The 72,089-nt window shown below is 39.1% G+C and overlaps 3 protein-coding genes across 25 annotated transcripts in view; 2 read left to right on the forward strand and 1 right to left on the reverse strand.

Annotated features, from left to right (window-relative positions):
• The first annotated feature begins 24,826 nt into the window (after window positions 1-24,826).
• LOC138349843 (lymphokine-activated killer T-cell-originated protein kinase homolog) lies at window positions 24,827-42,999 on the forward strand. The gene is given in 8 exon segments (XM_069322689.1): window positions 24,827-24,928; window positions 24,930-24,954; window positions 26,556-26,637; window positions 28,957-29,182; window positions 32,638-32,790; window positions 33,800-33,918; window positions 39,596-39,714; window positions 42,619-42,999. Coding segments are annotated over 8 exon segments (966 nt in total). The 5' UTR covers window positions 24,827-24,829; the 3' UTR covers window positions 42,762-42,999.
• Window positions 43,000-47,496: 4,497 nt separating this feature from the next.
• LOC138363463 (2-iminobutanoate/2-iminopropanoate deaminase-like) lies at window positions 47,497-55,518 on the forward strand. Its single transcript, XM_069322690.1, has 5 exons — window positions 47,497-47,629; window positions 49,761-49,921; window positions 50,455-50,523; window positions 52,805-52,860; window positions 55,244-55,518. The coding sequence occupies exons 1-5, from the start codon at window positions 47,562-47,564 to the stop codon at window positions 55,298-55,300; spliced, it is 411 nt and encodes a 136-aa protein (XP_069178791.1). The 5' UTR covers window positions 47,497-47,561; the 3' UTR covers window positions 55,301-55,518.
• A 7,264-nt stretch (window positions 55,519-62,782) lies between these two features.
• LOC123758463 (retinoic acid receptor RXR-alpha-B) overlaps window positions 62,783-72,089 on the reverse strand; it is a 298,618-nt gene continuing 289,311 nt past the window's right edge. For all 23 annotated transcript variants that reach the window (XM_045742907.2, XM_069322697.1, XM_069322701.1 and 20 more), the window contains 3 exons: window positions 71,367-71,508; window positions 68,838-69,022; window positions 62,783-66,338 (listed from right to left, as the gene is read on the reverse strand). In XM_045742907.2, coding sequence (XP_045598863.1) covers window positions 66,258-66,338; window positions 68,838-69,022; window positions 71,367-71,508 — 408 coding nt within the window. In that variant the 3' untranslated portion in view covers window positions 62,783-66,257. The remainder of the gene's footprint in view (window positions 66,339-68,837; window positions 69,023-71,366; window positions 71,509-72,089) is intronic.

The raw sequence follows: 72,089 nt of genomic DNA on the forward strand, positions 1-72,089 counted from the left end.
AGTGTGTGGTCTGGTCAACATGTATACTTGTTCAGTTTGATAACATCAATTTTCGTGTTACGTCGCTCGTTTTGGTATCAAATTGTTCGCAATATAAAGGCGCGTATTTTAAAACTAGTCCAATAATAATAGAGCAATAACTTGAATTTTAACAAATATTTTAATTTTGGATGCTCGTCATCACAAAATTATTTATATCTTTCCAGTCTTCTGACATAAATTTTCATGTTACATCTTTCATTTTGGTATCAAATTGTTCACAATCTAAAGGTGTGCATTTTAAAATAGTCCCATAATAATAGCACAATAAATAGAATTTTAACAAATATTTTAAAATTTTGACCAAAAACGTATTTATAATCTTTCAAGTTTTCTGACATCATGTTTCGTGTTACATCTTTCAATTTGGTATCACATTGTGCACACTCTAAAGGCACTCGTTTTGAAACTATCCCGAAGTCGAACGGATAAAATATTAATTTTATGCAAATATTTTTGTATTGGACGCGAGCACTGTCCACAGCTAGGAATCAAGAGATAAAAGTGGACGAGAGCGGTGTCCAAAGAGACCGATACTGTTAATCAGGACAATTTCTTCAAAAGGTCAGATGTCACACGAATGAGGAGCAACGGTTTCAAGCTCAACAATCCTCAATGTAAGACAAAAAACAGGAGATGCTTTTTCACCCATAGGGTTGTAAACCCGTGGAACTACCTACCTGCCAAAGCCATAAATGCCAAAACTCTGCTGGGTTTTAATATACAGCTGGAAACGATCATCAGGGCAAATGGAAGGGGGGACTTTTGGCAAGCCACTGGCTCCCTGTTCTCATCAAGGCCTCTAATATTAGTGGCCCTTGGATAAATTCAAAATTTCTTTCTGCCTCTCTCCTCACTGCTGTATACTTCTCACCTAGTTGTGCTTGTGGGAGTTGAGCTCTGCTCTTTTGGCCCGCCACTCAACTGTCAATCAACTGTTACTAACTACTATTTTCTCTCTTCCACACCCACACACATCTCCAGGAAGCAGCTTGTATCAGCTCTCTAACTCCTAGGTACCTTTTTACTGCTAGGTAATAGGGGCATTAGGGTGAAAGAAACTCTGCCCATTGTTTCTCACCAGCGCCGGGAATCAAACCCGGGCCACAGGATTGTGTCCAGCGTACTATCCACACAGCCACCAGCGCCCTTATCCAACAGAGGATAAGTGATGTAATACAGCTCAGACACCAGACATTGTTGTACTCTCGGAGACAAAACTTGAAGATGATATTTTAAATAAGGTCATATTCCCAAGGGGCTACTCAGTTTGGAGATGGGACAGAAAAATTAGGAAATGCAGTGGTGTTACTGTGCTGGTGAAAGAACACCTATCATGAGGTTATCTTGAGATGATTTCAGGGCTTAATGTCCTCGCGGCCCTGTCCTCGACCAGGCCTCCTTTTTGTTACACCCCTCCAGGAAGCAGCCCGTAGCAGCTGTCTAACTCCCAGGTACCTATTTACTGCTAGGTAACAGGAGCATCAGGGTGAAAGAAACATCTTGCCCATTTGTCTCTGCCTCCACCGGGAATCAAACCCGGAACCTCAGGACTACGAATCTGAAGCGCTGTCCACCCAGCTGTCAGGCACCCAAATTTCATTTACCTAAAGGTAAACGAAATAATGATTGCCAATCCACGAGATGTTGACATAATAGCACTAGACATCTGCAATCAGGATGATAAAACTAACGATCATAAATGCATATAGTCCACCGCCATGCAACACATGGTCAGAGGAGGAGTTGGATAATAAACGTGAGGGTCTTCTAACAATAATGAGAGATTATACTGAGAGTTGATAAAGATAGATCATGACTGTTGGTAGTCGGCGACTTCAACTTGAAATCCATAGACTGGGAGACATATGAAGCTAGAACAGAGGATTTTTGGACTTGTAGATTCGTAATCCTCATCCTGGAAACATTCATGTTTCAACATGTTAAGCAAGCTACGAGGATGAGGGAAGGGGATGTTCCCTCTATGCTGGATTTGATATTTATCAGGAAAGAGGAGGAGATATTTGACATTCAGTACCTCCCTCCCTTGGGTAAAAGTGACCATGTCTTTTTGGGAATAAAGTATGCAATGTGTTATAATCTGGAAGAAAGTGAAGTTGAAGCAGTTGAAAAACCTGATTTCAGGAGAGGTCATTATGGGGAACTCAGACATTTCTTTAAGGAATTTGACTGGAAAGACTTGCTGTTAGGACATGAAGTAAGAGAGATGTATGTCAAGTTTTGTGAAATATATGATAAAGGCACAACAAAATTTATACCAAAGCAGAGATGCAGAACTGGGAAACAGGATTGGTTCAACAGAAATTGCGAGAGGGCCAGAGACCAAAAGACACAAAAATGGAACCAATGTAGGAAGAGGTCAAACCCCAAACATACCAGTGATACAAAGATGCAAGAAACAACTACACGGCAGTGAGGAGAGGGGCAGAAAGAAATTTTGTAAAAGGGAGTGCGGACAAATGTAAAACAGAACTAGGCCTATTCTATATATTCATAAACAAAAAATTGCAGGTAAAGAATAGTATTCAGAGGTTGAAAATGGGAAACAGATTCACGGAAAATGAAAAGGAAATGTGTGAAATATTAAACGAAAAGTTCCAAAGTGTGTGTGTACAAAATGAAATCTTTAGGGAACCAGACACAATAAGAATTCCAGAGAACAAGTTGGTCCAGATGGGGTTTCACCATGGGTTCTGAGAGAATGTGCATCTGAGCTCAGCATTCCACTTAAACTGATTTTTCAGGCATCCCTGTGTACAGGAGTTGTATCTGATGTGTGGAAAAAGGCTAACATAGTTTCCAATCTACAAAAGTGGTAGCAGGGAATGGAATGGAATGGAATGGAACTATCAGGGGAAAGCTCCAAGTCATTTGTGACTATATAGCACTGGGAAAGGGTAAGGATAAGGATTTGGAATGGGACAGTGGGAATGGAATGGTGCCCAACCATTTGGACGGTCGGGGATTGAACACCGACCTGCATGAAGCGAGACTCAATTATAGACCTGTATCATTGACAAGTGTGCAGTACTAGTCAAAATATTGGAAAAAAATAATTAAAAATAAATGGGTAGAACACCTGGAGAAAAATGATATAATGACAGACAGTATGGTTTTTTGATCTGGAAGACCTGTGTAACGAATTTACTCAGTTTTTATGATTGAGCCACAGAGATTTTACAGGAAAGCGATGGTAGGGTTGACTGCATCTTATCTGGACCTAAAAAGGCTTTTGACAGAGTTCCACATAAGAGGTCGTTCTGGAAACTGGAACATATTGGAGTGGTGACAGGTAAGCTTCTAACATGGATGGAAAATTTCCAAACCTGATAGAAAAGTAGAGGGCCATAATCAAAGGCAATGTATCGGATTGGATACATAAACGATCTACCAGTTGGAATACAGAATTATATGAGCATTTTTATAATAATAATAATAATAATAATAATAATTTTTATTTAGGCAAAGGTACATACATAAAGAGAATTTACAAAGTTTGTTGGCCTTATAGATAAGAGCTAGTACAGACAATGCCTAAAGCCACTATTACGCAAAGCGTTTCGGGCAGGAAAAACACTACTGACTAAAGCTTAAAACTAATGGGTTAAAAAGAAAAAAATGCCTTGAGTACAAATAAAAATAGAGGTAAAAGAGGGGGGGAACATTGTTGAAAAAACAGCACAAATACAATTACAAATTATTACAGTAAATTACATTAAAACAGCGTTGATTTGAAAAACAAAAAACAAAACAAAAACATACATGGGTTGACAATAGAGGGGTAAGGTAGGTTACAGGGAATTTATTAGGTATAGCTTCGTTTTTACCTTAAACTGGTTGAGAGAGGTACAGTCTTTAACATGGTTGGGAAGGTCATTCCACATCCTGGGCCCCTTGATTTGTAGAGCATTTCTGGTTTGATTAAGTCGTACTCTAGGAATATCAAAACTGTATTTATTTCTGGTGTGGTGCTCATGGGTTCTGTTGCAACCTTCTATGAAGCTTTTGAGATCAGGATTGGCATTACAATTTAGCGTTTTGTATATGTATAGTACACATGAGAGAATGTGCAGTGACTTAATGTCTAACATATTCAGGGATTTGAATAGGGGTACCGAGGTGATGTCTGGGGCCAGAATTGGATATTGTCCTAATAGCAGCTTTGTGTTGAGTAATTAGAGGACGTAAGTGATTTTGGGTAGTAGAGCCCCAAGCACAAATACCATAGTTGAGATATGGATAGATAAGGGAGTAATAGAGAGTCACCAGGGCAGGGCGTGGTACATAATATCTGATCTTAGAAAGAATGCCCACAGTTTTTTGAAACTTTTTTTGATATGTTTAGAATGTGTCCCTGGAAATTCAGCTTGTGGTCAATGAGAATGCCAAGGAATTTGCCATCTAATTTGTTACAAATTTGGGTATTGTTTATTTTGAGATTTATTTGATTAGAGGATTTATTGCCAACAGAATATAGAAAGTTTTTGTCAATGTAAGGGTGAGTTTGTTGGCAGGTTAGCCACAGATGGACTTTATTTAGCTCAGTATTTACTGTGGCATTTAGAGCAAGGGGATCAGGACTGGAGTAAATGAAGGTTGTGTCGTCAGCAAATAGGATTGGTTTGAGGTGTTGGGAGGCATTTGGAAGGTCATTAATGTAGATGAGAAAGAGGAGAGGGGCCAAGTATGCTGCCCTGGGGAACACCAATGTTGATGGGTAGGGTGGGAGAAATTGTATTATTCACAGAAACACATTGGAGCCTGTCAGTAAGTTTGTTTTGTTCATGATGCTAAGATAATAGGGAAGATAAGAACTTAGATGATGTCATGCCCTTCAAGAAGACTTGGACAAAATAAGTATATGGAGCACCACTTGGCAAATGAAATTTAATGTGAATAAATGCCATGTTATGGAATGTGGAATAGGAGAACATAGACCCCCACACAATCTATAAATTATGAGAAATCTTTAAAGAATTCTGACAAAGAAAGAGATTTAGGGGGTGGTTCTAGATAGAAAACTGTCACCTGAGGACCACATTCAGAACATGTGCGAAGAGCCTATATATGCTATACTTTCTAACTTCAGAATTGCTTTTAAATACATGGGTGGAGAAATACTAAAGAAATTGTTCACGACTTTATTAGGCCTTTTGTTAGACCTTTTGTTAAACATTATTTTTTCCATACAACCGCTGGAATATGCAGCGGTTGTATGGTGGCCATATCTTAAGAAGCACATCACCAAACTGGAAAAGGTGCAAAGACATGCCACGAAGTTTATTTATTTATTTATATATTTATATACAAGAAGGAACATTGGGATTGTGAGGATACATAGCATAGTAATTACATTCTTGTAAAGCCACTAGTACGTGCAGCGTTTTGGGCAGGTCTTTAATCTACGAAAATTTTAAGTAGGTAAATTACTAGGAAAAATTTTATAAAAATGATAACAGGTACATAGCAAGAAAAAAAATAAAAGATGTGAGAAATTTGGAGGTATATTAAAGCACATAGGTTAGCTCAGATTGATTGCAAATGACAGCATGAATGGTAGTTTAACAAACATTAGCAGCCACAATACAGCATATGGCTAGCACATAAATAAATAATAAAAATAATAAATGTTATTTAGGTAAGGTACATACATACAAGAAATATTTACAAAGATTGGTGGACTTATAGGTAGAGCTAGTACATACAATGCCTAAAGCCACTATTACGCAAAGCGTTTCGGGCATGAAAAACTTAAATGACAAGCTTAATACTAATTGAGCATAAAGAGTAAAATGAAAACAAGAAATGAAAACATAGCTGAAAAAGCAGCACAAATACAATTATGTCGACAAACAGCGCTCTTTAAAAAAACAGACATTGGTTGACAATAGAGGGGTAAGGTAGGTTACAGGAATTTATAGGTATAGCTTCGTTTTTATCTTAAACTGGTTGAGAGAGGTACAGTCTTTAACATGGTTGGGAAGGTCATTCCAACATTCTGGGCCCCTTGATTTGTAGAGCATTTCTAGTTTGATTAAGTCGTACTCTAGGAATATCAAAACTATTTATTTCTGGTGTGGTGCTCATGGGTTTCTGTTACAACCTTCTATGAAGCTTTTGAGGTCAGGATTGGCATTACAGTTTTAGCGTTTTATATATGTATAATACACATGAGAGAATGTGCAGTGACTTAATGTCTAACATATTCAGAGATTTGAGTAGGGGTACCGAGTGATGTCTGGGGCCAGAGTTGGATATTGTCCTAATAGCAGCTTTGTGTTGAGTAATTAGAGGACGTAAGTGATTTTGGGTAGTAGAGCCCCAAGCACAAATACCATAGTTGAGATATGGATAGATAAGGGAGTAATAGAGAGTCACCAGGGCAGGGCGTGGTACATAATATCTGATCTTAGAAAGAATGCCCACAGTTTTTGAAACTTTTTTGATATGTTTAGAATGTGTCCCTGGAAATTCAGCTTGTGGTCAATGAGAATGCCAAGGAATTTGCCATCTAATTTGTTACAAATTTGGTATTGTTTATTTTGAGATTTATTTGATTAGATGATTTATTGCCAAACAGAATATAGAAAGTTTGTCAATGTTAAGGGTGAGTTTGTTGGCAGTTAGCCACAGATGGACTTTATTAAGCTCAGTATTTACTGTGGCATTTAGAGCAAGGGGATCAGGACTGGAGTAAATGAAGGTTGTGTCGTCAGCAAATAGAATTGGTTTGAGGTGTTGGGAGGCATTTGGAAGTCATTAATGTAGATGAGAAAGAGGAGAGGGCCAAGTATGCTGCCCTGGGGAACACCAATGTTGATGGGTAGTGTGGGAGAAATTGTATTATTCCACAGAAACACATTGGAGCCTGTCAGTAAGGTAGGATTTGAGGTATTGTAGGGAGTGTCCTCTGACACCATAATGATGTAATTTAAGAAGAAGGTTTTGGTGGTTGACAGTATCGAAAGCTTTACGCAGGTCCACAAATAACCCAACAGGGAACTCATTTTGATCAAGAGCTGTATGAATCGAGTTAACCACTGCACTGCGCAAAGCGCCTTTAGGCGCTCAGAGAGTTGTGCTTTTTGTTTTTTAATTTGGCTATATTTTAATGTTTTTTTAATGTTTTCATTACTATTTGTGTTTTGAAATGGAAATAGTTGACTTGGAAACATTTTGACATTAAATTTACCTGAACATTTTGTAAAAATAACAAAAATATGTCCTTGACAATTGCACCAAGACGTTTTTGCCGAAAATAGGTGAGCAGTGCAAGGGTTAAGCATACTAATAAGTGCATCGTTATTGCTTTTTTGGGCCTGAAGCCATATTGGCAAGGGCTAAGTATGTTGAGTTTGGCTAGATATGAGTAAAGCTGCTTATAGATTAGTTTTTCAAAAATTTTTTGAAGAAAAGATTGAACTGCTAGGTTGATGTCCTCTATGGTTACCTAACTCGGACTCCCAGTTGACATTATCAGTAGCAGTTTATAAAATTGTCTATAGCAGTTTCATTGTGTAGTCTAAAACGTATCTCTCTTGACTCAAGAGGTGGTTGCTAATGTTAGTTAAGAGAAATGTGGTGTAATGGTCTGTAGTGCAATCGGTGATTATACCTGAAGTAATCGGAGAGGTTATGTTGTCCAGATGTGATCTAGAGTCGTGGCAGTGCTATCAGTGATTCTAGTAGGTCTAGTTGTAACAAACTAGGCTGTTGTAAGAATTATCCAGAGTGGTTTATCGACAAAAGAGAATGGGAAGCTGAGCCGCATGGTGACCTGACCCCCAGGGGAATTCGCGGTGGAAATAACCAACGCTTTGTTCATAGCTGCGTATAATGAACCATCCTATAGTATTCAGTAATTTAGAGAAAATTAGCCTTTATTCATTTTGCATTAAAATTGTATTGTATAATAGTACTGGATACAATATCAAGAGTATTCTAATTATTGAGTTTAAGTCACCATCAGTGACGTCACGAATCAGATCTAACTTTTGAGGCGGATGTGACCGGCGGTCATAGGTCATCAGGGGTTGACAGGTCTACTATTTCTCAAAGTTTTAATAACCATTTTTAGTGATCGGGAACAGCTCTGCCGTTAGATGTTTGTAATTTAATTCAGTAAAATAATTCAACCAGTCTGGATCAATTCAGTACAAACAGAGTTTAATTGTTATAACTGTAACCTTGCTAAAGTAACTGGGTAAGCGATGCGGAACAATACAATGTTCTAGTCTGGGGTAGACCAGACAAGAGAGAGATCAGTGTGAATACGGGAGCAGCTGGGAGAGGTCAACCATCTTACCTCTCCCCAAGACCAGCACAACATCTTAGCTGGAAAACATAGAGGTATAGTTGCTATGGTTATGTATAGAAATAGTCTCATTTGCCACTCAGGTCAAGTAGGGAGTGTTAAAGTGATAGGGAGTGAACATTTTTAGATTTTGTTTTAGTTTTTCTTTTAATAAATTAAATTTGTTAATATTTTTGCATTTCATTATTTCCATGTGTTTTTTGTGTAAACTTGTCCTGGTCACGTGGTCCACACGAGGTAAAGTTGGATTGGGCGCCGATGCTAACATCGAATCGGAATTATCATTACCGTGTAATTTATTCCACACTCAAGGTCATCATATATAGTGGGGATCAAGCCCCAAGGTTGATTAATTAGCGTGATCGATCCAGACCTCGATCATTGCTCTTGTATTACTGGTCTGGTGGTGGCAGCAGAGGTGACTCTAGGGTTTTGTTCAGAGCTTAGGTCACGTCATACTGGGTGTAGAATCCTAAGTCGGTCAATCGTCTTAGGACCACGTGGCGTGGAGTTGGCTTTTGGGTAAAAGTTTTGGAGTCCCTTGGTTTAGAAATAAAAGTAAGAATACGGGTAGAGGAAGTAAAGAGAGAGGAACCCCGATCCCGAGTTACATAGTGATTAAGGGTATGAGGTAGCAGGAATTCATACAGTTGAGGAGGCTAACAGCAGTAGGGTGTTCTGGCTCGCAGAGGTCAATATTAAAGTCCCCTGCGATAATTAGGTGGTTTTTGTTCAGTCTGTTATCAAGTATTAGATTTCTAAGGTTTGAGTTGAATTCGGACACATCAGTGTTAGGAATTCTATAAACTGCACCCACAGACAGGACAGACTCGGCACCCTTGACTCTGAAGCTGGCGAAGATATACTCCCCATAGCAGTCTCTAGTTCTAATTTCTTTTAAGCATGTTAGTTCTTGGTGTAGTAAAGAGCAGTGCCACCACCTCTCTGAAGTTGACGGACAGTTGTGAATTGCTGAATAGTTAGGCATGTTAAAGAGTTGAGTAGTATCCTCTTTCAACCATGTTTCAGTAAGTATAATAAAGAGAATTTGTTGTCAATAGCTTCAATCAAGGCACTAACATCATCGAAGTGTTTACCTAGGGATCTAACATTCAAATTGATTACAGAGATATTGTGACAATGAGTTACTACATTGTTTACATCATGTGCTGCAAGATATCTGCAATTTAGATCATTAAAGTGATTATTGTCATAGATAGTGGATAAGAGGTTAAGTTCAGGGTCTATACTTGACTGCATAAAAAAAGCTGATTGCAGGAAAAACAAGGAAATAAAGGCAAATTACAAGGTAGAAATAAGCTATAAAATAGGGAAAAAAAAATGTAGACAATACTGTGCAAAACAACCCAAAAAGGGGCTTACAGGGGTACAATGGAGTAAGGGAGTATGGCTAGGCTAGGCAACCTAGGTAATAAATGAGATTAAAGAAAAAACATATAAACATGGACTACACAAAACACAAGATATAGATATACAAAACAAAAATATAAACAAGACTAAGCAATACAAAAAACAAATTGAGCAAAAATGAAAAATGAGGTAGATTGCTTACAAGTACTCTCAGGTACACTGTAAGTAACAATAGATAGATAATATATATCAATATAGATAAGAATGTCACGATACAATAAGATAAGCAGTTACAGGAACAGATTGAAAGCAAATCTGCTGTAAATAGAAAGTAATTATAGCAAACACAACAATATAATAATATAACAATACAATAAGAGCTTACAAAGTATTGAGTCTGCTAAATTAGAGAATAATTATGGCAAAACACAACAATAAATGCAAGTAAACAAAAGAATTGAAACAATTAGAGGTAGAATTAAGGTCACTAGATAGCCATGGAGGATACACAAGTTTGGTGGAGAGAACAAAAAATCAGTAGAGACATAAGATGAATGTATAAAAAAATTTGACAAATGATAATTGTAAAGTAAAATAATCTTAAAGATAATAAATTTTATTAAGCTTAGTTTTAACTTATAATTAGTATGAATTTAATTAAAAGAACAAAAATGAGATCAATAATTGATTTCAATAAATGATATAGATCAATACAAATAAATTTAAATATAAATGGAATAGGGTAAGATTAGATTAAGAGTAAAATTTTACAATGAAACTGAGGTAGATGCTTGCATAAGTGCATGGAGACTTGATGGATTATTAGGAAATTATATGAATGAGAGAACATTAGGTAAAAGGTAAGGCAGAGACAGCACCTTAGACAAAGTTAGATTAAGTTAGGTTAGCTCAGGCACTGAAAGAGTTATTTTAAGTACTGGCATTGGTCGGGTTCAGGTTTTTCAGATATACCACAATCAACTTAAGAAGGCCAGGAGTTGTTGGTCACATTTATTTCATATCTTTTTCCTGTAATTTCCTCTTCGCAAAAATCGTACCATTCTAGTGTAGCACTGCTTGATAAGACCAGGTTTTTTTTTGCGAATTTGGCGCAGCCTGTAGAGGAGGGATCCACGCTTATATACATTAATGATCTGCCTAATGTCTCTAACATTCTGAAACTATTTTGTTTGCTGATGATACTACCCTCATTTACTCCAACCCCAACCCACATACACTAAATGATGATGTTAATAGTGAACTAAAAAAAGTCCACTTATGGATGTCAACCAAACAAACTAACACTTAACATAGAAAAGACCTACTACATCCTATTTGGAAGCAAATCTACAAATGCAATTCAGCTTCAGATTGACAATGTAAACATTAGCAATAAAATGATGGAAAGTTTCTTGGCATATTCCTAGACAAGAGACTCAACTTCAGTACCCACATACAACACATAACTAAGAAAGTCTCTAAAACAGTTGGTATACTCTCCAAAATCAGATATTATGTTCCCTAACTCTGCTCTCATCTCTCTATATTATGCACTAATCTATCCCTATCTCAACTATGGTATCTGTGCATGGGGTTCAACCACTGCAAACCACCTCAAGTCCATCATCACCCAGCAAAAATCTGCTATCAGAATAATATCAAATTCTGCTTTCAGACAACACACAGCCCCCTTGTTTAACTCCCTAAACATGCTAAACATAATCTCACTCCACAAATTCTCTTGTGTCAACTACATTTACAAAACCCTATTCTTATATGCAAATCCTTGTCTGAAACTCTTCCTGGACAGATGTAATAGGACCCATTATCACCACACCAGAAATAAATAAATATCTCTTCGATATCCCCAGAGTTAAACTTAATTTGTGTAAAAACACTATGCAAATAAAGGGACCCAGTTTATGGAACTCACTCCCTACTGAGTTGAAAAGCTGTCCAACTTTTACATCATTCAAAATCAATACTAAAAAGTACCTAATTTCATCTTCATAGTTTTTCTCTTTTTGCCTTAAAATTGCACTGTATCTATTGCTACCCAATCTCCCAACCTTTTTGTTCCCAATCTGAACATCTCTACCATTGAGATCATTGCTGTTTTCTTAAATGTGCTGCCATTCTATTGTATTGGGTTTATAAATCTTGTTTATCTGTATCTTTTGCTACCAGTCTCCCAATCTTATGTACTCATTCTGAACATCTTACCATTGTGATCATTGCTGTCTTATATGTGCTGTCAATCTGCTGTATGGTGTCTATTAATCTTGTTTAAATTACTAATCAAGCTGTCAATGTAATCAGTCAGGGCTTTAAATATAAACAATGTGCTTTAATATACTTACTTATCTCTCTCATCTTCATTTTTCTCTTGTAATGTATCTTTCATTTATCAATTCTGATTGAAATTACCTACTTAAAATTATCTGCTAGATTAAGGACCTGCCCGAAACGCTGCGCGTACTAGTGGCTTTACAAGAATGTAATTACTGTACTATGCAATGTATTCTCACAAACCCAATGTACCTTCTTGTATATATATAAATAAATAAATAAATAGTTGAGATATGGATAGATAAGGGAGTAATAGAGAGTCACCAGGGCAGATGCGTGGTACGTAATATCTGATCTAGAAAGAATGCCCCACAGTTTTTGAAACTTTTTTTGATATATTTAGAATGTGTCCCTGGAAATTCGGCTTGTGGTCAATGAGAATGCCAAGGAATTTGCCATCTAATTTGTTACAAATTTGGGTATGTTTATTTTGAGATTTATTTGATTAGAGGATTTATTGCCAAACAGAATATAGAAAGTTTTGTCAATGTTAAGGGTGAGTTTGTTGGCAGTTAGCCAAAGATGGACTTTATTTAGCTCAGTATTTACTGTGGCATTTAGAGCAAGGGGGTCAGGACTGGAGTAAATGAAGGTTGTGTCGTCAGCAAATAGAATTGGTTTGAGTGTGTGGGAGGCATTTGGAAGGTCATTAATGTAGATGAGAAAGAGGAGAGGGCCAAGTATGCTGCCCTGAGGAACACCAATGTTGATGGGTAGGGTGGGAGAAAATTGTATTATTCACAGAAACATACTGGAGCCTGTCAGTAAGGTAGGATTTGAGGTATTGCAGGGAGTGTCCTCTGACTCCATAATGATGTAATTTAAGAAGAAGGTGTTTGGTGGTTGACAGTGTCAAAAGCTTTACGCAGGTCCACAAATAACCCAACAGGGAACTCATTTGATCAAGAGCTGTATGAATCAAGTTAAGCATACTAATAAGTGCATCGTTAGTGCTTTTTTTTGGGTCTGAAGCCATATTGGCAAGGGCTAAGTATATTGTGTTTGGCTAGATGCGAGTAAAGCTGCTTATAGATTAGTTTTCAAAATTTTTTTGACAAGTTTGGCAGGATTGATATAGGTCTGTAGTTGTTAACATCTGTGAGATCACCACATTTGTGGACAGGCGTTACTCTCGCTTTTTCTGGGGGGAGCCCCTACGGCTCCCTGGAGCTTATCGGGCTAATGTGTGTTATGTTAGACCGGGACATTAGCTATGGAGTTCAGACCTACCAGGGACCAGCGCCAGAACCTGGCCCCTTCAGAGAGGTTTCAGGGAGCAATGGCCCTGGAAAACCCCATATGGTTGGGGGTTTTCCTTATCTGCCATCGACCGGGGTTAGGCACCCAGAAAGGTAGGCGTAACAAAACAAACCCCACATGGTAAAAACTACAACAAAAACCGAACAGAGAGGTAGAAAACTCCCTACAATCCCAAGGAAAACAATCAAACAATCAATTTACTGCCGCGCCGGTCGTCCGCGCAGCCCTCCCCTCCCCAGGAGGGGGAGGGGGGGGCCCCGGACCTCACCGCGCCGGCTGCCGTCAGTTCGCAAGCTAAGTGTCAACCGGGATAGACGCTTCTCTGGCCTCAAATTCCTTGGCGGTGTTTGCCTCGTGGGACAGTAGTAACACACTTAAGAATTATTCAGTAATAAATACAAACTCGTCCTTCACTTATGGTAAAGGAAAGTCTACTTGGAAGGATTCAATTTACATGAGATTAAGATTAAGATACAAATATATCTGGCAATACGGTGTTGATGTCAGTGAAAAAGATAAGGAGTGTAAATTATGTAGTATGCCGCACGTCCACACCTTAGAACATTATGTATTAGAGTGTCAACTTATTGAAAACTATAGAAATAAGGAAATAAATAGTGTACCACATCAAATTGGTTTGGATGTGTGATAATGGTATGATAGACAGTATACTTAGGAGCTACAAGAATTTTGCCCAAGAGTGTAACAATTATATGCTGTGCTTACTATATTAACCTGCAATGTTAAATGGGATTCTTGTAATGTTATTTGTCTATTTGTTACTCACTGAATTTGTGCGCCCCTTGAGGGACTTGAAGTAGAGGGGGGTAGAAATAGCCTAAGCTACTCTATCCCTTTGAGATGTATTTTCTTTCTTGTCTCAATAAACATACTTGAAACACGCATAGCGTTTCTAGCAGGTCCTTCATCTAATATAATTTTAAGTAGGTAATTTGTTGCAAAATTGAAAAAATGTTAACAGGAACATTGAAGAAAATTTGACGAAAATGAGTAGGTACATTATAGTAACAATTGAGGATTAAAAACTGGCACATGGTAGCATAATTTGAGGATTATTTAAAGGTATAATGTAGTAAAATATGCGTACAATATAACAACCATTGATATATGTTGATAGCAATGATTACAATTATGTAGTTGTATGGCTTAGGTATCATATAGGCATATAGTGGGTAGCACAAGATACAGTGCGAGTTTCAAGCACTAGGTAGGAAACTATGAAGATGAAATTAGGTACTTTTTAGTTTTATTTTTGAATAAGGCAAAAGTTGGACAGCTTTTCAATTCGTTAGGGAGTGAGGGTCCTTAATTTTATTTGCATAGAGTGTTTACACAGATTTAGTTTGACTCTGGGGATATCAAAGAGATAAAAATATATTTATTTCTGGTGTGGTGATTATGGGTTCTATTACATCTGCCAAGGAAGAGTTTCAGATCAGGGTTTGCATTTAAGAACAGGGTTTTGTAAATGTAAATTGCACAAGAGAATGTGTGGAGTGAGTTTATGTTTAGCATGTTTAGGGATTTAAACAAGGGGCAGAGTGTTGTCTGAAGGCAGGTTGTTAGTGTTTTGATAGCAGATTTTGCTGGGTGATGATGGACTTGAGGTAGTTTGCAGTGGTTGAACCCCCATGCACAGATACCATATGTAAGATAGGGATAGATTAGCGCGTAGTATAATGAGAGGAGATCAGAGTTTGGAACATAATATCTGATTGTATAAAGTATACCAACCGTTTTTTAAGATTTTCTTGGTTATGTGTTGTATGTGAGTGCTGAAGTTGAGTCTCTTGTTTAAGAAAGCCAAGGAACTTCCCATCATTTTTATTGCTAATTGCTTTAGCCACACACGGCCACCATTTTCAGAACTTCCATTAGTACTAGCTGACCAATTTAAGGTGTGTAAAATGGAAAGTCATTGGCGCCTACTGTTAACCATTGACTGGACAACATTTGTGAGGGACAAATACCATCATTCAATGTAACCAATCAGAGCTTTAATTTAATATAACAATGTGCTTTAATATACTTACTTATCTCTCTCATCTCATTTTTCTCTTGTAATGTAGATTAAGGACCTGCCCGAAACGCTGCGCGTACTAGTGGCTTTACAAGAAATGGCCCACTGCCTTTTGACGAAAGGCCGGTGGAGTTTCTGACGGGGGAAGGAAGAGACAATTGCGCATCGCGTCCCGCAGGCGTGGTGCGGCCAGCCTGGGTGGCATAAAAGGCGTGGGAAGTCAGGTCCCGCTCTCACTCCCTCTCCCGACCAGGTCCAAGATTCACGAAGCGCCCACCCTCTCCCCCTTTCTGCTGGCTGCCAGTTTCTCACGGTTCTGACTACGTCAGTCGTTGGTCCTCACGTTTTCCTCCCGTTTCACTGGGGATGGGTGGGGGGGGGTGCAGCGCCCGTCCCCAAGTGTTCCGCTGTCCGCAGCTACTACTTTGACTTTACAGACATTCTACTAGTAAGCCCTACCTTGTTCAGGTAATTCCTTCCTTGGCGGCTCGCTCTGGCCTGGGGTTATTTTCTTCTCCAAATACATATCAGGCTTCCCCAGTCACTATGTTTTCTGCCGCCTGATTATTCTCCAGCTAGGGTTTCCCTTATGTTATGTTGTTCACTTTGGTTGTCCTGTTATACTTAGTATTAGATTTGTTACATTCGCCTCACTGCTAATTCTAGACATTAGGGACATTAGGTTTCTGCAGAGTTTGTTACTAGGCTATAAGATTACGTTTTACTACGGGTGTACAATTTAAGATGTTTCGTGTACTTTGCGTTAGCCACGGCTATGTTATACATTTGTTAAGTCCTATTTAAAAGCCTGTTTACTAATGCAGAATTATTTATCATGTCAATAAAATTACGCCCCCAAGGCTTGGTGTCTTCCTTCCCTGATCAGAAATGTAAATTACTGTACTATCCAATGTATTCTCACAAACCCAATGTACCTTCTTGTATATATATATAAATAAATAAATAAATAAATAAATAAATAAATAAATAAATAAATCATCTGGATCGTCCTTTCGGACCATGGCAATAACTCAAGAACGCTGCTGGCGATCCCATACTGATTGACCTCGCTCAGTTTGCATTGAAAATATACAGCTTGCTGGATGAACGGGTATTTTCGAGAGTAAAGTCTGTGAAAACTAAACTGAGAAATCGAATGAGACGTGAGCTTTTGACATCAATCTTTTTAATCAAAACATATCTTGAAGAATCTTGTTGCTCATCATTTGAACCACCCACGTCAATGCGGTAAATATGAGTCTGCAATATACAAAAACGAGGCTGTGGCAGCAAATGAAGAAGATATTGATAATCTTCAACTGGGAAGACGTGAAGGTCTCCACACTCATTATGTTTCTTAAAAATTACCTACTTAAAATGACCTAGATGAATTACCTGTTAGATTAAGGACCTGCCTGAAACGTATGTATATACTTGTATATACATTTATATGTATATACATGTATATAAATAAATAAATACAGCAAATATTGGTAAGTTATCCTATTATCACATTTTATATTATATATATATACAGAGATAATATTCATAAAACCATTAAAATCGTGTAGAGTACTCTATGTATTAAAATATATTACTTTGAAAACCGTACTAGTCACTAAAAAAACAATTAGGCTACTCTTATTACAAACTCGCTACTTTCAGACCGTCAGCCGCTACTTTTAGACCGTTCAGCCGCTACTTTTAGACCGTCAGCCGCTACTTTTAGACCGTCAGACGCTACTTTCAGCCGTCCCCGCTACTTTCAGCCATCACCGCTACTTTCAGCCGTCCCCGCTACTTCAGGGATGCCAAGATTGGGCTACAAGTAGCGAATTGGGCTACTTTTCAGAGCCCTGCGCTCCCAAATTTTTAATTTCGCTACTTGCGACTTTTTGGGCTACTTTAAAAACAAGTTGGGCAATTAATGTTAAGAAACTCAATGATGATTTTTATGCTTTTTTATGATGTCATGTGTACAAATCACAGCAGCGTCCAACAGCTTGATTGAATAGATCACTTACCGCAGGAGGCCAGAAGGTCAGAGACGACCCCCTGGGGACGTTGATCCTAGGAATTCCCAAAGAAAAAGTAACCGCAAGGCAAGATAATCCTCCCCAGGGGCTGTAGATTTCCCAACCTTAATTGCCATTAATACTTCATCCCGGGTACTGTCTATAAATATAAATAAATAATAAATTTGTTTATTCAGGTAAGGTATATACATACAAGTGATGTTACATTAATGGATTGATATATAGATAGAGCTAGTACATATACAATGCCTAAAGCCACTATTACACAATGCGTTTCGGGCAAGAAAAAACATTAATATCTAGAACTTAATACTAATTGAGCATTAAAGAATAAAAAGTGTTGAGAACAAATACAAATAAAGATAAAAAAAAAAAAGGGAACATGACTGAAAAAGCAGCACAATACAATAGGTTGACAAACAGTGTTGATTAAAAAAAAATAACAGACATGGGTTGACAATAGAGGAGTTAGGTAGGTTACAGGGAATTTATTAGGTAGTGTTTAGTTTTTATCTTAAACTGGTTGAGAGAGGTACAGTCTTTAATATGGTTGGGAAGGTCATTCCACATTCTGGGTCCCTTGATTTGTAGAGCATTTCTAGTTTGATTAAGTTGTACTCTAGGAATATCGAAACTGTATTTATTTCTGGTGTGGTGCTCATGGGTTCTGTTACAACCTTCAATGAAGCTTTTGAGGTCAGGATTGGCATTACAGTTCAGCGTTTTATATATGTATAATACACAAGAGAGAATGTGCAGTGACTTAATATCTAACATATTCAGAGATTTGAGTAAGGGTACCGAGTGATGTCTGGGGCCAGAGTTGGATATTTTCCTAATAGCAGCTTTGTGTTGGGTAATTAGAGGACGTAAATGATTTTGGGTAGTAGAACCCCAAGCACAAATACCATAGTTGAGATATGGATAGATGAGGGAGTAATAGAGTCACCAGGGCAGGGCGGGGTACATAATAGCTGATCTTAGAAAGAATGCCAACAGTTTTTGAAACTTTTTTTGATATATTTAGAATGTGTCCCTGGAAATTCAGCACCATTTGGTCACCACTTGGTCCGGGAGACATCTCCCGTCACGCAGGGTGCAGTTGCGCCTCCACAGATCTCCAGTATCATCTTTTGATACTGGTAATGGCTCGAAAGGGCCACAACTTACGGGCTATTCATGCCCGTGCCACCTCTTGGGTGGCTTAATCTTCATCAATCATCAATCTACTCATCCACGGGAGACATTTCCCGTCACGCAGGGTGCAGTCGCACCTCCACAGATCTCCAGTATTATCTATTGATACTGGAATGCTCAAAAGGGCCACCACTTATGGGCTATTCATGTCCAAGCCACCTTTTGGGTGGCTTAATCTTCTCTCTCTCTTTACTCATTACACCATTTGGTCCGGGAGACATCTCCCGTCACGCAGGGTGCAGTCGCACCTCCACAGATCTGTAGTATCATCTATTGATACTGGTGATGGCTCAAAAGGGCCACCTCTTACGGGCTATTCATGCCCGAGCCACCTTTTGGGTGGCTTCATCTTCATCTTCTGTTTAAAACACGGGAGACATCTCCCGTCACGCTGGGTGCAGTCGCACCTCCACAGATCTCCAGTATCATCTATTGATACTGGTGATGGCTCAAAAGGGCCACCACTTACCAATTCATGCCCGTGCCACCTTTTGGGTGGCTTCATCTTCATCTTAACACATTCACAAGGGAGACATCTCCCATCACGCAGGGTGCATTTGCACCTCCACAGATCTCCAGTATCAGCTCTTGATACTGGAATGGCTTAAAACCACTTACGGGCTATTCATGCCCGTGCCACCTTTTGGGTGGCTTAATCTTCATCAATCAATCAATCGGAAATTCAGCTTGTGGTCGATGAGAACGCCAAGGAATTTGCCGTCTAATTTGTTACAAATTTGGGTATTGTTTATTTTGAGATTTATCTGATTAGAGGATTTATTGCCAAACAGAATATAAAACGTTTTGTCAATGTTAAGGGTGAGTTTGTTAATTAGTGACCTATGTTAAGTGACCTCCCACTGTTGCCTACTGTAAATATTAGGTTTCTCTTTAGGTGTTTCCAAGAATCGAATGACTGTCGTTAGAGCGGATTAGCATACAGGGAACTTGGCAGCTTCATCTGTGCTTGCATTGTTAGTGTGGCTCTGACCTCCAGAAGGATAGTTCGACACAAGTTACCGCATATAGAAAAGAAGTTACCGCTGTTACTTTTAGAATTTGCTTAAGTGTTAAGATAAAGAAGTGTAAAATGGGGAAGTAGTCTAAATACCAGAAAGGGTTTCAGATGTCCTGGCTTAAGGATCCCGTGTTTGAAAAGTGGTTGGCTGAAGTTAAAGAAGATGGAAATAAGGCATATTGTAAGTTTGTAGAACTGAGATAAGAGCTAATAGAAGTGGTTTAAAGAAACACAGTGAAACATTAAAACACAGACAAAATATATCGGAGGTAAGTCATCAGCAGATGAGCATCAAGTCTGTTCTATCAAAGAAGGAAGATAAACTTACTAAATTTGAATGTAGTCTGTCTGTATGTACTGTCGCTATCTAGAAATCTAACATTATGTTTGTAACTCATCTTGTATGTATGTACTTTTACCTGAATAAACATTTGATTTGATTCGATTTGACTAAACAAAAAATTGGGCTACTCTACTTGCAAATTCGCTACTTTTTGACCGTCAGCCGCTACTTTTAGCAATTGGGATCTGGCAACCGTGACGACGTAAACATGTCTTCTGATGGGCCGCCTCCCACCTGTTGCTCTTCTGATGGGCCTCCTCCCACCTGTTGCTCTTCTGATGGCCTCCTCCCACCTGTTGCTCTTCTGATGGGCCTCCCACCTGTTGCTCCTGTGATGGGCCTCGTATGTCTGTGGACCCTCAGGTAGGATACATGGGTCTCGTAGTATAGGCGGCGTCCCTCAAGATAATGTCTGGATCCCCAAGTTGTTTCCTATAACCTAATGCGTCTGTTCACCTAGCGATTCATAGGTGCCCTGAAGTTAGTGGTGTCCCTCAATAAACCTTAACAGGCTTCTGTTCTTACAATCGGGAATCCCGGGATTAGATCCCAAGTGGGACTAATAATAATAATAATAATTTATTTAGGAAAAGTACATTCAGAGACACAGTTGTAGAGTTACAGTACGAACATTCTGTTTGATTTAAAGATAGCGGTTATACATACAATATCTAAAGCCACTAGTACGCAGAGCGTTTTGGGCAAGGTTCCATTCACCTCATGCACCTGTTTACCTAGCATTAAACATGTATCAATCTATTTGCTGATGACAACTTTCATTTTCTCCAGTCCTGACCCTCTGTCCTGACCCTCTTGCTCTAAATGTCACAGTGAATACTGAACTAAATAAAGTCCATCTTTGGCTAACTGCAACAAACTGACTCTTAACATTGACAAAACTTTCTATATTTGTTTGGTAATAAATCCTCTAATGAAATTAATCTAAGAATAAACAATATACAAATCAGTAGTAAAGTTGATGGTAAATTCCTTGGTGTCCTCATTGATAACAAGCTGAATTTCCAGGGAACACATTCTAAATATAGCAAAAAAAGTTTCTAAAACTGTTGGCATTCTTTCTAAGATCAGATATTATGTACCCCGCCCTGCCCTGGTGACTCTATTACTCCCTCATCTATCCATATCTCAACTATGGTATTTGTGCTTGGGGTTCTTACTACCCAAAATCATTTACGTCCTCTAATTACTCAACACAAAGCTGCTATTTAGAACAATATCTAACTCTGGCCCCAGACAGCACTCGGTACCCTTACTCAAATCTCTGAATATGTTAGATATTAAGTCACTGCACATTCTCTCATGTGTACTCAATATATTTAAAACCCTGAATTGTAATGTCAATCCTGACCTTAAAAGCTATGTAGAAGGTTGTAACAGAACCCATGAGCATCACAACCAGAAACAAATACTGTACCTATTTGATATTCCAAGAGTGCGCCTTAACCAAAATAGTAAATGCTCTACAACTCAAGGGACCCAGAATGTGGAATGACCTTCCCACTCACATAAAGACTGTGCTCCTCCCAACCAGTTTAAGAGTAAAACTAAGTACTACCTAATTAACTCCATGTAACCTACCTTACCCTTAAATGTTAACCATGTCTTACTATTTTTAAACAATGCTGTTGTTGACCAACTTGTTTATTGGCCATTTTCTACCATGTTCCCCCTTTTTCATCTTTTATTTTTTCTTTTCAATCGAATTTATACTTTAAGCTCAATTATTATTTAAGTTTTAGTCTTAAGTTTTTTCCTTCCACACCTTGCCCGAAATGCTCTGCCATATTAGTGGCTTTAGGTATTTGTATGTACTAGCTCTGTCTATAAATAATCTGAATGTTTGTAACTTTGCATCTATGTATGTACTTTTCCTAAATAGTATATTATTATTATTATTATTATAGTTCAGGAACATGTGGGCAGCATCCTGGGAAGGCTGAGTAAATGCAACATTTGACCTTGATACATGCCTGAGTATATACATGTATACAGGCTTCATGTCCCTAAATGAATTACCGATATAATGATAATTTGTTTCATCAATCTTTTTTTTTTAACCATACATTACAATTTTTCCTTTACATTTTAAATTTCCAAACCTATACAGTATTGTACTCTTTGTACAGTATTTTGTTTTATCTGTTATGCAATAATATAATAATAATCCCAAGAGAGATTATTAGCGAGATGATCCCGGTAGTATTGTACGGTCGGGTTCCTTCTCGATGCACAATCGGAATCCCGGGCGGGACAGAAATGGTTGGACCTGGACGCCAGGAGCAGCCGAGTTGGACTAGTTGGTCCAAATGGTTGGACACACCTGTACTAGTACATTTCCCTTTCACCTAATACTGCTGTTCACCTAGCAGTAAGTAGGTACTCAGAAGTTTAGTCAGGTTGTTGTAGGGTTTCATCCTGGGGACACCTCGATATAATCCTGACGGGTATGAATACACTCTGGCTTCCCGTCCCCTGGACAATGAATTATTATTATTAATAATAATAATTCATTATCGGGGACAGGCAATCATTGTATATATACACATAGGTTTATATCGATGTGTCTCCAGGGTGGAACTACTGACCCGTCCCAGGATGCAACCTCACAACAAGCTGACTTACTCCTGAGTACTGTACCTACTTACTGTTGGCTGATAGGAAATAGGTTCACCATTTCTGTTCTTCTCGGGAACAATGTGCTGTATGTATTCATATACATACAATGGGTTAGGTGGTGCCTGGTCTAGACGTTCCTGTGCTAGCTGTATCTGCATATTTATTAATGCAGTACTGTAATTATTTTTCATGAACCCAACAATATACTATACTGTATAGTCAAAATAAGCATAAGTAATTAATGAAAAGATAATTTGAAAATGTGTACATAATCCTGTGATATTAAGTTACTTAAGGCAAGACTATGGGTAAAGTTGCTGGTCTCCGAACATTAGCAATTTAATAAACCTCCATCTTCTGCATCAATCAGTAAAATTAAACCAAAAACATAAGAGTAGCTTCTGGATATATACCACAAATACCTATGTTAATGTGGCAGTTATTTATAAATGAACATTTGGTGGAAATATTTTGTATCCAATATTTTCAGCATCTGATTTACCTGAGGGCCATTAACATTAGGGGCCTCGACTAGGACAGGAAGCCGGCAGCTTGTCAGAGGTCCTCCCCCCATTGCCTTCATGATCTTCTCTAGGTTATCGAGACCTTGACTTTTCCTTACACAGTTTTGGCATTAACGGCTTCAGCGGGTGGGCAGTTCCATGGGTTTATAACCCTGTGGGTGAAAAAGTGTTTCCTGTTGTCAGGCCTACACTTGGGTTTGTCAAGGATTGAAACAGCTGATCCTTGTTTGTGTTTTTTTTTTGAGATATATACAAGAGTTGTTACATTCTTGTACAGCCACTAGTACGCGTAGCGTTTCGGGCAAATCCCGATATGCAAATATCGGGCAAATAGTGATATGCAAGGTTCGGGGAATACCGTCGGGTTCATTTTTGACGCACAGTTAGACATTCTGGGTTTAAATCCTGGGCAAGACAGACATGACGGGCACATTTCTTTTCACCTAATGCACCTGTTCACCTAGCAGTAAGTGGGTACTTAGGAGTTAGCTTGTTATGGGGTTGCATCCTGGATAGAGTCAGTAATTTGACCGGGGGGGGTAATCAATAAAAGCCTAACGTGTATGAATACACTGACTTACTGGCCCCCCAACACAATAAATTATTATCAATTACTAATTATAGGGGAAAAATCCCTATAATGAACAGATATGATACAGTAGCAGCTTGGCTAGTGGTCGTGAATATTTGTTACAATGTATATGTTAGCTTATTTCTTGTTTGGTATTATTAAATATCCACTCCATCAAACCTCTCATTAGCTTAACTGAATTATTTAAAGTTGTGCCTGAAATGTTTTGCGTATTAGTGGACTTATTAAATACTGTATACATACTCTCTTAACAATTATTAAACTGCTGTATCATATTTGTAACTTTTCAAAATAAATTTATTATTATTATTATTATTATTCACCGAGGAGCTTGAAAGCCTACAAAGGATTGTTTATCTTGTGGTTGCGTTACAGGCAGGTCTTGTGCGGCAAAGCAACAGAAGGCGAGTTTAATGATGCAGATGTGTTGGCCACCAGTAGAATGGTGCCTTGGATGAATGCTGTGAAATGTTAAATAATGACACTATAAATCGGGCACCAATTACAAATCATATTGGCTGCCTCAAATGGCTTTGGACCAGTTGGAGCAACCCTATAAATTTGATTGAGGTCATTTAAGAGATTAAATATGTTTTCAATTGTTTGAGGTGACCAGTTGTTTTTTTGGCAAATCAGAGGTGTGGCTGTTTTCCCACTGCAGATTATGCTAAACTCATGTCATGCTATTTTGATTGTAATGAAAACATTCAAATTGGCATAGATTTTTTTTTTTTTTTTTTTTTTTTTTTTTTTTTGTGTGTGGTGTGTGTGTTGTGTGTGTATTTATGTATTTATGACTCGTATGGTCGCTTTAGTAAGATTTTGCCATATGTGTTTAACAACAACTTCTGCTCTGTTGAATCTAAGTTAAGATCTTAATGGGTTTGTAACTGTGCACTGTGTTAGATAATGTTCCAGTGGTTTGTTGGGTATTATTTGATGTTTCAGAGAGCATATAAATCATGTTTGATTAATGCAGTTCAGCTTGTTAAGTGTTTGATTTTACCTGAATTTACCTGAGGGCCACCATCTTTTTAAAAATAGGTTTATTTATAGTCTACATTTTCCAATAAAATTACAGATTAAAATGGCCGAATTTAAGACACCGGTGACCAAGCGAATCATATCAGTTCTGAAGAAAGAGAACATGGGTACTCCACAAATCTTGATACCACCATCTCCATGTATTGCGACAACTCGGATATGGAACAGGTGAGAGATATAATTAGAATTATAATAAGCTTTAGAATAAAATGGACAAAATATATATATATATATATATATATATATATATAATATATATATATATATATATATATAATATATATATATATATATATATATATATATATATATATATATATATATATATATATATATATATATATATATATATGTCGTACCTAGTAGCCAGAACTCACTTCTCAGCCTACTATGCAAGGCCCGATTTGCCTAATAAGCCAAGTTTTTATGAATTAATTGTTTTTCGACTACCTAACCTACCTAACCTAACCTAACCTAAACTTTTTTCGGCTACATAACCCAACCTAACCTATAAAGATAGGTTAGGTTAGGTTAGGTAGGGTTGGTTAGGTTCGATCATATATCTACGTTAATTTTAACTCCAATGAAAAAAAATTGACGTCATACATAATGAAATGGGTAGCTTTATGATTCCATAAGAAAAAAATTTAGAGAAAATATATTAATTGAGGAAAACTTGGCTTATTAGCAAATCGGGCCATGCATAGTAGGCTGAGAAGTGAGTTCTGGCTACTAGGTACGACATATATATATATATATATATATATATATATATATATATATATAATATAACTTTTTAACACTCGACCCACCAGGAGACTCGAACCCTGGCCCACAGAGTGGCAGGTACACACTGTATCCACTGCACCATACTTCAAAGCCATAAGAGAGGTAGGAATTCTGGGGTATTAACCCACAGATTTCCACTCTCTCCCAGGCAATGAGATGATTATTAAAATAAATATATATATATATATATATATATATATATATATATATATATATATATTATATATATATATATATATATAGATATAATATATATATTATACTAATAATAATAATAATGATGATAATAATTTATCAACTTTTTCTTGGCTCTTGTTTCCTACAGCAGTATTAAGAGAGCTTCACACTCTTTGTAGAGAGCATTGTTCCTGTTCTCCTTGGTCCAGTGGATCACTTCGTGTGGCTGTTGATTCCTCCCTCATTCTTGGTGGCAAATGAATGATTGGCATGTATGATAAGTGTAATGAAGTGCCCCTTCCCGGGTGGCACCTTCGTAACTACCCATTTTCACCCACTTCTCCCTTTGCTTTGAGGCAGTTTTGAGGAACCTTTTGGCTGCATTACCTTCTTTTGTACATTCATACCAAGGTTTAAAATACAGCCTAAATCATTTTGAATTATTATTTATTGTTATATTTATGGTAAGAAAAATACAGTACCTGCCTTTTCCAAGTGTCCCATAAAAAATAATGGTTAAAAAGATCTCCATTTTCTTTTAGAAATATTGTCCAAATACAGTAACTTTTTTCTAGGCATGTGTAAGTTGTATATCACAGCAAGAGCCCTATTCATTTATTTGACTACTATTGCATTTAACAATACAGTAGCAGAATGGCACTTGCTTTTGGTGCAGAGATAGACACAGCAGCTTGGTGTATCAAAACTGCTCGAGAGTGCTAGTGCCATAAGTTCAGAGTAGCTAGTAAGATATTACTCACAAATTTAAATGTTTCAAGATTGATTGATTTTGCTTTTTTTAGGTGTTAATGTTTACCTTTTGGAACGTTTTTCTCCAATGCGTGGCTGCTACAAATCTCCGTGGGCTGTAAAAAAAAGAAACAGGTACGATATTTTAAAACTTGTTAATGGTTAATTTTTACACATTTATTAAAAGTAACTACAGTGGCTAAGAGTAACAAAAAATTTTGAACTGTACATGCATACACTGTTAAGGTTACTTTTGTATTTTGTTTGTATTCTGAGATGATGAATAGCTTTTGATTTTCCTTTGTTTGCTAGTTATTAGGTATTCATGTGACGTGAAAACAGTTACGTAGCTATACTGGGCAGATGTAATGTGGCTCTCACTTCGCATCATTAAAAAGAAAGTGCTGCTCTGGCCCTTGCAGTGTGAAAATTGCACAGGATATAAAGAACAATTATATAAAAACTTAACACAATTTACTCTAATATTAAATATCATTATTAAATACATGAAAAATGATACCTGAAACCCTGTTTAACATACACTTGGCTATCATACGAGAAAATATAAAATGAACACATGAACAAACTTACATTAATACAAGAAAATACATCCCTAGAGGAAATAGGAATTGGCTGCTGCATAGGTAAGCTGGCTGTGTTAACACCTTGATGCCCAACCAGCAACAAAACCACTCCATACCCAAGGCCAAACAAGGGCTACAAAACCCCAGCTGGCCCCAAAGGCAGGGTAAGCAGCAAAAATCCCTACAGAAATGGTGTCCCGAACGCACCATTGAAGATAACCCTGACACGCAAAGGTAGTACTCACAGGGCACTTAGGGAAGACTAAGACACTGCAGGCACTAAGTGCATACAGCCCTGGTACACTGTAGGTACACCTAGCCACCACACCACGAACAGCAGAGGACACCCCGAAGGTAAAATCACTGCCAGGAAATCAGGGCTAGAGTTGATGACCACCCTCGATTGCATTAGTCAAAGAACTGGAATGGCTGGGTCGCCGGCGCGGAGGTGGGGTGTGACGTTTGCTTGTTTCCTTGGGATTGGAGGGAGTTCTGCCTCTGTTTGGTTTTAGGTTGCAAGGACTAATGTCATTTAGCTGGAGGATAAGGACTAATGTCATTTCTTGGTTACTGGGGAGTTTGTCTTCAAGGGCACTGCTGTAGTGTGGGGGGAAGTAGTCCCTTCCTTCCTTCCTAGTGGAAGTGTGTGGCTCTGTTGTTGGAGCTATTGTCCCCAGTCACTAACAAGGGATAAATATTACTCCGTGACAGGAGTTTGTCTCTGGTATCTCCTCTTTCCTCAGTAAGCTAGCATATTGTATGACCCTACAGGGACCTGTTGAAAAATGCCTTATGACACTAATGCCATAAATATCTGCTAGGACTGTCAGTCTTGTCCAGTGGATCCAGCAAATCTTAACTAAGGAGGCAGCTAAGTGGCTCATGCTAAACATGAGATGTATGCTTCTCATGTTTACTGAAAGCTATATCTTTGAGGAAATGATTTATTTCCTGAGCTGCTCAATCAAGTTACTCACTATTGGTTAGCCTTGTTCTTGGACTCTTACTAGTCAATTAAGGGCTACAATCCGTAGTGGTGTAGTGGTAGCACACTTGCCCTGTACTACTCGAGCAATTTCTCCTGGGTTTGATCCCTGACCAGGGAAGATTGACTGGTTGTTAATCCTTAACTGTTTGCTCCTGGTCACCAAGCAGTATTTGGAGATTTGGTTGTTAACTGATTGGTGGATTGTGTTCCAGGTAAAACTAGTAGGTAAAGCTTAATGTGAGCTATGGGACAGGAAAGCTCTAAGCCTGTTAACAAGAGTCAAGTCATCTACTCCAGTATCCTCTTGTATAAAAAAAAAGGGCTTTCTGTCTCTAACATGATGTAACCATATGAAGATTTGATGGATTAAAAAAAAAGAGAGAGAGAGCTGGTTGGACATCAACATGAATATTCACTAGGATGTTCCTTACAGATGTTCTTGACAACTCATTGTACAGGGCTTCAGAGAATTTATAAAGCCTCCCCCCCTCCCCCCCAATCATATCCAGCTAATATCCATTAACTTGGATTATCTGGATCACATTTGACCCCCCCCCCCATTCTACCAATAAAGTATGAAATGAGCTTGTGAAATCTTATTTTACTAGAAATGAAGGATTATAACAGCATAAGTTGCTCTTGATGAGTGGTGTGAGACATCTGGGTGAGCCTGTGAACCATCACTGACAGTGTTGGCATGTAAACTGTGCTCGAAAGTGATAGTTTTAGTTTTATTTCCATTAGCCAATTTTATCTGCAATATAAGTACTGTACTTAAAATAAGTAAACCATGAGTTTATCCTTGTCATGCAGGGTTTGTGGTATACATGCATCATCTAATAAAGTTATGATAAATGGATTATTTTTTATTTTTCTTCTCAGCAAAGTAGTTGACAAAGACGGGGAATTTACCAAGAGATTAAGTTTTGAAGCAGAAGTTCTGAAGAGGCTCAACCATCCAAACATAATTGGCTATCGGTCCTACACTTACAACAAGGAAGGAACTCGGTGTTTAGCCATGGAGAGTGGGGACGAGTCCCTCGCAGACATAATTGAGACCCGACAAGATGATGGACTTGGACCATTTCCATGTCTGCAAATTCTGAAAGTATAAATTCAAATTTAAGTTTTATGGATTATATTATTGGTGTTAGCAACTCTGCATAAACTACTGAGTACTGTATATTTATAAAGAGTTGGTTCATATAATAATAATAATTATTATTAATGTTATTATTATTATTATTAGTAGTAGTAGTAGTATTATTAGTATTAGTATTCACAATACAGTACAGTAATTTGCACACAAAGAACATAAGACAGGTATTTTTGAATGTGCAAGAGTTACACATAAAATGATGCCACTACTACACAGAGCATTTTGGGCAAAACTTGGAATAGTTCAGAGGAAAATTATTTAAAGGTATAATGTGGTAAACATTTAATATTAATGTATTCCACAGTAGTTCCATCTGTTCACTGGGAACGGTTCTACAGAAACTTGCAGGGTAATTCCATAGCCATATAAGCTTTTGGGTTATAACTTGGAATACATTTGAATCATGCTTTGGTCTTGCTTCATGCAGGTCGGCGTTCAATCCCCGACCGTCCAAGTGGTTGGGCACCATTCCTTTCCCCCGTCCCACCCCAAATCCTTATCCTGACCTCTTCCAAGTGCTATATAGTCGTAATGGCTTGGCGCTTTTCCCTGAAAGTTTCCTTCCTTATTTAAATTCTTGAATTTGGTGGAATTAAAAATGCAGTACTGTATCTGGTTCTCCACCCCCATAACCAGGAAGTGTCCTTGCTGTCCAGCAAAAATATCCTTACTAAATTAGCTTTTTCATTGGATATAAAATAAAGTATGGAAGAAATACTATGTCTATCTTGAGGTTATCTTGAGATGATTTCGGGGCTTTAGTGTCCCCGCGGCCCGGTCCTTGACCAGGCCTCCACCCCCAGGAAGCAGCCCGTGACAGCTGACTAACACCCAGGTACCTATTTTACTGCTAGGTAACAGGGGCATAGGGTGAAAGAAACTGCCCATTGTTTCTCGCCGGCGCCCGGGATCGAACCCGGGACCACAGGATCACAAGTCCAGCGTGCTGTCCACTCGGCCGATCGGCTCCCTTAACCACTGCACTGCACAACTCGCCTTGAGGCTCTCGACAGGTGGTGCGCAACGTGCCTCAGGGCTCTCATAGGTATAGCATATCATTCAAAACTTCTGCGGCTACATGGGATTCGATTCGCATCAGCTTCCTCAGAGCTCTCCTAAACAGACGCCATTTAAAAAAAAAAATTGTGGGCAACATTCCCGGGTATGAGAGCCTCAATACTGAGTGAGCAAGTAAGGCTGGCGCACGCAGCATGAGCTAACAGCATTACTGGTCAGCTTGTGACCACAGCATTGCCTAAAAATGTCCAAATATATATGTTACTGGTATTATTTAGCCATGATAGTATTACAGAAGAGCCTGTCATAAAGACTGTGTACAGTGTTTAGATATCAGTGAATAAAGGCTGTTCAAGATGTTCACAGTGCTAGCCACAGGACACTGCCATTATTTCGTCCATCTAAAATTCTTCGAATGACTTTTCATGTTCCTTTATAAAATAGACATGTGAAAATTATTCATTTACATGGTTTACTGACAGGATTCTGATAATAGAAGGACTGCGGTGAGAATTAGTGATGTGCATAGTATGGTAATTATGGAGGAGTAATCTTGGTGAGGGAGGGAGGGACGGAGGGTCGAGGTAGTGTCATCTGCCGGCTGGTGTATGCAACATGTTATTGTCTGGAATCACCATACCAGCTTAGTGGTTCGCTATGGTAAACACAAATGTAGATACTTATATATAACGTGTGTATAGACTGTAATAACAGCAAAAGGAGTTTGTTGGGAGGAGCCATTTTAGTGAGGGAGTGATTGAGGCTGCCGTCTGCTGGCTACTGTGTGCCTTATCATGCAGTGGCCACTATGCTGTTTGGACACCATACCATCTTAGTTGTACAGTTATGGTGAATAAAACATGTAGATACTTGTATATAATGTGTGTATATAGTGTAATATAGTAACACCACAAACAGTATTGTTGGGGGAGAAAGGTTAGTGCGCCTGGCCTTGAACCAATGAGGAAGACAGTCGCCAGCTGACTGTGTGTGGCGACGGCTTTTATTGCCTGAACTCGTCATACCAGCTTAGTTGTACACTTATGGAGAACAAAACATGTAGATAATTATATATAGCGTGCATAAATAGTGTAATAATAACAATAACAGAATGGTGGGAGTCGGAATGTTGATGAGTGGGTGTTGAAGGAGGGAGTGAGTCAGCCAGCAGTCTGCTGGCTGCAGTGTCGCGGACATTCATGTTGTTTTGGGCTCGCCAAACCAACTTAGTGGTTCGTTATGGTGAACATACACCTTTATGTGTAGATGGATATATACCTATCTACACATATGTAGATAGGTATATACAACGTGTGTTTGTGTATATAGTGTAATTACAGCAAAAACACCGATTAATCGTAGAATACACAGTTTCCGTGGTGTAGTGGTAAGACACTCGCCTGGCGTTCCGCGAGCGCTATGTCATGGGTTCGTATCCTGGCCGGGGAGGATTTACTGGGCGCAATTCCTTAACTGTAGCCTCTGTTTAACGCAACAGTAAAATGTGTACTTGGATGAAAAAACGATTCTTCGCGGCAGGGGATCGTATTCCAGGGACCTGCCCGAAATGCTACGCGTACTAGTGGCTGTACAAGAATGTAACAACTCTTGTATATATCTCAAAAAAAAAAAAAAAAAAAAAAAAAAAAAAAAAAAAAAAAATAATATACTGTACATGTCACATATATGAGGCCCATAATTTTGATCATAGTGATGTTCCACACACTGAACTATATAAACTCCATAAATTACACACTTTTGAATAATATTACAGGAAAAAATGGAGAATAAACAAATGAGAAACCTCAAAATAATTGTGAAACATTATATTCATGGCAACTACCGCACCACGAGGTGGCGGGGCCTAGTGACCTTGAGCGCTCCGTCGCTCAGCGCCCATAATTTGCTCAACTTCCCAGCTCCATCGTGGTTAAAGTATGTCACATACAATATTCTTTTCTTTTTTAGTTTCCTGTGATCAGAGACTGCATTTTAACAATACAAGAAGATAAAATAATTTTTTGGAAAGAATTTATTTTCGGTTCACCACAGGTGTGTCGCATTTTAATGCAGAACAGTGCATTGGTTAAAACATTTAGTGATTAAAGCATCCATAAATGAGAAAAAATGGCTTCAAGCAACTCAGGTCAATGTATACAAAGTTCTCCTATATCTGTGCAAGGAGCACTGTGGAGTATATCTCAATGCAGCAATAAATATGGAATAAAAAGTAAGATTTGTTTAGGGGTATATTCCAGCTATCACATTATACAGGCAAACTGATGGTTTAGTGAAAACTGCTCAATAAACAGTTTATATTATAACTCTGTGACTAAGGTAAGTTTTATATAAGTGACATAAGTGACAATGATTGTCTTAATTTGCAGGTGGCAAGAGACATTTCTTCAGCTCTTATATACCTGCACGATGAGATGCACTTACTCCACGGTGACCTGAAGAGTGCTAACATCCTCATCAAGAACAACTTTGATACAGTAAAACTTTGTGATTTTGGAGTAACTTTAAAACTAAATGAAAATGTGAGTATACATAGAACTGTAAATATTTTGTTTATATTTTCTGTGTACAGTGTGTGTATTCGCCTAGTTGTACTTGCTGGGGGTTGAGCTTCGGCTCTTTGGTCCCGCATCTCAACTGTCAATCAACTGGTGTACACATTCTTGAGCCTTTTAGGCTCTTACACTTGAAACTGTGTATGGAGTCAGCCTCCACCACATCACATCCTAATGCATTCCATTTGTTAACTACTCTGACACTAAAAAAATTCTTACTAATGTGTCTATGGTTCATTTGGGCACTCAATTTCCACCTGTGTCCCCTAGTGCGTGTGCTCCTTGTGTTAAATAAACTGTCTTTGTCTGCCCTATCAAATCCTTTGAGAATCTTGTATGTGACGATCCTGTCTTCCCTAACTCTTCTGTCTTGTCTAACTCGGAAGGTGTCCCCTTCCGAGGTGGTGGCGGGGGCATTAGAGCTTGTTACCCCTGCCGATGCGTAAGGGTCTGACCAGTGGGCCCCCCCCCTTCCTTAGGATTTTTTGGCTGCCCTGGCTTTTTCTTGTGAGGCCAGGGCTATGGGGGGACGACTCGGCTCTGGGTTCTCAGAATGGGGTTCCTGGGGCAGGGGAGGGGTTGACTTAGGGACCTTGGGCCCCTGTTGATCCCCGCCTGGGTTTTTGTACCCTTGGGGTGGGGCTTGGTGTTGCAAGGAGAGGGGTTCTCTTCGCTCTCTCCTTGTACAAATTGGATTTGGCTGTTACCCCTCCCCAGGTTCAGTTTCGCGATCCTCGGTCCCATCCTTCTGGAGGTTTTTGGCTTCCCGTGTCCCTTCTCATGTGGTGCGGGAGGCCCTTGCGGCTTGCCTCCTGAGTGAATAAAGTGAACAATGAAATCCTTCCATTTGTGTAATTTTCAGTTAATGAATTTACCATATTTATAATAGATATGAACTGTAAATGTAACCTTGCTAACAAATTCCTTAGTGTGTTACCTATCATTTATGACCTCTTTTTCTTTAATTTGTGTATAGGGAGTGGCAAGTGAAGATGAATGTTATGTGGGCACGGAGTGTTGGTCAGCTCCTGAAGTCATTGCTTGTGATGCCATAACCCACAAAACTGATATGTTCTCCTTTGGCCTTGTTCTATGGTGAGTACAATGTCATGTGTATGGTGAGTACAGCACCGTGTGTATGGTGAGTACAGCACCGTGTGTATGGTGAGTACAGCACCGTGTGTATGGTGAGTACAGCACCGTGTGTATGGTGAGTACAGCACCGTGTGTATGGTGAGTACAGCACCGTGTGTATGGTGAGTACAGCATTGTGTGTATGGTGAGTACAGCACCGTGTGTATGGTGAGTACAGCACCGTGTGAATGGTGAGTACAGCACCGTGTGTATGGTGAGTACAGCACCGTGTGTATGGTGAGTACAGCATTGTGTGTATGGTGAGTACAGCACCGTGTGTATGGTGAGTACAGCACCGTGTGTATGGTGAGTACAGCACCGTGTGTATGGTGAGTACAGCACCGTGTGTATGGTGAGTACAGCACTGTGTGTATGGTGAGCACAGCAATGTGTGTATGGTGAGCACAGAATCGTGTGTATGGTGAGTACAGCACCGTGTGTATGGTAAGTACAGCACTGTGTGTATGGTGAGTACAGCACCGTGTGTATGGTGAGTACAGCACCGTGTGTATGGTGAGTACAGCACCGTGTGTATGGTGAGTACAGCACCGTGTGTATGGTGAGTACAGCACCGTGTGTATGGTAAGTACAGCACTGTGTGTATGGTGAGTACAGCACCGTGTGTATGGTGAGTACAGCACCGTGTGTATGGTGAGTACAGCACCGTGTGTATGGTAAGTACAGCACTGTGTGTATGGTGAGTACAGCACTGTGTGTATGGTGAGTACAGCACTGTGTGTATGGTGAGTACAGCACCGTGTGTATGGTGAGCACAGAATCGTGTGTATGGTGAGTACAGCACCGTGTGTATGGTGAGTACAGCACTGTGTGTATGGTGAGTACAGCACTGTGTGTATGGTGAGTACAGCACCATGTGTATGGTGAGTACAGCACCATGTGTATGGTGAGTACAGCACCATGTGTATGGTAATTATTCAAGTTTACTTACAAGATGAGAGATACGCTCGTGGTGTCTCAGCCTCCCAGTACAGTGTGTCATGTAACACTCAAAGACACAGTTTTTGCCTCCACCACCAACTCTGTAAAAGTGAACTATCTAACACTTTTTGGCAGCTTTGTTTCTTTAGTTTGAACCTCTGTTCTTGTGTTCTTGCAGTTACATTGTCAACAATTCTTCTTTATAAATGTTGTAAATTCCTGTTAGTCTTTTGTATGTAGTGGTCATATCACTTTTTTTTTTCCTCTATCTTCTAGCGTTAGTATATTTAATGCCTCTAACCTCTCCTTGTAGCTCTTGTTTCAAGTTCTGGGGGCCAATTACTTACATGTCTTTGCACCTTTTCCAGCTAATTGGTGTGTTTCTTGAGATATGAACAGCATACAGCTGCTGCTTATTCCAACTTTGGTATCGCAAAAATTTTGAATAATTTCTTTAATTTATCATGATCCATGTACTTTAAGGTGATTGTAAAGTTAGGAAGCATGACATACTCTCCTTGCACAATGTTCTTTATGAGTACACTCATAGTCTTATAAACACTTCAGGAGACAATTTTCTATCCCAAACCACCTCTAGATCTTTATCAGAATTTTGTAAAACTTTTCACATAGGTTGTGTGGAGCCTATTTTCTCATATTACACATTCCATAATGCAGCAACATAGTTCTTTTAACTGAAGCTTTAGATAGTTGCTTGTGTCTAGCACATGGGAAGGAAGAAAGGTACTGTAATTATCAGAAGAACTCACTAAGCCATTGCGACTATATAGCAATTGAAAGGGATATGAGGATAAGAATGAAGGAAAGGAATGGTGCCCAACCACTTGGACAGTTGGGGATTGAATGCTGACCTGCAAAAAGCTAGGCTGTCGTTCTACCATCCAGTCCAACAAGGTTAAAATAGTAGCTTAGAAGTTAATGGATGCAGTATAGTCGTCGGGGTGGTGTTTTGTGGAAGCTTGTGAAATGATTATATTAATGAAGACTACAAGATGAAAATGAGGTTTGAATGATGGAACGTAGCAAATATACTGAAGAAACTTTAAAATCACATTAGGGAAAATATTTGAATTAGAAAGATAATGAACCATAAGTGAGATGCATGTTGAAAGAGCAGCTTAGAGGGCTTTCTGATGCATCATAGATGTAGAAAGAAACTATAAAATGCCTTGCCAATATTTAGTTCAGGAAAATCATTTCTTTACCTTACCTGGAGCATACTTTCAAAGGGTTCCAGGAGTTCTACTCGCCGAGCCTGGCCTGGGGCTAGTCTTAATGTTGAGGACAGACCAAGTTTTGTTTCTACTACACAGGGAGAACATGTCGACTGTACCGGGTACCGTATAGGGGTATACAGTATACAGTCTTCTTTCTGGGACTGATAAATAATAACATCAAGAAAACACACAGAAATCACATGAACATGATATATATATATATATATATCAATGAGAAAATCCACTAGGGCTGTGAGGAGGGCGCGATCCTATGACCGCGGCATTGCTAAGCCACATACTCTATCACTATTCTACTTCCACACAAGTGTTTGTGAATCATACATAAAAACTTGGACTGGCTTCAGTAAGGCCTCCAGATATCCTGTGATTTCAGTAGAAATCCGGTTGTATGAGACTTACAAGTCAGTGGTGGTCTAGTGGTAGAGTATGTGCATTGGCAACCTTGAGGTTACCTTGAAGTGCTTCCGGGGCTCAGCGTCTCCGCGGCCCGGTAGTCGACCAGGCCTCCTGGTTGCTGGACTGATCAACCAGGCTGTTAGACGCGGCTGCTCGCAGCCTGACGTATGAGTCACAGCCTGGTTGATCAGGTATCCTTTGGAGGTGCTTATCCAGTTCTCTCTTGAACACTGTGAGGGGTCGGCCAGTTATGCAGGTGAACAATGCCGGGGTTGTAGGATCGCGCCCACCTCACAACACTGGTGGATTTTCTCAATAGCAAGAATCTTGTCAAGACAACTACTGCATATATTAAGATGAAAAAACTTGGAGTCAGTTTAGTGTACTTCTCTGTGGAGAGTCCCTCCGGCTCCCCAGAGTTGTACTGGACTGATGTGTGTATATTAGACTGTGGCAACGATCAATCGATGGAGTTCTAGGCCTACCAGGAACCACAAGCCAGAATCTGGCCCCCTTAGAGAGGCACGAGGAGCAATGGCCTATAGACAGCCCCATGCAGTTGGAAGTAGTCTATGTCTGCCGTCTACCAGGTCAGGGATCCCAGAAAGGTAGAAATCCCAAAACAAACTACAGCTGGTTAAACACTGCAAGCTGAAAACTGAACGAGCAAGCAGGGCTCCACAATCAGAAAACAAGCAAACAAGCCTGACATCACCACAGTTGCCACTCCGCTGTCTGTGCAACGCCCCCATCCCTGGGAGGGGGAAGGGGAGTCCCAGACCTCCTGCACCAGCTATCCAACCCCCAGTTCTGAGGCTTTTGTGTTAGGTGGCAGTCAATCGACTCTGGCTCCAATTCTTGAACAGTGCTGTGCCTTGTGGTGGTTTGCTGCCGTGTGGTGGTTTACTGCGGTGTGGTGGTGTGCGAGCGAGATGTTATTCCAAAAGTACTGGGGGTGCATATGCCTAGGGTTCCCTTCCCTAAGTGCCCTGTAATTACTGCCCTTGCAGTTTGGGGTTACCTTCCACAAACTGTGGGGGCTACCTCAGCAGGGTTCTTTAGGGTTTTCCTACCCCTCTTTGGCCTTGAGTAGGAGGGAGCATTCTTGCTGGCAGGGGTGCAAGGTACTGTACAGCTATCTTATAATACGGATAGTGGCCGGTTCTGTTCCTCCTGGAGACATTGTGCTTTAGCAGGGTGTTTATTTTCTTTTGTTTTGTTTTTTGCCTGGTGTGGTTGTAGGACCACTTGTATGATTTTGGTGACCCTCCACTAGGTCCCTATGATTGCACACGTCGCAGGAGTTCAGCCTTTTGTTTGTTTGTTTGTTTCATAGTTCTGGGATAACTGATTAGCAGTACTGTACCTTGCCTGAGCTTCCCTTAGCAGTCAGCCTAAGGGCCCTGGAAACCCCTATTGGGGCTCATTGGTACAATGGGTGTGTCCTCTGAATCCCATCTCGCTTCATGCGAGTTTGAAAGTTGATCTGTCCCCTTGTCTTAGGGTGACGCTCACGTCTTATGGCGAATATTATTGCCTCTTATTGTGCAGCGCTGGCAGAGCCTCTTCATCTTCAGCTTGCGTTCGGGGTGGATGTCACTTCTGCTCCATTCCACAAGCTTTCTCGGGTGTTGTTTCACCTCCGGCCAGTTCATGCGCCACCCGAGCCATACTGTTAGTTGGACTGGGTGCTTTCCTCTCTCTCTTTTCTCAGTTTGTGGTGACCCCCTTCGGTTCTGGACTGTTTTTCTAAGGTTCTTTTCTTGTTAGCATTGGCCTCTGGGGGTTGGGTCGGGGAGCTTCATGCTCTCCTTCGGTGCAGGGGTTTCTGCTCTTTTGCTCCTGGTGGTCGTTTTGTTCGTTTGCAGTCGTCTCCTTCTTTTCTGGTAATGAATGATACTGCTGCTTTCTGGAGGGATCCTTGGGTTGTTGATGCTTGGTTGGTTCAGCCGGGGGTGCATCATGTTTGTGTCTTGTTGTGGCTTTTCTCCGTTACTTGCGCGCCTTAGCCTCAGTGGCCGGTGACGCACTTTGGGTTACCCAGTTTCCCTTTTTCCCTGTTCCAGGGCGTGGGTTTCCCAGGTTGTCTGCAGCATTATTCGGTCGAGCCAGCCTGCGATCTATCCCCCGTGCCCATGACGTTCATAAGTTTGCTGCTTTATCTGCTGTTTTTGGTAATATATCTTAGGCTGACGTTCAGGCACGGGCTTTTGGAGGTCGAACAGAGTCCTGGCTGCACGGTACCTCGTTAATTTACCGGGCCCTTCCCGACCATGTGTAGCCTTGGGTGCAGGTTGCAGCCAGTTGCCTCGCTTTCGAGTTGAGGAGCGAGTGGCTGCCACCTCCCGGGTAAGTCCCTCTTTTCCTTTATCATTGGTTAGGTAGCTCCGGGGAGCAGGAGGGGTCTACACAGAAAATCAGTGTTGAATGTAATGAAAATCCATTTTCTGGGTGAGACCCCGGAGGCTCCCGGCAACCCTCTCTTCCTCCCGGTCGGCATTTTTGTGTTTTTGATATTCAGCCTCTGAACTGGAGTTGGGTAGCCAGTGCCGGAGGTCTAGGACCCCTTCCCCCTATCCCCCTCTCAGGGAGTGGGGAGTTGAGCAAACACCGGGCGCTATGGTGACGTCATGCTTGTTTACATGTTTTCTAATTGGGGAGCTCTGCTTGCTTGTTCGGCTTTCAGTTTGCAATGTTTAACCAGCTGTAGTTTGTTTTGGGCTTCCTAACTTTCTGGGTACTTGACCTGGTAGATGGCAGATATAGACTGCTTCCAACTACATGGGGGTGTCAACGGGTCATTGCTCCTCATGCCTCTCTGAGGGGACCAGGTTCTGGCTTGTGCTCCCCAGTAGGCCTAGAACTCCATCGATTGACTGTTGCTACGGTCTATTATATATACACATCAACCCGGTATAGCTCCGGAGAGCCTCTGGGTCTCACTCAGAAAATGCTGTTTCATTAAATTCAATGATGATTTTTTGTGCTAAATCATTAGTATATTAAAATATCTTTGTGAATTAACCATATCATTACCATTTTAGGGAGATGTTGTCCCTTAACCCTCCTCATATGGATAAACTGGACTTCGGTGAGGCTACATCAGAAGAGAAGACTGATACTTCAGATGGCGGGAAAGATGAAGAGTTTTATAAAGCACTAGGTAATTTCTAACTGCCTTAAATCTTTATCATATTTATATTTGAAGATACAAAAATAAAATGAAACTTTACTATAATAATAATTGCAACACTAATTTGTTAAGTGCACTCTATCATTATTTTTTTTTTTTTTTTTTTTTTTTTTTAAGCAGCAGCTGTAATCTTTTGGCATACTGTAGTTCCCAAGACATGCATTATGTAGTACAAAAAAGCAGCGTTGAATGTAATGAAATGCCAGTTTCTGGGTAAATCCCCCTTACTGATTAAGTGGCTTAGCAGAAAAGCTAAGCCTACTGACATGCGAAATTGGAGATGAAAAACATGGAAACTGCTTCTCAGAGGATCAGCACAAACAGCTTCAGCAAGGCAGACAACGCATAAGCAGCCGAGACAAAGACCCAAGCTGAGGGTCCACCACCCTGTGCCCCTGCATCTTCTGAAAGCCAATCCAAAAATAGCTCCAGAAGACCAAAGAAACGTAAGACAGAGGCCAAATGACTGCGAGTCCAAAAGTCGTCGGCCCACCAAAGCAGCCGAAATAGAGGGGGACCTGAGCATGCAGCTGCATCAGACCAACACCACGAGGAAGTCCAGGGGTGAAGAGGGACTCATTGAGAAACCCACAAGAACATCAACAACACACAGGAACATCCCGCAACATGTGTGCGGTTACGACAAAAGCTAGCCAAGCCCCAAGAGAAAAGAAGGGGCAGTCCGTTTGCCAGGAAGACACCAGGACCTCGGAAGGCACCCAGTATGTGGAAGAAGAACTGAACTCAAAGAAAACTAGAACCAACACCGAGGCATAAACCAGGTCTCACAGGAGGTGAGCACCGAGTACCTCCTGAACCTCTGCAGGGGAAATCCAAGAGGAAGAAACCAGGGCTTGTATGGTAAATGAGGCCTACAGGAAGCCCAGGCACTAGGGCCAGCCAAGCCGGTAAACCCTGTCAATGCAGGCAATCCAACTGCAAGCAGCCAGAGAAAAGCCTGGGAGGGGGGGGGGGGAATTATAGGAGGACCACCACCACACCCCAGGCAAAGCCTAATCAGGCGAAAAGCAGAATTCTGTCAGAAAAGGCAAAAAATGCTGGAAAAAAGTAGAAGCCCAATAAAACTCCTGAACTCCACAACAGCAAAGTCAGAGAGAAACATCGACACGCCGTCAAAAGCTGAAAAGCGGTCTGCGCCACCCGCTGTGCTTCCCACGAGCTAACAAACACACCCCCTACCCAGAGCAAGGCGGAAAACCCCAAGGCCCCAGACACACCCCAAGGGCGAAGACAAACCACAAGTGAGGAAGTCCTCTAATGGGGTGTGATCCCCAAACACCCCAGGAGAGATAACCTCGAGACGCACAGGTAGTACTTACGGAGCACCTAAGGAAGGTGGCCCTAAGTGCATGATGCTACAGTTCTCGAAACGCCTGGCAACACGCACACATCCATTTTACAACACTGCGGCAAGGGTGAAAACACCAAAGAAAATGGGAATACGGAGTCAGAACGACAGCGACCACTCGGCACGACTACATCAATCCAAGAACTGACTGGGGTGGCTGGACTTACCCAGACAGGTTTCCCCTGTCCTCTGTGGAGGAACTTTTCAACCAGGCAGTAGTCCATTTTGATTTGCCTACCTTTCTGGGTGCCTTCCCTGGTCGATGGCAAGATGACACTTTAAATGTAAAGTGTTCATGAGCCATTGCTCCCTTTGCCTCTCTTAGGGGGCCAGGTTCTGGCTTGTGGTCCCCAGTAGGCTTACAAAGAACTCTGCAACTGATGACACTCAAGTACTATGGCACTTGATCAGTAAGATAACCTCAGGGAGCCGACAGGGCTTCCCCACAGAAATTAACACTCAGGGATGGTTCCCTCTGTGTTTTTTATGTCCTTAAAACACCTATCAGGAGTCAGTGCCATTTCAAACTGACTCCCCTCACAGGGGCAAGAAACATGTTAATATCAAAGCTTAACCCAGCATTTAGGTGATAAAGTTCCCCACAATTTGTCACAAAACAGTGCCTCCCTCCAAGAAATGTTTAGAAATTCCTGAACTGCCAAACAAAACTGTAACCAGCTAATAATACACAAGGTGATTTCCTCACTGCCATTAGATGAGCGCCTCCGGTGAAGTGACCATCTTGGTAGCTTGCCTGGCACCGCCTCATGTGTTCCTATAGTTCCTGCTATAGACAAGTAGTGAACTCATTTGCTTTGGTTTGGAATTGAGAACTTCTCTTATGTGGCTGTTTAGTAGATGCTGTTGCTAAGGAAAATCATTCATACATATCCCATCATTCCCTGCACAAATTTCTACCCTTATAATGTTATCTGCAGTAAAGTTATCCATAACTTTTAGTATGATAGATACTGTAGATGGCTACTGCCAATAACAAATGAAGTGGCATCAATTGTGACTTCTATAACCATAATAAGAAGTGGAGAAATGCCCTTTTCCCCAATATATAACACACAAGGTTAATTTGTTGGTACTAAATGGAATGGAAACTCATCCCTTATGCTTAGTCATCTGTCTCCTGGTTGCATGTCTCGATTTTCAAAATCTGAAAGTTTGCTTCTCTACTGGTGCTATATGCACCTGGTGCTACATATATCAATTGATAAAAATCCTCGATGAATCTGGCTCCTTTGTCATTGATCATCTTGTGTTTTTGTGCTGTCGAGTTGGCATCCCAAGTGATATTTATGAATTCTTGATTTTTCTGTGCCATGACAACCTTTCATGCTCTTCCTTTTAATAATTGCTTGCTTACAGGCAAAGTGTCATTCGTCCATAAAGCCGCAATGTGGCGTTTCTCTATATTGCAGCATTTAACTTTTTAAAACGTTAAATATTAAATTACGTTTGTGTGAGCAGCAGTTTACTGTTTACTTGTTTTCCAGGGACACGACCAGCTCTACCCGACGTTGTGTTGGGTGATGACTACCTGCCCGTGTTGGAGATATTCTACGCTTGTACTGAGGCTGATCATGCTAGGAGGCCATCAGCCAAACAAGTTTTGCATGTTCTTGATTGTCTGAAATAAAAATGAAAGGAAATATGAAACTTGAGAAAATGTTTGTCTTAATCGTGTTGATAAAAAATATTGTTCTATAATTTGTAAGGTTTCATTGCTCACAGTGCCTTGTTGTAATATAGTGAGAAGCCAAATATGAATGTTTCTAAGCACGAGGCAAATAGTGCTTGTACACTCTTGTATACGTACACATGCATGTGTGCATTCAATTACACACTTGTTAATTCATCAATATACCTTTTAATCATATTAGCTGTAAATTTTAATTTAGTTTTTTTCTCCACCTGTCACCCTTCATTGCATTATTATGTATATTCTTCAACATTTTATAAATTATCATACATTCTTCATAACATCTCCACTATGCTTTCATTCCCACATTATTTCTTTGGTTAACTTTATCATATCAAGTCCCTTATTTTTTATTGCAATATGTAAGTTTAAAAGTACAGTATTTTTTTCTATTGTATTTAGCAAGATATTTATTTGTATATATATAACTATTCCAGTACTATATAGACAAATACAAATTATCAGGGCAAATGTTGTCATTTTTGTTCTAAGCTGTGGACAAAGCAGGCAGGCAAATCAACACACACTGACTGGTATGACTAAACAGTGTTACACAAACTATTCCAACTTCAAAATTCAAAGACCTTATCATGCTAGATCTCAAGATCTAGCAGAGCTTAAGGGGGCGTCAGAGGATTATAGATGAAAGTTGTTCAATGTCAACCAATATTAATTTTCTAGTTGTATATGAAAAGTGCTTAAATTGTCCCAAGTTTCAGTACTGCAGCGTAAATAGAAAAGGAGTTTTTTTTTTTTTTTTTTTTTTTTTTTTTTTTTTTTTTTTTTTTTTTTTTTTTTTTTTTTTTTTTTTTCCCCAACGTTTTTTACACATTTTCAAGTCCACACTTCAGAACACACGTTTCAGATATAATTATTCTCTGACACTTTTCTGACACATTAGCATATAATAAAGGATTTGGGGCTTTAGAATTTCCAAAACATCTTTAGTTTTCCTAATACAAATGTTCAAAGTTCCCCAAAAAATTTTTGCAAATATGGCATGTTTATTGCTATTATAAAATCAATAAATGAACTTAGAGAAAAATGAAAGCCCCCAATGTAGACACATGCCCTCTACATATACTGTGTAAGTTTCATGTAAATTGAATGAAAAAGGAATCAGTTTTGTAAACGTTTGTGTCAATTGAAAAAAAAACAGAAATGAATAAAGTCTAAGGTTCTAAAATCTGTGGCTGAGGTTGACATCAACCAATTTTCTCCAAAATTGGCATCCTTACAGATAGGCTTACGTACAGTCAGGTGTGTAAGTTTGATGCAAATCGCCCGAAAAAAAAAAAAAAAAAATACGTTTTTTTTTTTTTCTTAAATTTTTTTTCCAATTAAACTAATTATAATATTTGTTTAATATATGCTATTGTGATAGCAAAGAGTCGTAGCTATGATTTCAGTTGACACTTTTGATTGATAATCAATTTTGACCATTTTTGCATACTGTAATTTTCACAACTACAGTACTTCAATATTTTTTTTCTCCCTTCCTATTTATGCTACGATGCTGAAACTTGGACCAGATGAAACACTTTTCATATAGAACTTGTCAAAAAAGTTTCATTGAAATCGAACGAGTTTTCATTTTTGCATTTTTGGACCCAGATGCCAACCAGACGCCCCCTTAATTTAAGATCTGAGCTTAGATCTTAAAATATTTGTTATTGAGGTGGTCAACAACCTCATTAAGTGGTGTCAAAATCTTGGACACTTAACACCAAAGTGAGTTGAGTCCAACAACTAAAGTAACTTTTTATGACCACCATACAAATGGCCATTGAAGCAATAATCCAAAATATATATTCTCAATTAAGTTACAAGATGGCACAAGTGGATATGATACAGAAGTAGGACACCAAGAGTCTGTCTGTATATTGCACTTGGAGGGAGTCAGGATAAGGATTTGGGGTGGAACTGGGTTAGAATGGTGCCTAACCACTTGGATGGTTGGGGATTGAATGCAGACCTACATGACAAGAGACCGTCGCTCTACCGTTCAGCCCAAGTGGTTTGGATCCATTGCAATACCAACCAGAGGTTGGGGGGGGGGGGGGATAAGTTTTGGCTCGTTGTTCCTGCCTCTTATCTGTCAATCTACTGGTGTACAGGTTCCTGAGCTTATTGAGCTCTATCATATCTACCTTTGAAACTATGGAGTCAGCCTCCCTCACATCACTTTCTAATGCATTCCATTGATTAGCTACTCTGACACGGGAAAAGTTTTTTCTAATGTGTCTGTGGCTCATTTGGGTACTCAATTTCCAGTTGGAGTCATTAGAAGATAAGATAAATATCCTGGAGAGGTGTTGAGTTCAATGATTGGCCAGGCAATGGCCTTTATGTAATATGGCCTTTTGTAGGTCCATCTAAAATTAGCCCCAGGTAGTTAACAGCGTGGTCATTGACTGGCTGCCTGCAGACCAGTGTCTTCAGAGTACTGACCAATCATTGCCCATGCTGAACCAGTTTATTTTTTTTTTAAGGCGATAGGATATACAGTTATGTGTACGCACTTTATTGCTAGGACTATTTGACTAGTGACATGGTAACAAATTACAGTAAAGGAAACAATATAAGATTATTATTTTATTGCAAACATTATTGTATTAAATCAGTTTACATAAACTGCTTTAATGTCATCCATTTAAAGCCAATTACTTGATCACTGCCAGGACTAGTCTAGAACTTTAAAATGTTATTTATACTGTATTACAATATTTTGTCATTAAAAAATAAACAAACTTGATGTTAGTGAATTTGATTAAAGTGAATTCCAAGCTTGTGGATGTCTTATCATATATAAGAGTGCATTTGATAAGCACCTTATTGAGGCAACTGGAGATGGTGGCCATCAGATAAATAAAGATTAATTCAGGTAATTAATTTTGCTTCCATCAGATAAATGATATATAGATTAAAATAATAAACAGCAACATTTCTATTACTCTGTAATAACAGAATTTTAAGTATTGGTTAAGTACATTATTACCCAGATGACTTGCCTCTGATGTGTAATATTACAAAAACTGACCAGCGAGTTCACTTTTGGCTCAATAGGTAGATTAACATCCCATAATGAACATATTAAAGCCTACAAGTCACACAGAATGACCAGGACTGCTCCCCAGGAATCGGTCACTCTGGACCCGTTTGCTTGGCGCTTTTCCCTAATCATTCATTCATTCATTCTGGACCCGTTTCCTCAATGTTCAATTCCAGGGGCTCATTACTGAGAGGTTTGCTACAGTCTCCCTGGCTTGGTTCCCATACATAGTCTCCCTGGCTTGGTTCCTTCTTTTGATAATTAATTACTGTGAGACGTGTAAGACTGCAAGTATATACAGACCCCCCATTGGAGGAATACCTTAATCTGGACACTTCCTGACTTACACTGCTACTTTTCACTGATGATGTGGTATCCACTGATGTTACAAACCAAGATGGTAATATTTGGTGTTGCTGCACCTGCCTAATTCTAATTAATAATGTAATGTGCAGAGAGAGAGAGTAATTACCTCAGTGTAGTTACAGGATGAGCTTGTGGTCACAAGCATCACATGAGACCAGAAGACATGGCAGGATGTGCAGAATACCCCCGTTGAAAAGGAGGTAATTAGGTAACTACATAATTGTACAGTAAAAATATTGAGAAATTTAACAGGTACATTGTAAGAAAATTTGACGAAGATGAGTAGTACATTATAGTAAAATTTGAGGATTATCATCAGGTATATTGTAGCATAATTTGAGGATTATTTCTAAGGCATAATGTAGTAAAATATATGTTCAATATAACAACCATGATATAAGATGATAGCAATGATTACAATGGTGAAGTTATATGGCTTAGGCACATATTTTGGGGGAGTGGGTAGCACAAGATGCAGTGTGAGTTTATTGCACGAGGTAGGAAACTATGAGGATGAAATTAGGTACTTTTAAATTAAGGTAGTTAGGTAGGGAGGGGGGCTTTTTGAATCCAAGGGGGGTGACTGCACGTCTTGACTCGCCACTCACGGCCACTTATTTACCTGTATTTATGTACACGAGGGGACATTATTGGGTTGTCAAAATACAGCACATATGTTGGTAAATTAAGTGGTACATTCTTGTAAAGTCACTAGCATATAACATTATTTACCTGAAAGCCAATATATATATATATTACCTAACTATAAATATATAAGCATTTATATAAATTATATATTTGAATTTAAAAAATACTTATGTAATGACTTATGTACCCCTACAGCGGAGATGAGAGAAAACGGCGAAGGAGGTATGGAGAAATAACCGACCAGCAGGATACTACAACACTAAATCAAATTTGAATTAAATATATGATCAAACTTCTCTTAACCTAACTTACATTGTTCTAACCCAACCTATCCTTTCCTAACGAAAATAAAATATAAATATTGAATTGAAATTGAAATAAGTTTATTGAGGTAAAATACACACATAAAGGAATGAGGTAGCTCAAGCTATTCTCACCCCGTTCAGTACATCGTGTTAATTCATAAATAGACACACATCACAAGCAATAAACGTATTACCGAACATTCTGAGAGATAAATATATATATTTCCTATATAAATATTGTTTTCTATGTAGTGTGGGGCTGGGGGAGGGTTTGTGACGTCAGTGGGTGAGTGGTGGGTATAGGGGTGGGCGCCAGTGTGGGGGGGTCAGTGTGTGCCCGGCGGCCGTCACAAGTGGCTTTATACGATGGCTTCCAAGATCATAAGGAAGGTCATTTCCTCTCCCAAAGCCCCAGCGGCTATTGGTCCTTACAGGTTAGATAGCTTAACTAGAGAGATTTTAGTCAGTTAACATTTGCTTGAGGCGGTGTGTGGAGCAGAGGCGTGAGGCCGGAGCTCTCACAACTTGTTAGAGCGCCGGTTAAAAGCTCTAAAGAGCTCTAAAAGTTAGTTAACTTTTGGTGAGTAAGAAGCTTACGAGAAGGTGAGGGTCTGTAGTGGCCCCGACCAGTCAGGCAGTGGTGGTGTAGTGCTCTTTGTCGGGGACAAGTAGCCTGTGTGTGTATACTTGAGGCTGGTATTGTACCCCCCCTCCCCCCCTCCCCACCCCACCCCCCCAGCTAAGGTGGAACAATTGACCCTCCCCAGGAAGCATCCCACAACAGTTAACTGACTCCCAGGTACCTGTTTACTGCTAGGTGAACAGAGGCATGAGGTGACCTGCCTGGGTATCATCCCGGGGTCCCGGAGTGAGTGGAGGAGGAAGACCTCTATGGGGGCGCCGTGGTTGGTGTCGCTCCAACGTAGTCTCCACTGCACCAGTCTCCGTGGCGCAGTGGTAAGACAAGTGGCGTTCCGCGAGCGCTGTCATGGGTTGGTATCCTGGCCGGGGATATCCTGGGCGCAAATCCTTAACTGTAGCCTCTGTTTAACGCAACAGTAAAATGTGTACTTGGTTGTAACAAGGATTCTTCGCGGCGGGGATCGTATTCCAGGGACCTGCCCGAAACGCTACGCGTACTAGTGGCTCTACAACCATGTAACAACTCTTGTATATATTAATAAATAAAAAATAAAATTCTGTAGTTACCAACACGTGTATTGTGTAGTGGCAACAAAGTGGCATTGTCAGGTATGTAATAAATGAACAAAACATTTTTATCCTCGTGTAACAGCCTTACGTAACACTACGTAGTTTTAATAATTAGAATATTGGCAAATTTGTTTCTTGGGAATGGTGAGTGGTAGGGCCTTATTTTATTTTTTTATTTATTTATTTATTTATATATAAGAAGGTACATTGGGTTTGTGAGAATACATAGCATAGTATTTACAATCTTGTAAAGCCACTAGTACGCGCAGCGTTTCAGGCAGGTCCTTAATCTAACGGATAATTCTAAGTAGGTAAATTCTAAATTAAGTAGTAGCCTTAATAAGCTTAAGTACACTCTGCCTCCTCTACATATCAGTGTTAAGTATATCACTTAATGATGAACTGGGGTCACATCATACACCAGCATTTCAACTAAGCTTTTCTATATGTCAAAATTATACATGTATCTTAGGGAGCCGGTCGGCCGAGCGGACAGCACGCTGGAGTTGTGATCCTATGGTCCTGGGTTCGATCCCAGGTGCCGGCGAGAAACAATGGGCAGAGTTTCTTTCACCCTATGCTCCTGTTACCTAGCAGTAAAATAGGTACCTGGGTGTTAGTCAGCTGTCACGAGCTGCTTCCTGGGGGTGGAGGCCTGGTCGAGGACCGGGCCGCGGGGACACTAAAAAGCCCCGAAATCATCTCAAGATAACCTCAAGATAGGGTTAGTTTGTTAGGTTCGCTTAGGTCAGGTTTTAAAATGTATTTGCGAACTGTTTTGGGTCCGTACCTGACTTAAACCTAACTTGCTATACCCAACCTAGTGATGCTTACACATTTTGTGTTAAGTTTTAAAATCTTGAGAAACTTGAATCTTAAGTGACCTGTAACGTGCCAGCATGATGTGCTAGGAATGGCTATGGACAAATTGTGTAATTCAGGTGTTTATTATTTGCAGGTGTTTTGATCATAGCTTATTTAATTAAAAAACTTTGTGTATTAAACTAGGCTGACTTGGGTTAGTTGGTTGTAAAATCTTTTGGCAAATGTTGTTACGTTTGAAGTGTACACTTCAAATACTGTATACATTGTTACATTGGCCTGGAGTAGGTCATGCTAGGCTGTTTCGATGCAACAGATTTATTAACAATAATAATATAGGAAAATGTCATTATTTATATAATTTTGATGCAAAGGAAAATGAGAAAATACTGTACTAGAAATGACAGCAAATATCCTAAGTTTTTGTCAGTTTATACTAGACTATATATACTTTTATCATATAGGGTAGAGGGGGGGAGATAATTGTGCACATATCTACATACTGTTCAGTACTTTTCTCACTTGTTTCAGTCAAGCTGTGCAAGCAGGCAATACCCTTTACATCTCTGGCCAGCTTGGAATGGACCCAAAAACCATGAACTTGGTTAGTGACGATGTTGTTGAACAGACTAAAACTGCCTTAATCAACATGGGGCATATTCTGGAGGAAGCTGGATGCACCTACAAGCATGGTAAGCTCCTAATATTGATGTGTAAGGGAAGGTTTAATAGAATTCAAGTGCTTGGTGTGATCTGACAAGATACAAAAATAGTTAGGAAGTTCTTTGATCAAACACTGAAGCTCAGTTATGCATCACAGATTGGAACTACTTCCAGCTGAATATATTACTGTGCATCCAAGCAACTTAAAAAAAATATATAAAAAGCAATACAGACTGCTAACCAATTCCAATCTATACAGTTTACAAATCAATTATTCCATTTTTAAGGGCTGAACACCTAGAACACATTCATGTGTTCTAGTATACTGGTACTCATTTTCTCTGAATTTTTTGATTGTGCCTCCCTTAACTAAGCATCGTTTCATTTGTTATAACTGTTCTTCATTTGTGTATACTGTGCAGTACTATATTTGCCAGCATGTGCTTATGCCCAATGTAATATAAGCATTTGAATGATTACAGTACTGTACTGTTATTTATACAAAACTTTAACTTTAGCTTCTACATACTGTATCTTTATTTATATTTAATATTGTTTACAGTGGTGAAGACAACTGTGCTGTTAGCAGATATTGGTGACTTTGCAAAAGTGAATGAAGTTTATTCAACATGTAAGTATAGTATACGAACAGTATTTTATAATAAAATTGTTGCATCTTATAAATGCTTCTAAAAGTTGGTCTGTCAGTTATGCACATGGACAGCATTAAATGGATTTCAGGCAAAATTGGCATAATGGCCTTGTCTGGATCGTGAAATATTGTCGGGGAGTGGCAGCCAGTGTGTATATATACATGTTAGGTTTTATCGAGATAACCCCCCATGGTCGATTTACAGTACTGACCCTCTAGGATACAGCCTTGCAACAAGCTGACCAACTATTTCTACCCCATCTGGGATTCAAACCTGGAATTCTTGATTGTCAAGTTGAAAATGAACTCTAACATATTGTATGTAGTCTAGTGATGTCCACTGTTGGTAACTGTGTGTGTTAAGATGTCAACTGAGAAATTCACCGTCAGGGGATATGCCAGTTGCCTAGGATGGTTGACCATTGGACTTACCCAGGCCTACTAGTGTACATTTTTCAGGTTTATATTGGTGTGCAAAGGTAGCATGGTTTTGTGAGTGAAGTTACTGCTCGCTCAAGACCAAGGAGAGGTACAGTACAATAAAGAAAACTACAACACCTCTGAGTGCTTGGTCAGGTGATGGTAGGGTAGTTACAGTAGCTCTCTTGCCTGCCATTATTATTTGTTGTAATTTATGCAGTTTTACCAGAAATACAGAAATTTACTAATTGTGGCACTATCCATATGTTGCTGGGATTTCATTGAAGCTTCCTTGGACAGTTGGCTGGCGATGTCTGAATCATGGAGAACTTGATTAAATACAGAACACTAATTAAAAATGGAGTATTTTATTGTGAACATACAGCTTTTGGCATGTGGATGTTTTGAAAGTTTTATTACATTTCTAATAAGAAATATGTACCCCTTCCATATATATATATATATATACACCATGACAAATAAAAAAGTACTTGCCCAAGCATGCAAATATTCCAGCACTCTTAAATACATATACAGTACACAGAGATCACACTTAACGTGATGCATCAAATGAACATGCAGTAAGTTCAGTAGAACTTCGGTTTCAACTCTTTTAGCCCTGTCATAGCTCAGTCGATTAAGGCAGTGTCTGGGATGCTCCCGGACGCAGGTTCGAATCCTCGTCACGGCCCTTGTGGATTTGTACATATACAGTACTGTATATATTTTGTACACAAATATATTACATGACTTAATTTAGTAAGGAGATTGTAGAAATAGGTGTGCAGTGTGAGGGTTTGAAGGCAGCATAAATGTCAATTTATGGCACTACAGCATGGGGGGGTAACATTGCTTTAAAGCCAACCAATGGCAGCATTTACTGGTTCTAGTATCTTACTTTGAAGGTCAGAGTGCTTGATTGATATCACATTAGAAATGTTTTCTTGGTGCATGGATGGTAACTTGTTCTGCATCGATGGAGGTTACATTGCATACTGTAAGGCCGTCTTCCTTTAGTCTGATACCACCTAATGCGGCCAAGTAAATGGTGTTCAAAGTGAATTTGATCCAGGCTTTCGTCCCAACTCTAGCTGTAGTGTTTGACATAGGTGATAGGTGACATGTTGTTAATTCATCGGTTCTTGAGTTGCTATAAACCTGTGACATTTAGTCTACATGTAAGCCAGTACTGTATTTCAATTTTAAGGTGTTTAATGGTATATTTTACCACTCAAATTATAAGCTATACTGTGCGTTATACTATTTGTCATAACATTTTATTTGGTGATATCCATGTTTCAGTTGAGCCAAAACTGTAACAATTTATGCACAATTTAAGACTAGCATTTGAATGATGAGTCAGTATAGTGTAGTTGCATATTTATATATAGAACAACTCTAAAAATAAACAAATGGACAAATTCTTTTATTGAATAAATGCGTGCCAAGTGGTAATTCTCCGTACTCTAGCTGGTGGAGGGGGAAGAGTTCTTTTCTCTTGTTACTGATGACAGCATTGATTTATTTTTAATTTACAGCACATAATGTTAAACTTGTTGTAGTGTGCAAACAACAATTTCTAACATGTACCAAACTCTCAAATAGCATTTAAAAGCAGTAAAAATATTAATTTCCAAATACAGTCCATAATAAAATATTGTACAGTAAAAAGGTGTGGTATGTTGGGGGGGAAGGGGGAGTTGTGTAGGGGGTATTCAGAAAATAAAGGGTTAATAATGTTGTACATTGTACAGCATGTGCTGTTTTTTATTTACTTTTATTTTTTTATTGTTGTATTGGTCTTTATAATTGTTCATATTAAAATTTGCATAATTTTTAGTTTTCTCCGAAGCTGTGCCAGCACGAGCAGCTTACCAGGTTGCCAATTTGCCCAAGGTATGTTTATTTTACTCTCATTAGTCCATGGTGTGAATGTTACCTATATAGACCCTCCCCCCCCCCCCCTTTTGCCATTGAACCCCTTTCAATTATTTCTACACCGTTTTGTGTTGGCAGTTATAGTAGAATAGGTAGTTGTGAAAAGAGGAAAATGATGTCTTTAGTTCAAGTTCAAGTATGTTTATTGATATAAGCAATAAATACATCTCAAAGGGATAGAGTAGCTTAGGCTATTTCTACCCCCCCCTCATAATGTCTTTAAGGGTGACTCTAAATGGTGTGTTAAACAGGTGGCAGAAGTTGGAAAATAATGAAAATATGGAGTGTGGTTAGTAAGGAGAGAGACCTCTTAAAACATGTAAACTGAACAGGAACCTCAATGAAGGTTGAGGTTCCCATATTCCCATTTAACAAAATTGTTAAATGGGAACATGGCTGAAGAAAAATTGTAAAAGGCGATAGGAATTGGAGAGCCGGTGAAATGAAAGTGGCTCTCCAATGAGGAGTTGGCTAAGGCACTAGGAGGGGGAAATGGAGATAACAGGTTGCTAAAAACCTGTTAAAATAGATGGGGCAACATAAATATTGGCATTAATGAATATAATATAGATGAAGATCCCCGATATCGTTACCCTGGTAGAGATAAAACTTAATGAATCGGTTTTAAATAAGATCTTCCCAAGGGGCTATCCAGTTTGGAGACAAGATAGAGCAGGTGGTATTATCAAAGCTAGTGAATGAGAATAGAAATGTAAACATTTCCCCTAGACCTCCTACGGGATGAGGACATACCTGTATTGGCACTGGAGATGTCCAACTAAAAGGATAAAATGGTACCTGTCTGTATACATTCCAAAACAGACTGTATATGGATGAAGAAATAGACAACAAACTGGAGGGACATGTAAGGGTTTGAGTAATAAACAGAGATAAAGCATTTTATAGGGTCCCGGTAGTACAATCGGGTTTCTCGTCTCACAATTGAGAATTCCGGGTTAGAATCCCAAGCTCCACAGAAATCGTTGTTTTCTATCACCTCATGCCCCTGTCCACCTAGCAGTAAATAGGTACCCCAGGAATTAGTCAGCTTGTTGTGGGGTGGGTCAGTAATTCGACCCTGGGGGGTGGGAGGGACCTGGATATAAGCCCAACATGTACTACTGTATATGTATAAACTGTATACCCCTGACTCAGTGAATTATTATTTATCATTATTATTGTTATTATTATAATGCACAACTGATGGCACTGGTACTGTACTTCTGGACTTTAACATGAAAACAATTGACTGTGGCGGAGGCTTGCAATAGGACATACAATTTCTGAACGTGATTGAGGGAAGGGGATTCGGGATTGATTATAAATAATGTACAATATATATATATAAAGGCACCCAAATTTTTGTACCAAAGCAGGACTTATTTAATAGAAATTCTGAGAGGACCAGAGAACCAAAGAAAATGAAAGGGTTGTAGGAAGAGGCCAAGCCCACAAGCATGCTAGTACAGTACTACAAACAAGCACAACACAACTATTGGACATGGTTACAAGAACAGAAAGATAGAAAGAAATGTTGAGACAGGAATAGCATATTAATGTTTAACAGATCCCAATCCATTCTGTATACTGTGTTCTTAACAAGCAAACTACAAGTGAAAGACTACAAATGGGAGAAACTCTGAGGCAGAAATGAAAATGTGTAGAATAATACTAAATTGGTTCCAAAGTGGGTCTTTGTGTGGGAGGAGATTTTCAGCAAACCACTCTGAATATCGGCTTTGAAATGTAACTTTGAGTATACAAGTGTCTAAAGACACGGTAAAAACTTCTCGGGGAGCTAGACGGAACTCAAGCAGTTAGACTAGGTAGTCTAGCCTTAGATACCATTCAGTATGATATTTTAAACCTGAATAAAGTACTGTACATGCTTAAATTCAACAAAAATAGTCTGTGTACATAGTATTAACTTGTAAGTATGGGACTTGTAACTATATTTGCCTTATGGATAAATCCACAAGGGCCGTGACGGGGGTTTGAACCTACGTCCGACACAATCCCAGACGCTGCCTTAATCGACGGAGCTACGACATGGAAAAGAATTGCAACCCGAAGTTGTACTTGGATCCTGCAGCCTCTCCGAGACACAAACCAGGATTTTACACAATTCCCCCCATGCACCCGAGGCTGCAGGATCCAAGTAAAGTCAGTAGAACTTTCGGTTGCAATTCTTTTCCATGTCGTAGCTCAGTCGATTAAGGCAGCATCTGGGATCGTCTTGGACGTTGGTTCCAACCCTCGTGGATTTGTTCATTTGATGCATCACGCTATTGTGATTTGTGTGTATTTGCCTTATTGAATATTCCAAAATGACTTTTAACAGGGAGGACGTGTAGAGATTGAGGCCATTGCTGTAGTGGGGGAGTTGGACCACCAGTGACTGGTCTGCACGTATACTGCTTGAAACATTGGTGAAGAAAGCCAGAGTCATATATTTAACAAATGTTTCTAGAAATTTACAAAATGTGTTATAGGAAACAGTAATATTGTAATTGGCAGTGAATTCCTCCACTAACCAATGTGACTGTTTTGTTTTTAACAGTGTGTGTGGTCGAGAGAGATTATGCTAGTAATTTTGCATAAAGTATGTTCACCCAACACACTTTTTTTTTTCCTCCTGCATACATTAGCCACTGTAAGTAAAGCTGTGATGACTGCTAATAATGTTGTTTTAGGGCTAAGGCTAAGAAATGTCTCCAGTTAGATTTAGCAGTACCCTGGTGGAGCTGTAGTGAGGCATAGTTCATTAAGCAATAAATTAGTGTTCAAAGTTTAATACTAATTAATTTATTTATATATATATATATATATATATATATATATATATATATATATAATTATATATATATATTATATATATATATATATATATATATATATATAAATAATAATAATAATAATAATTAGGGGGGGTACTACCTCTGGTGCAATTATAGGGACCCACAGCCTCAAAGAAGGGAACACAGAGCATTTAGAGAAAAACTTGCCATTTAACTCTGAATACGTAAAAGTGTTCGCTTCTCCTACCACCCCTTTTTTTTTATGGTGTACACTTTATTATGCAAGGTTATACAGTTACATATCTGATTTTATACTAAAAATGGACATTGAGAGGACACAAGAAAAAGTTCGCTTCCTAGAGGCTGTAGATTTCCTTGAACTCCTCAGACGCCGGGCAGGAACCTAGGACGCAGGAGGCATTTCCCCTCTGGATCGCGACACTGAGGTGCTGAAAGAGAGAACGTGCTGCTCTAGGGTCGCTTGGAACCAAGATCCTTAAGAAATCTACTTGCACTCTCTCCCCATGGGCCTAGGGTCTCAGACCCTATTAGAATGAAGTTGTCCCAATGATCTAGTTCCCTGTACTTGGCTGACTTGTATATTTCTGTGTCGCTGCGGCTCCTGCTTGGCCGGCAGAGACGTTGATGTATGTGGTTGCCAGGGTGGATACGCAAGTATAGTCCAATGCCAACTGTCTGCCACCCTTCCATGGGCGCAGTGTGATTCTGTCTGGTCAGCCGGCAAAGCTAACAGAGTCACGGTTCAGTAGGTTGTGGGGGGGCTCTTTCTCCGCTGGACACTGAGCAGAGGCAAGGCTTCTTTTAATGTCATTGACTTCGTCGTGTCTAGTGTGCCAACCACCAGATTTTCCACAGTGCAGGCCATGCAATCCATATTCGTCAGCATCTGCCTCGCCGCAAATACACCTATGAACAGTGTGGATAGGGGCAGCAAGGCGGAGAGCGACTGCAATACAGAGCTTCTGCGGTTCAAGACATGTGCCTGTCGCAGACATAGGGACTGCCAAAAGGAAGTCCCCTGCATGGGGAGCCTGCACAGCTGTGAGGCGTGCACGATTACTGGGGGTTGTTGCTGCCTCCAGCAAAGCTGTGGCTTCTTTGTCTACAATGGAGCTGTCCCAGCTAGATTGTTTCTTGGCTTTCAGCATGGTTGGTCTGAGTGCGAGTCTGCCATGGCACCCCATTTCGTGTCGCATTCCGTGTAGTGGGGGTCCTGTATCCCGCTACATCACTCAGGGTGTCAGGTAGAATTTCCTTAACCAGGTCATCTGAGGCTGAGGAGGAAGACAGGAAAGCTGGGACAGCAATTTGGGTGGCAGTGCGGACACCCAAGCCACCGAGCCTGACAGGAAGAGTGGCTTGTTTCCACTGGCATTCGTTGAGAGAGAGGTTAACAACTTTCTAGCATGATCTTCAGTAAGAGGTCATATTCTTCAAGCTTTCGGTTGTCGTAAGATAGGGCGCACCTCAGAAAGTAGGTTAGCCTCGGAAGGTATAGGCATTTGGTGAGGAGATATAAAGCATCGTGGGCATCGATGTCACCTATTGTCTTCCCTCCTCCTAAGGTCTGTGATTTTCTTGTTCAAGGATCTCCTCAGTGGCGTTAGACCCAAGGAGGGTGCTGTTCTCGGCCCTAATGACATGGGCTCCAGGCAAGGCAGACCTTATTCTAGCTACGATGTGTGGGGTTGGAGGAGACTACTTCACACTTGGAAGGGTTCAGGAAGAGACCCAGGCTTACTTCTTGCTCCCTTATTTTCCTGATATCGTCCAAGAGGTGGTCTATGGTGCCAGCTATAGTGCCATCATCCAAAAACCAGATGTTGAACTCGCTGGACAAACTTTTGGTGATATCTTTTAAGACTACGCAGAAAAAAAGGGGAGCAAGAGGATCACCTTGCTGAACACCTTCACATGATCTGATTTAGTGTTCACCAAAGAGCAGTTTTGACTCACCACTGTAGCACAATAGTATGAATGGGTAGAGGGGCCGGAAATGGCGATGTACGGCACAAAGTACTGCATCTCTTCTGACCATGTTGAAGGCATTCTTAAAGTCCAGTTTGAGCAGGGCCTTTTCATCAGAAATGTTGGTGATGTATGCTCGTGCTGCATGGGCAGCCGCTTCACAGCCTTGGGGGGGATTCCAAATCCTAGCTGGATTGGTTTCAGCAATTCAGCCGCTTGCAGGCTGACAACCCTCGTAACAGCCTTGGCAATCAGGCGTTGAAGTGTGTTGCCAACAGCGATTGGCCTGATTCCCTCCTTTTTGAGAGTACAGAGGGATGCACCAAAAAGAGGGGCCTGATGACAGGTATATCACCAGCCAGGCACGTGTTGACGAACTTTGTGAGTTTCATAAGAAGATCTTGTGTAGCATCACCAACCGCAGGATTTAACATATGCTTGATGTGTTGAGGTTTTAACCCTGTAAAGCCGCCTGCTGACCCAGGTGGAAAAGAAAGGGTTGCTTTGTAGACCTCAGATTCACCAACAGTTAATGGGTCTGAAATGGTGTCGGCTAGTGGCGGAACGATGTCGCCTTGAGGGGCTCTGGGTGGGTGCTTGCTTTGCATGACCTGTGCTGTGGCTGAGTTTCGAGGAGCAATTTTCTCGTCACTGGTAAGGACTCTAATAGCACTTGCGGTATTTCCCTCTTCAATTTTCTTGATTTGTGCTCTGATTTTGTACGTTTCCGGTATGTTACCATTTCTGCGGGGGGTGCGTGTGTGTGTGTATATTATACATACGTGTGTGTGTGTGTATGTATGTAATGTATGTATGTATATATATATATATACGTGTATATATATATATATAATATAAAATATATATATATAATATAAAATATATATATATAATATATAATATAAAATATATATATATATATAATATAAAATATATATATATAATATATAATATAAAATATATATATATATATATATATATATATATATATATATATATATATATATATATATATATATATATATATATATATATATGTCGTACCTAGTAGCCAGAACGCACTTCTCAGCCTACTATGCAAGGCCCGATTTGCCTAACAAGCCAAGTTTTCCTGAATTAATATATTTTATCTAATTTTTTCTTATGAAATGATAAAGCTACCCATTTCATTATGTATGAGGTCAATTTTTTTTATTGGAGTTAAAATTAACGTAGATATATGACCGAACCTAACCAACCCTACCTAACCTAACCTATCTTTATAGGTTAGGTTAGGTTAGGTAACCGAAAAAGGTAGGTTAGGTTAGGTAGGTTAGGTAGTCGAAAAACAATTAATTCAAGAAAACTTGGCTTATTAGGCAAATCGGGCCTTGCATAGTAGGCTGAGAAGTGCGTTCTGGCTACTAGGTACAACATATATATATATATATATATATATATATATATATATATATATATATATATATATATATATAATTTTTTTTTTTTCCATTCTCCAATTCTGTAAATAAAAAAATTGGTAGGCACAGATGTGAGGTCACACAAATTTGTAAATAATTTGGCTATAAGGTGCGCTGCACAGTGCCGTGGTTATGCCACAACTAATTGCGAGAGCCAACAAGATCAGATCCACTACCATAGCCCGTGCTACTTGGAACTTTTTGTTGTAGGTAGCAAATCTTAAACAAGAACAAGAGCCAACAAGAGATCAGTTATCTCCTCAGAAGTTTTAGTAACCTTCAATTCCAATTATGTCCAATTCCTCTTAATGTTGGCCACAACCTTGGGATCCTTGGGATGTTTGTCATTTAGGGCCTTGGTGCTAGGTTTGCTTACAAAGGTATCACATGTAAGGAAGTTTTAAGAAATTTTCTGGGAATTGTCAGCTTAATAGGCTGGTCTAATAGCATTTTCCTTTATTGAATCTATGTTCATACTTCCATGTCAAAATTCATATCCTTTAAGTGGTATATGATCCTTCAAATTGGTTTTTAATTCCTTACAGGAGATACTTAAATTAAGTGATACCAGTCTATAGTCAAGTCGTCTTTATGCATAGCACTACATTAGTTATTTTTTCAAGTTTATCTCCCATTTCTTATTAGTTGAAAACTATAGCAAGAGTTGCAATGTTGCAACACAATGTTGCAGCTACCTCATTAATTATCCATCTTATCTTGAGGTTATCTTGAGATGATTTCGGGGCTTTAGTGTCCCCGCGGCCCGGTCCTCGACCAGGCCTCCACCCCCAGGAAGCAGCCAGTGACAGCTGACTAACACCCGGGTACCTATTTTACTGCTAGGTAACAGGGGCATAGGGTGAAAGAAACTCTGCCCATTGTTTCTCGCCGGCGCCTGGGATCGAACCCGGGACCACAGGATCACAAGTCCAGCGTGCTGTCCGCTCGGCCGACCGGCTCCCCATAGTTATGGGACCGGCTCCATAGTTAAGTATCACTACTGTTTTTGATGGGTATGTGATGGATGCCTGAGACCTCCAGTGAGTGGCAGTCGTCTTGGAAAAAATTCTCAGCATGCCCCAGGGTCGCGGGTTGGCTCAGTTCTGAGTGAGCAACCATGGCTGGCGCACATGCCTCTGACTCGATCCCCTGTCAGTCGCGGTGTTGAAAGATCACTTTCTGATGATGAAATTTAGACCTTATGGTTTGAACAAGATAACAGTAGTGATATTGATGAAGCAAGGCACAATAAAGACCTAACACAGGTGTCAGATACAAGTGGTACAGCACGAATGAGGACGATACCGCGAATGTACCCAGTACAGGGTGAGCGCCAGGCGTGACATCACATGCAGTCCTTGGAGTTGGTGCCTACCTACCAGAGGCCACGAACCTGGCTCCCTTCAGAGAGACGCAGGGAGCAATAGCTGTACGAGCTCTACATTTGGTGTGTCATGTCTGCCGTCAACTGGGGATACCTCCAGAAGGGTAGGCAAGCCATTACAAACCTCTAACTGGTTAAAATTGCAACCTACTGTACATCCGAAAAGAGCCAAAGAACTCCCCCTCAATTGAAAACGATGAAACAAGCAACACGTCATCCAACTAACGCGCCCACTCGTTAGTGCCTCACCCTCCCTCGGGAGGAGGGGAACACACTCAGGCGAACAAGTCGCACCACCCCCAGTTCGTTGGCTGATGTGCCAGGTGCGGAAATTGTCTGTCTTTGCCGACTGTGTGTGTGGCGGCCAGGTGTTCGTATAAATCTACTGGGTTGCCTGTGCCTAGGGATCCCTTACCTAAGTGCCCAGTAAGTACTTTCTTTGTGGTTCAGGGTTACCTTTCCTGGGGCGTTCAGGTCTCACTCCAGTTAGAGGCCTTCATCGCTTAATGTTGTTCTTGCCCTTGGGGTTCACGGGGGGAGGGGGGGGTCTTGGGTTTCTCGTGTTGCCCAGGGCAGGGAGTGGGTTTGTGCTGGGTGGGGCACACTGCGGCTGGCACAGCCTGCATCAGCAGTGGCCGACGTTTCTTTCTGAGGACCGGTTAGTCTGTGTTGCTTCGGGGTTCTTTTTGTTTGTTTTTAGTGCATTCTTGTTTCTTGGCAGAGGAAGTCTGTCTAGCTTCCAATTAGATTAGCCTAGGTTGTGTTTCGTAGTTGTCGTCCTGTTGCCGCGAGGTCTCACAGCGATGCCGGTTACTAGTTTGCCTGCAGCATAGAGGATTTACCAGCTTAGCTGGCCCCGAGTGCCTTGGCTTCCCGTAGGGCTTACGTACCCTACGGGCCCTGGAAATCCCTGTAGAGCTTGGTGGTACCATGGACACGTCTTCTAAGACCCATCTCGCCTTGTGCGATACCGAGGGATGTTCGTTGCCCTTGCCTCATGGTCACGATAATCCATCCTGCCTTCATGCTGCCTGTTGGGTCGGTGACACCTAGTGGTAGAAAATAATAAAAAAAAAAAGTCTTGCGGGATGTGTTCCCCGCTTGTTATTCAATTTACCCATTCTTCGTCTGAGAATGTTTGGGGTCAGACGGTGATTTGAATGCATGCTAGGTAGTCCGTTAATAGGGAATTAAGAAACTTAGATTGTCATACCCATTAGGAAGACCTGGACAAAATAAGTGTGTGGAGCAACATTTGGCAGATGGAATTTAATGTGAATAAATGCCATATTTTGGGAAGTGGAATAGGAGAAAATAGGTTGCACACAACCTACAAATTATGTGAAACAGTTTATAAGAATTCCAATAGAGAAAGAGATATAGGGTTTGTTCTTGATAAAAAAAATCTACAGTATCTACAAAACAGTAACAGGAATCAATAAGATTTACAAATTATTTTTGAAAACTGCAACTTAAAGAACAAGAGGACAGGTTCAAACTAAGGAAACAAGCTACTGAAAAAAACATCAAAAATTTCACTTTTGCAAACATAGCATACCTCTCATGTACCTATACTTAGGTAATTACACCTTGAAAATCCTCTGAATTTGACTTTGACATGAATCATCTTTGTTACAGCATTGTATTGGCAATAGCGTATCTGAATGATATCTAGTACTGTAATTCCTTAATATTATGAGATATATAGTTCTGTAGCCATATTGGCTTACAGCTTTTTGATAATTGCCTATTTCATACTCTTTAATATTAATCTTGATGATATTCAAAATACATGAAAACTATACCAGCCTGTACTCCTTGTATCAACTGGTTGGCACTTCACCACTTGTCCTCATTTCTGCACTCTTCTTCTTCTGAGATATGCCAACCCTTTTGTGATGGACCATATCTAGTTTACATTTTACTTGTCGGGTTTAAAAAAATTACCAGGTTATAGTATGACAATTGTTATGTCAGTAGTGTATATCTAGTCTAGGAATGGAACTAAAAGGTCATACAGTATATGTATGGTAAGATTGTCAGGTTATCAAGATGCTACTAAGGTAATTAAAGATTGGTGTTTATTTATGTACACTATTTCAATAACATTTTCCTCCAGTATTTAGGTTAATATTATTTTCAATGTTTGCCAAATACAATTTGCAGATTATACTGGAAAAAATATTTCATATTTGGTACATATGGAAAAGTTGAAATTTTTTGTCAGTAAAGTTTAATAAAATAAATAATCTGCATTTAGATGCCTTTATTTCAACATGCCTATGAAGACACAACACTGGAATTAGGGGAACACATGTATATTGTTTTACTTCAATAATTAAATGTGGCATACGGCTGAAAGATATCGTACTTTATATTTTCTCCTTAATTCATTTAGAACAGTCACTGTTGGTAAATGGGAAAAAGTCACTTAGCTAGGTGAGCCTTTGCCAGTGCTTCATTCAAGTGTGAGCTTCAACAGCCCTAGTAGAGTATGCATTATGCAACGCTCAATGTATTGTTGTGGTGGGATGGGACAGAGAGGTGGGAGGATATGGGAAGGAGAGGTTGCATGGGGGATGGGATGGGAAGGAGAGGGGGCAGCGGTTGGGTGGAGGGAGAAGGGGTGGAACAGGGTTTGACGTTGAAGAGCAAGTCTTGCTGAAAGCACCCTACACAACAACATTGAACAATATCAGTGTACTTTCAGCATCACTGCATCACTTCTTGCAAAACTTCTTAGACACTTTAGTTTGATATTTTCTTCTATTTATGGGAAGCCCTGCCCAAGCTGCATATATCACTCCCCAAGACCTCTCGTGCTCCACTTAAAGATGTACAAGCTTTGTGTTGTGTGCTCCTCCATTAGCTTTGATAAATCTCACACTTGCATGACACAAAATACAGGTTCACTGTGAAGTGATTCTTATTAGTTCTTTCATATTGTTAATTCTCTAGCAAACACTGGATCCAAGGTATGCATTACCCTTTATCCATAAATTGCAAGGGTTAAATAACATTTACAAGTTCTCCAGTATCTTTGAACACTTAAAATTATAGATATTAAGACTATATACAAAATGTTTTTCACTCAATTTCATAGCTGGCCATTGCCAACAAAAACAGTTTTGCGACATCCAAATTACAAACTGTATGTTTTGTAACATTTCTAAACTTGAGCACTGGGCGCATAATTCACACAGCAAAACAAAACAAAATTATTACAAAAGTGAAAAATTTCTAAATATGACTACAGTCTAAAAATTCTTCTATATGATCCTATCACCACAGGAGAGAGAGAGATACATTGCCTTAAGCACAATTTTATCTTGAGGAGGATCTAGGCAGGAAAATGGTGTAAATTACATTTCATAAAATCACATTCACAATAGAAATATGAAATGATGCTAGCTTAAAGGATTGCAGTTAACCATTTTGACCCATTAGCAACTAGATAATCTTGTTACAGTATATGATCCAAAGTTTTACTAATTATATTCACAGGTATGGTATGCTTTGTATTTGTTTAATTAACACTTTCATATAAAACAAAGAATTTTTGTATATATCAATATATGCTGCAGTAACAAGTGATATATAGATTTAATATTTCATATAACCTATGCGAGTTGATACTATGAAGAGTCAACATTAAAGGACAACTAAACATTGGACCGCCTTCTGCATTGCAGGGCAGCAAGTGCATTCACAACCGGGTAGAGTGACCAGAAAAATTACAACATTAACGTTAAGAAACGCTAACTTTATAATATCACCCTAAGATTCATAACAATGAATCGCCTTGTACGAGGTAAAAAATATTCTTGCACGTGTTACTATTGTACCATTTCCAGAATTATTAGCACTGAAGAATTTTATACAACAATGATCATAATATATACAAGAGCCAGTGATGTAACACTTCGTGCAAACAGATCATGTATATTAATTCAAGTCAGGATTAAATATTAGTTCTGCATAGAAACCAATTTTAGAAATAAAATAGGATTAGTATGGTATTCTTTAAATTTATCCATTCTTGAATACAGCGAGTACAGCTACCTACGAATATTAAATATTCACTAAAATAATAAATGAATTGTGTTAATACAGTATTTGTTGCAAACAACTTGATGACTGCAAGTGACTTTGTCAATTATACCCCTTGCAATAAATTGGAGAACAAGAATTGGCATTGTCTGAAATTGCACACAAGCTAAAAGAATACATTTAGTACTACACATAGGATGAAAAATGAAATGATATTTTATGTACAGTTACACTGGGATGATTGTGCTCAAGCATGTTGGCTCATTCAACATGAAATATAATTTTTCCAAATATCTTTCAACATTAAACATACACATTGAACACTTGGATTGACATGACTTCCTAGGTACAACACACAAACTATGACATTATATTGCATGAAGTCCATTTGAGAAATTTATATATATATATATATATATATATATATATATATATATATATATATATATATATATATATATATATATATATATATATATATATATATAATATTAAAATAATAGAAACAGTTGACAGCACCCGTCTCGTACAAATATGCCATTAATGTACTGAGTTACAAATTTTAATGGTGTTATGGTGATATCAACTTATTGTGTAGAATCACTCGAATGTATGCCAACACACACACACACACACACACACACACACACACACACACACACACACATTATTATGCTAAATGCCATAAACTGGCTTTCAATAGTTTCATGTGCAAGCAAGTTTTCTTGGGATATCAGTTTCAACTTTACTTTCATTGGTTACCAGCATTGTTCTAGAGTATAGCATTACTACAGGTTCCTACATCAACAGTATGTATGTAGACTGCATTATACATGCCAAAAGACCTAATAAGACATAAATATATGTCTATAAAATGTAATAAAAAGATTACAAGTTTTGTCACATGTTTGTACTGTATACCATTCATAAAGTATTCTGTCCAAGTGAAGTTTGATAACAAATTAATCAAAGCCGTTCCATTTATTGTAAATTCTTCACTGAAAGCACAAGTGTTAGGAATAAAGTTGAACACTAAACAATAAAGAAGTTATTAGCATATTATAATACTCATTTTACAGTCAATACTCATGGAACAATGAGTTTTGAATATCAGTACATAAAATGGGTTGTTTATATAAACTTTTAACAAATTAAAGTGTATAAATACTTTGGATGTGCAAAATGTAATAATTACTAATTGGGAAATGGATCCCTCATCAGTTTCCTTGAGTTTTAAAGCTGGCCGGACTTTCTTGGCAGCAACAATTTAGTATCCATTGCAGCTCGCATTATCTTGGGTAGTCTCTCCCGACTGGTTCAGTCTTATAGCAACAAATTTCACTCGTGCAACCACAACCATGTTTATTTTGCTTTGCTTTTTTCTATGCTTAGCAGATATATATATCACTTGCCAATTAGCCACAGTTCATGACAATGCCAACTACTTCCTTGTTTTTACTAGTGTCTTCACAGGTCAGTTGTCTCTCACTATAATTAAAACAATTATAATGTACACACATTTAGTCTTTATACTAAGAACAGCAACATCAAGACCTTATAAGAAATTCTCAGTGGTTCAGTAAGGCTCATTTCATAGTACACTATATGATGAAAAATCTGTTTAACAGAAACACTAAGTCATGACTGCTTTTATATTGCATGTGTTATCATATCTTAACTTGAAGGGGAAGTGTTGTTGGGGTTTTCCATAAGCATTTTCATCAAGTAGTTGTCCAGAGGTGTATCTCCAATTAGCTGTGGAAGAAAAGAAAAGTATATAATATGCAATACCTTTATCCTTGTTATCTTTCCTGCTATGTGTATACTGTGTATGCTGGTAATGACTGAAAACCTTGGCAACAAATTGAACAAATTTATTGCTAATATGCAGAACTTTTAGGATGAAGTGTAACATCTTGTTGGCCATACAGTATTTCCAAAGGTCAGAATTAATTTTAATTTAACCAAACATGATGCCTGGTGTTTGTGCAGTAATGGAGAGCATAGTTTTGCAATATGAGAATTAGGTGCATATTGGTGCATGTGTGAGATTGTTTGTACTGCTTCTGGCAGCATGGGCTGCCCTCTTCATATGACCTGCCATATCACAGTACTGGAACACTGTGATAACCATCTTTAGCTTACTTCCACTTGCTTTATAGTTAGACTTGCCAACCCTGGCCTGCAACTGGGCTTGTCTTGTGATAACTTAATTTGAAAGTGTTTTACAGTTTTGTTTTATTTGTGTACTGTTTAGAAAACATTTTCCCATGTAAATTGAGGGCTTACTGTACTGGATATTCAAAACTAGATCAAGATGAGATTTAAGTTAAAAAAAAAAAATCTGGGTTAACTAGATTCGTCTGTTATGTTCCCTGGCAAGATGATTGCCTCACGTGGAGACTGGTACATGATATGAACATAATGACATGCTAATGTAATGAGAGATGAAGATACACATGATATACTGCTATAGTAGTTACAACAGAGCCAATAAACACAAGATTTAATAGTTACTTTTATAACGTGCCTTTTTTTGTGATCTTGATAATATCAAGGTGTACACGAACACACGTTCTATCATAACAACACAGGGTCCTGTAGTATAGTGGCGTACATTCTTGACTCACAATTGGGGATCCCAAGTTCAATTACCAGGCAGGACAGAAATGATTGGGAAGGTTTCCTTTCACCTGATGCCCCATATTCCTCTAGCATTAGATTCCTGAGAGTTAGGCAACTATTGTATTCACCTAGTTGTGCTTGCAGGGGTTGAGCTCTGGTCTTTTGGCCCGCCTCTCAACTCTCAATCAATCAACTATTACTAACTACTAACTAATTTTGTTTTTGGAGGGGGGGGGTCTGGTGCTTGCTTGCCCAAAGTGCAAAAGTGTTAAGGAAGGTTTCTAATTCCTGGGATTGACTCGTTCTTCTCTTCTCTGGATGCTTTCAACTGAATTTGTCCATTGTATAGTACTGTGGCCAAAACTGAACTGCATAATGTAAATGGAACCTAAGGAGGGAAAGAACAAGACTAGGAATAATGTTAGACATCTTGTTTCCAATGCTTATAGAGATAAATCCCAGTATCCTATTAGCTTTATTCTGTATATTTATGCATTGATTGTTTGCCTTTAGATCCCTACTAATTAGACTAATCTTTCTTGCATTCAGGTTTTGCAATGTCAGCATTTTCTTTTAGTTTTCTTAGTTATTTTTAAAATAACTAGTTTGACAGTTATTCTAGATTAACTTCCACAGTCTGCTTTTGTACAGAGCTTTTTTCTTTTTGTAAGGTCTTCATATTATGGGTATCCATTTTGGGTCATTGTTATTAGACCTAGTAAATTTATAAGGCATACTACATTCTTTGACTTTCTTAAGGAAGTTTTAAAAGAGAAATAAATTGAATGACATAACAATGCACATGTTGCCCACTACTGTGCCACGTCCCCAGGGAAGCCCACTGCCAATGTTGAGGTGCACTTACTCTGCCCTTCCCAGGAAGGATGGCAGGTGATGGCATCATTTCAATTGCTCTATAAACTGATGCCACATGCTACTTGCTAAGTATATAATGTATTAGAACTTTGCTGTTGACTTGAGTTATTCCACACATGGTGTAAACTAAATTTATTTACACATACCAGTACCGGTACTTGGCAAAAAGTGAATACTGTATATAGGCCTACAATGTAATATGTACATGTGAAGTATATGGCACATAGTGCATTCCTGGCACTGCTCATAAGAAGCATCCATCTCCTTTCCTGCTGTTCTATCTGGTAATGCCATCCAGAAATATTCAAACACCAGCAGGAGGTGCAAAAGTGCGATTTGATAATTGCTTGGTCTGTGGTAGTATAAGATAACTTCATCAATAATAAGCAATTAAAATATATAGCACAATTTTTTCACGGATCTAGGTTACATGTGTGTACAATGTATTATATCCATATATCATTTATATTAAAACTGGGTTATGGTAACTAAGATGAATACACGATAACAGCATTATTCCAAGAATTAACGTATGGAAGAGAATAAATTCAAAAACAAAAATGTAGAGGTAAAGGGAGAAAGCAAGTGGGCTAAAAGATAACCGTGTGTGTTGAAGTAACATAAGGTTCTGGCACTTAAAGCCAGATTTCTACCATACAAAAATATTAAAAAGAAAGAAAAACGTTTGAGCAAACTCTTAAACTACTATAATTTGCATAACTAAAAAATGTGATGTAGGTCAAAACTTTGTACCTTAAACAAAAAGAGATACTCTAGGCATTTTAAGCCAATTGATCTGAGCGCTGGTAGTCGTAGCAATAGCTTGGCAAACCTGCCAGGTTCTTCAGGGTAGCTAGTACGTGTGTACTCTTCTAGTGCTGCGTAAACCTTCTCGCGTAGAATCTCCACGTCATTACAGCATGTGAGTCCCTTAGCATCTGGGTGAGGTGAACACATCCATTAATATTCTTGTGTAGAGATATGTACTTTGTAAAATCAAGAAAAGTACAATGTTTAAATTGGTAAATGATAAAAAGCACAGAGTACATATAGTTATGCCAGTAATTAGTAACTGTAAATGATTACTGTACTTTTATTTACATGCAACACGGGGAAATACATTCAAAGCCTAGGAAAAATACAGTATATGCTTAACCCTTACACTGCTACAGCCTGGGATGTAAATGAGGGTACAAGCTTGGGCTGGGTGAAAATATATTTGAATTATGTGAAAATTAATATTAAATGTTAAACAAATCTCCAACATATTGGCTTCAGCGTCGTAAAAGTTTCATCCCAATATTTTCAGAAATGGATTTTAGACAATTTTTTTTAAAAGAACAACATTTTGTAGATAAGGAGAACAGCTCCTATTAAGTGAAACTGAGTGATAATGCAGTAATAAGGAGATGCAAGCACCTGTCCCATGCACAAAGAAGAATAGTAGTTAGAAGTGTCCACAAAGTGGATATGCAGCCGGTGCTTTTATAGCAGTGCTGAGTAATACATAACACATAATAATGAGCAAGTATGTTATGCTCTATTTTGTTATATATCATACAAATACATTGTTCAATAGTAATACCTCTTACTTTCACTAATGTCCATAATTTTTGTTTATGGTATTTTTTTTCTTTGCTTATTATCTGATTTTGTTGTAACCTCTACACCCGGGAGAATGCACACTTTTCCATAACTATGTGATGAAAGAATTAAATTGGTCAACAAATAAATAAGTCATAACTGGCAGAACTTGGGACTTTTTTATTTTTTATTTTTTTTGGCTGATTTTTTCACAGATTTCAAACTCTATTTTCCTTGTTTCTTTATATTTTGATAATTAGGGCTTTTTGACTTATATAAAGTATACCCTAAATCATTATAATTATTATAATATGGGACCTCGCGGCTGAGTGGACAGTGCTCGGGATTCGTAGTCCTAGGGTCCGAGGATCGATCCCCAGATCAATCGGAATCAAATGGGGCAGAGTTTCTGGCACCTGACAGCTGAGTGAACAGCGCCTCGGATTTGTAGTCCTGAGGTTCCGAATTCGATCCCCAGTGGAGGCGGAGACAAAGTGTCGGCCACTCCTCGTTGCGTTTTGATTCTCGATACCAAATTAGTTTTGTTATGGTGAGCAAAATGTGCAGATTCTTACATATATATAACCTGTGTGTATAGTATAATAATGGCAAAACTATTTATTTATTGTTTTACGAACATAATTGAATCACTAATATGTACACCATAATTTTGAATATAGCGATGATTCACACATTTGATTATATAAATATCACACTACACACTATTGAATAATATTACTGCAAAGGCACTAAGAAAAAATCACATTTAAATAATTAGGTAATAATATCTTTGTGGCAACTCCCAACTGACAGCTCGGGTGGAACAGACCACCTCCAGCGCTTGCTTTGTCAACGCCCTTTTTTTTTTTTTCCCCCTCGACTTTCCCACCCTATTGCGGTCAAAATATGCCACCTATGATGCTTTTATTATTTTTCCCATGATCAGGGAATATAAATAAACACTTATAAAATGAAATAATTTTTTTTTTCTTGCACCTGGGCATGTTGCAGGCTAAAATCACAAGAGCTGCCCAGGGGTTAATACTATCTGTGCCTAGGCTTCAATGACCCAAAACTCACACCCATAATTACTCAATGGAAATTGGCGATCAGATTCATAAGGAACTGCATCCTAAGACCACATACAATACCCTTATTCAAATCTTAAATATATAAACACTACACATTATCATGGGCTGTCTACATCTCCAAAACATTCTAATCCCAACATATTACCAAAACTACCAGTACTTAACTACTACTACTTTGGTAAAGTAAAGTATGCCATTTAGTAACAAGTGTAGACTTATGATGATATTTATCTGGTAGCAAATTTTTTTGTTTGTATTCCAATATTGACATTCTCAGCCTCAGTATGTGACCATATATAAAAAATGGCCTAACAATTTTTTTATATATACAAGACAATCTATAAGAGAAAAGTAACGACTGTATAGTACTGCGCAAAATGCCATAAGGCGCTCTGAGAGTTGTGATAGTTTTTAATTAGGCTATATTTTAATATTTTTGTTAATGTTTTCATCACTGTTTTGAAATGAAAATGGTTGAGTTTGGAAACATTTTTATATTAACATTACCTGAACATTTATAAAAACAACAAAAATATGTCCTTGACAATTGCACTATGAGGTTTTTGCCAAAACCAGGCAAAACCAGGTGTGGTGGTCAAGTACATACCTGGGTTATAGAGAACTATGGAGCGCAGACAGCCTAATTCTGTCTTGTCCATCTTCATCTCTTTCATTTTAGCAACCAACTCTGATAACACTCGGTCAAAAATTGCCCCCACACCTTCCTGATGAGCACTACTTCTGTGTACCTGAAATAAAAGTAATGCCATTTCAAATGGTAGTGTGTATCAATTAAGATATAAAACAGTATGACAATTTCAAATTTGGTTTTTGAGATAAGCATAATAATTTAACAAATATTCCAAACTGGGAATCAGCGAAGCATTCCAGGTGTTTCATATTCACGTCACATCCTACAAAGCCAATGCCAAGTCAAGTATTGATTTTTTATGTTGATAAAGTATATAAATCCTACAGATAAGAAATTATGTATGTCAATAACTTAGAATTAGAGCAATTATTATACAGTAAAAAGCAATATTTAAAGGTAAAAATTTCAATTATGGATTTTCAAAATGCATTATTGTAGTTACTGCATTTGATTTAAAACAAATTTGCAGTTATCAGAAATTGTGATCACTGTCCTTCACATGACATAAAACTATATCAATGTTATTACCAGCTCTTGTATTCCATCTATGTTCAAACATGTCTACACTACATAAACATTATCTATGCATTACACAGACCATGTTTTATAGGTCAATTTGTTACAGGGAGTCACATCTTACGAACAGAGATTCCCTCGTCCCTGTTTTTGTCTCAGTCC

Source organism: Procambarus clarkii, chromosome 11 (genome assembly GCF_040958095.1).
Source record: "Procambarus clarkii isolate CNS0578487 chromosome 11, FALCON_Pclarkii_2.0, whole genome shotgun sequence".
NCBI lineage: Eukaryota > Metazoa > Arthropoda > Malacostraca > Decapoda > Cambaridae > Procambarus > Procambarus clarkii.

Bases quoted from the DNA above. Each gene is read 5' to 3' on its own strand.
- LOC138363463 (XM_069322690.1), top strand. From the start codon at position 47,562: ATGGCTTCCAAGATCATAAGGAAGGTCATTTCCTCTCCCAAAGCCCCA. The intron at 50,524-52,804 runs GTAAGTATAGTA...CATAATTTTTAG, and splicing joins GAATGAAGTTTATTCAACAT to TTTTCTCCGAAGCTGTGCCA. The intron at 52,861-55,243 runs GTATGTTTATTT...GACTTTTAACAG, and splicing joins AGGTTGCCAATTTGCCCAAG to GGAGGACGTGTAGAGATTGA.